General features: G+C 45.1%; 6 protein-coding genes across 6 annotated transcripts; all 6 read left to right on the top strand.

Moving 5' to 3' along the window:
- The first annotated feature begins 22192 nt into the window (after window positions 1–22192).
- Window positions 22193–23153, top strand: LOC147972683 (uncharacterized). The gene is made up of 2 exons (XM_087524428.1): window positions 22193–22264; window positions 22416–23153. Exons 1-2 carry the CDS (start codon window positions 22193–22195, stop codon window positions 23151–23153), a joined length of 810 nt encoding a protein of 269 aa, XP_087380554.1.
- Window positions 23154–28548: 5395 nt separating this feature from the next.
- On the top strand, window positions 28549–29874 carry LOC147972682 (uncharacterized). The gene is made up of 3 exons (XM_087524427.1): window positions 28549–28727; window positions 28832–28949; window positions 29851–29874. The coding sequence occupies exons 1-3, from the start codon at window positions 28549–28551 to the stop codon at window positions 29872–29874; spliced, it is 321 nt and encodes a 106-aa protein (XP_087380553.1).
- Window positions 29875–30568: 694 nt separating this feature from the next.
- LOC147972681 (silicon efflux transporter LSI3-like) lies at window positions 30569–31275 on the top strand. Its single transcript, XM_087523483.1, has 2 exons — window positions 30569–30697; window positions 31100–31275. The coding sequence occupies exons 1-2, from the start codon at window positions 30569–30571 to the stop codon at window positions 31202–31204; spliced, it is 234 nt and encodes a 77-aa protein (XP_087379609.1). The 3' UTR covers window positions 31205–31275.
- Window positions 31276–35757: 4482 nt separating this feature from the next.
- Window positions 35758–36547, top strand: LOC147972680 (uncharacterized). The gene has a single exon (XM_087523481.1). It carries the CDS (start codon window positions 35874–35876, stop codon window positions 36351–36353), a length of 480 nt encoding a protein of 159 aa, XP_087379607.1. The 5' UTR covers window positions 35758–35873; the 3' UTR covers window positions 36354–36547.
- Window positions 36548–44115: 7568 nt separating this feature from the next.
- LOC125556606 (uncharacterized) lies at window positions 44116–44944 on the top strand. Its single transcript, XM_048719301.2, has one exon. It carries the CDS (start codon window positions 44213–44215, stop codon window positions 44729–44731), a length of 519 nt encoding a protein of 172 aa, XP_048575258.1. The 5' UTR covers window positions 44116–44212; the 3' UTR covers window positions 44732–44944.
- A 6625-nt stretch (window positions 44945–51569) lies between these two features.
- Window positions 51570–52486, top strand: LOC147972679 (uncharacterized). Its single transcript, XM_087523479.1, has one exon. The coding sequence runs from the start codon at window positions 51769–51771 to the stop codon at window positions 52246–52248; it is 480 nt and encodes a 159-aa protein (XP_087379605.1). The 5' UTR covers window positions 51570–51768; the 3' UTR covers window positions 52249–52486.
- The last annotated feature ends 19125 nt before the right edge of the window (window positions 52487–71611 follow it).

Raw genomic sequence — 71611 nt, 5'->3', positions numbered from 1 at the left:
GCGAAAAACGGCTAAGGACCAACGAACTTGTATAACGCGAGCCAGCCTCCCACCCCGCCAGCCGGCTACCAGAGCAGTCGGCTGGCCGGCTTCTCGTTCACCTTGCTGCAATCTGAGAAAGCTCGAGTACTTGCCTTCCTAAAACGACCAAGTCCTTCTGCGGCCACAGACTGCAGAGCAGCTGTCCGGCTGGGAAGGTGGCAAAGGAAAAAAGCCAGAGGATAAAAAGCAAACGTGAACGGAAGCCAAACACATGCATAATATTTACACAAAAGACCTTCGAAAGGCTAGCATTCAACATAGTCTGAATACACCCCCAGTGGGTGGAACTGCGCAAATTTAAAGATTGTCCAAAAGAGTAACAAGCAGGAAAGCAAGGACGGTGGATCAAGCCAGGGGGACAATGGGCGAGTTGGGCGGGTTGGTGGAGTCGGCGGTGCCGGCTGGAGGAGTGACCGGCTGGCGAGTCTCGGCATCATTGCTAGAGGCACGATCGGGCTGAGGCGGGCTAGTCGCTTCACCATCTGGCGCAGCGTCTTCATCATCCTCTCCCTCTTCCCCTTCGCCCTCATCACTGGAGGCAATCTCCTCCGCCGAGTCCTCACCTTCGGCCGGGTTTAGCCCGAACCACTCCTCCGACTGAGCGACGCCGGCGTCATCCACCTCAGGAGCAAAGGCGCTAGTGTCGGTATACTCGGCGATCGCCGAGGCACGCTGGATGATAGCCAGCCGCACCGCCTCCAGCTCTTCGTCAGCCTCCTGCCGCCAGGTGCTCAGCTGGTCCAAGTTCAGCATAGGATACCAAGCTCGGACCAACTCCAATGCCCTCCCAAGCCTCGAAGCGGCCGACTGCGACCTCCAGCCAGTCGGCGGTCCGACTTGGGGTGCACGGGGTCACCTCGCCGGGCCAGAGGGCGGCCAACACTTGCGCCCCGGCACGCTGAAGATGGCGGAGCATGCGGTGGGCCGGCTGCAGGCGGGCTTGAAGCCCCAGAAGTTGCTTCTCAAGTGACCGGCTGGCACCCGGTGCGATCTCGGCCCCTGCCTGCCGTCGCGCCTCGCGGTAGGCCTCGATGGCTTGGGTGGCGGCGGCAGAGTAGCCGGGAAAGTAATCTACACAAAGAGGAAGGCAGTGGCACAAAGTCAAAAAATGAATCAGATAGTAGGAGGCAGGCAAGGAAGCAAAGAAGAAGGCGGCCTACCGTCAATCAAGTCTTCCACCCGGCTGTAGCCTTGGCTCAGCGCCTGCCTCGTCTCGGCCCAGTTTGCCGCCTCGGTCTCATATTCGGCTTTGAGGGCGGCCTCGCTGTCATGTGCCGCCTTCAGGGCCGCCTTGTGGCTCTCCTCCTGGTCGGCCAGCTTCTTGCCCAGGTGATCACACTCCTGGGCCAGGGCGGCGCACTCGTCTTCCTTGGCGCGAAGGGAGGACTGGGCTCCGCTTAGCTAGCTCCTCAAGTCAGCATTGGCCCCTACAAATATGAAGAAAGAAGTCGTCAGGAAAAGATCTGACCCGACTACTCGGTAGTCGGCCCGAATCTCAGGGACTACACCCAGTGGGTGCGCTGACGCACCCCCACTTAAAAGAAAAACGAAGCGCTTACTCCGGCTCTCGGTCAAATCAGTGGCCTTCTGATTCAACTCCTGGGCCTAGGAGTTGAAAGCGGCCGTGCGGAGGTTGTGGTACTCCTGCAGATAAGACAAGGGACACGAGTAAGAACAAAACGGCAATCAAGCTTTCCAAGAAGTTCCAAGCCGCCTGCTCAGCAGCCGTCTCGGAACTCGGGAACTACACCCGGTGGGTGCGCTGACGTGCCCCCGCGGAAGAAATCAAAAGCAATCGACAAAGAGCAGGAGGACTCACCCGAATAACCGATCGCGTCGTGAGAAACTCCTGGCTGTACTGCTTCAGCGCGGTGGCTTGGGCCTGAAGCCGGTTCCGGACGTCCTGCGCCGCCACATTCAGCACGGCTGTCCCGCCGCCTGGCGTCCACCCGGACGAGCTATCGCAGGCCGCTTCTAGGTCCTGGGCCGACGAGCCGGCGTCCATGGTTTTCTGCGCGTCCGGCGCTGAAGTCGCCTTCCCCGCACTGGCTCGCCTCCAGCCGGCTGCACGGGCGGCACTTCAGGCCGGCTTCCTCGGCCCGCTCCAGTCGGCGGCGATGGCGCCACCTCCCTCTCCATCTCTGGCTGGCCGCGGCCGGCCTCCTCCAACGGGGGCACAGGGGTGTCGGGAGCCGCGGCGCGGAGGGGAATGACGAACTGTGGAGGCTGGTTATGCTGGGTCTCCGCCTCCCTCTCCGCATCTGTGGCCTCCGCCTGGGCCTTGGCGGCCGCGACGGCTCGCGCCTCCGCTGACTTCTGCTTCGCCTCTCGAGCCGCCCTCCGCTCCTCCGCCTCCCGCTCCTCCCACACTTCCCGCGCATTCCGCTCCGTCGCCTCTAGGAGGTCGGCACGGGGATCCACCCGGCGGGAGCTTGAAGACCCTCCCACGGCTCCGACTATGGAGGCGGCCGGGACCCGCCCAAGGGAAAGAGGGCCCCTGTTTGGTAAATTGAGAAAAAAGGTTTGGAAAAACATCAACCAAAGAAGAAGAAAAAAGAAAGGCATGAGAACAGCGACACTTACGCTGAGACCGCCTGCGACTGCTTCACCACCTTGCGGAAGCGGGCCGCCTTCGCGGCCGCCTCATCCAGCTTGGTCACCGCCGCGGTACTCTTGGGCTTCTTGGGCCGACTGCCGAAGTGGGTCAACGCGGCCCAGCATTTCTGCGTGCCGCCACGGAGAGCCGGCGTGGCGGATGGGCCCGCGCTTTGGTGATCGGGCGCCGGCTAACGGCGCGGAACAACTTCGGCCTCCGCATCATCCGGCCAATCCTCGAAGGAGGCCCCGAGCCCAGAGCCGCCTGCCTCGCCGCCCTCCCCTGCGACGTCTTCTTCCATGGCGGCCGCCCCCAGGTCCGGATCGTCAACGTCGTCCATCGTGCGGTCAGGGAGGAACTGGCGTTCCACCCCTGCAGCCCCGGTTGCCGACGGAAGCACGGGATTCTGCCGAAATAGGCCGACTGGTTAGGAGTCGGCCATCATGAACCCGGCGACAAGGAAAGAAGAAAAGAAGAGAAACTTACTACCGGCGGAGGATCGGCGCGAGAGTACGGCACCTTGCCGTACTGCCACTCCTCGGTGAGCTTGCAGTTGGAAATATAATTCACCATATAAGACACCTCGGCGTGAGGCATCTTCTTGGTGCTTAGCCGGCACGGGTCGAAGCGGCCGCTCATCTGGCCGATCATGTGAGGTCGGCCCTGGAGCGGAAGCACCCGGCGCTCCACGAAGGTGGCCACCAGGTCGGCCCCGGACAGACCCTCCGACGGGATCATCACCCGGAGCCGGGCAACGGAGGCGGCCCCGCCTGGAGACAACGACCTGGACCGGAAGGACCATGAAGGCTGCCTCCCAGCCAGCGGGCCGGCTACATAAGCCGGCAGGTTGACGAAGTCGCCTTGCGGAGCGATATTCTTCACGTAGAAGTAAGACTTCTGCCAGAGCTTCACCGACTGGATCAGCGGGATGGACGGAAACGGGTTGTTGTCGCCCGTCCTCCGCACGGCGATGAAGGCGCCGCATGGGGCGGGCACGCCCGCAACAACAGTGCCAAGCTTACACTGGAAGAACTCTCCCCACAGTTCAAGGGTGGGGAGGACGCCAAGAAAACCCTCGCACAGGGTGACGAAGGCCGACAGCAGCATCACCGCGTTGGGAGTGAGGTGATGCGGCTGGAGATGATAGAATTCGAGGAAGGAGCAGAAGAACCCGCTCACCAGCAGGCCAAAGCCGCGCAGGCAATGCGAGCGGAAGATTACCCGCTCGTCCTCTTCCGATGCCGGCGAGATCTCCCTCTCCGGCGCGAGACGGACCCGCACGTAGTCCGCGCCCGGCAGCCGCCGCGTCCGGCAGAGAAAGTCGACATGGTCGTCGTGGACATTGGAGCCGTCCCAGGAGCTCGACAACACCATGAGAATGGCGCCGCGACGAGAAAGATGCAGCGATGGAGAGACACGTGACCCTGCCGCGGCAAAGCAATGACGAGCCAAGGAGGTTGGCGGAAGAGCCGGGCAGCGGCGGGGAGTTGTGGTGACAGAGAAGAAGAAACGGAAGGGACGGGGCGAGGGTGAGCGTGCGAGCGTTTGCCGCTCCCCCTCCTCCCCCTACATATAAGCCTCATACGGCGAAGCCGAGGAGGCGAGGCGTGGGGTAATGTGGGATTAACTGCGCCCACTCCCCCCACGTCATGAGCTTGTTGCGCTTCCACGGCGTGTGGCAACCACAGCAGGGAGGTGCGCGGTCCGCCCGGGCCGCAGAAGATCCGGGCGTGGGCCGTGGCCCGGTAGTGGCGAGCCCCGGACTACGGCGGCGTCCCGTCGTGCGCGTGGGCTGGCAGGCCCGTCCATCCACTGGGTGCCATGTGGCGCGCGGGCGGCGGGCGGTCAGCCCGCAGCCTAACTTGTGCGCCGCTTGGTTCCGCCCACGAACTTCGACGCCCTCCAGAAGACGGCGCACCTAATCAAAGCCGGCTCCGGCTCCTCAAGACATGAAGCTGTTTGAGCTTCTCGACTCCTTTTTCTGCCTCGGAGCCCAACCAGCTTCGGGGACTACTGACGGAGTAAATGACCATGGGTAGCCTAGCCGGCTCCCCCTGGCACTTCAGAAAAATTATAGGCCGATCGAGCCTTCAAGCTTCCAAGACGTGGGGTCGCCTTCCTCCAGCCGACTGCCCCTCAGGCCGGCTGTGTGAAGGCGGCCTAGGCCTAAAAATCTCCAAGAAGAAAGCCCCGAGAGGGCCGGCTCCATGAAGCCGGCCACAAGAAGGCCGACTCCAAGAAGCCGCCCCCCTCAGCAGGCGGACCAGATCGTGCCCTCAAAATCTGCACCCACATAACAGCGATGAGACGGGGCGTGGCTACAGCGAAACCTGCCACCCTCGAATCGCGGAGCACACCTGGCCACAGTACGCCGTACGGGCGGCACTCACCCATTCGGTGCGGCACTGTTGCCATATTGACCATGATGTCACCCACGGCGAGCCGTTAGTACGACCCGTGGGCGGCGGGTCCCATCCGTCATGGAGACACCCGAAGGCGGCCGGGCCACCCCCAGTCGGCCTGGGGTACGGCCGATTCCCAGTAGCCGGCCAGTCCACTCCCTCGAAGGAGGCGCCCCGTTAAGGAGATAAGACGAGGTAAGGCTACAGTGATAAGCCGCCTGGCGGCGGCACTGTAGCCATGCTTGCCAAGACGAAGCCCTCGCCACTAAGGGCGGGGCCACAGTAACCAGCCCCCGATAGAGCCCCCGAGTGGTGGGGCCGGCCTATCGACCAGAGGACCGGCAGCTGGCGGGGCCCACCAGTTGGTGGGCCCTGCCAGTCGATGAAGAAGCCGGTGGGCGTAGACACAGACGGCTAGGGCCCACACCCAGTCGGATTACCATTGTACCCCTGGGGGTAGGCCTATATAAACCCCCAGGGTTCCCATGCAGGGAGATCTCTCTTTGGATAGTTTTTAGACACCACAAGGAGAAGAGGAGCGGGCTGGCCTTGCCCTCCTTCATCCTTTCACCAAACAGCTCAAGGAGCATCCTGTAGCTACCCGTCGGGATAGTGATCATGCGGAGACCTCGCAGAGCAGCATTAGGGGTGTTATCTCCACGGAGAGCCCTGAAGCTGGGTAAGATTCGCCGGCATGCCTGTCTTCGCCTTATCCCGTTTCCAGGCACCGGCGATGTTTTATTGGCTCCCACAATGATAAGCCATCCATTGGCATATGTTGCACCAACCACCCGACAAAGGTCTTGTGTGAATAATTAATAAAGTGGCTGCATGCATCATCCAGATGCAGAGGCCGGGGGTCCTCCTCCATTTCTAAAAAAATAGGTGATATTTCTTTCCCTGAGATGCCACACTTCAGCGATGGTTTCCACCATGAAGGTTCCAGCACCTCCACTATTATCTTGGAAAGAGAGGTATATTACGCTCAGAAAAAGAAGGAAAGAGAGATAAACACCCAGGCCGAGCAGGACTCAGTAGCGAATCTCCAATATATAAATGGTCTATCAGAGTATTTAACCAAAAACTACCACATTTGACGGAAACGTGACGAAAAACTACCACTCTACGATTTTGTGCAAAAAACTACCAAATTTGTCCTAAACCGTGACAAAAAAATACCAAGTCATGAAATCGCTCGCTTCGACCGCGCTAACCCCGAATCTGACCAGTTGGGCCCGTGAATCAGTTGCCACGCTCGCGAACAGACAGCCGCCGCGCGTTGACGACCATTAACGGCCCGTCCGCGGTCGGAACGGCGGCTGTCGGTCTGGTGCGGGTCAAGATCTGATCTGTTCCCCTCTCGCTTCACTCTCTCCCTCCTCTCCCTCTCTCTGAACTAGGTGGCGGCCGCCATGTCGTCGTTGATTCCGGAGGGTGGCGGCACCGGCTGCGGCGACGTTGGCGGCAGCGACGCTGGCGGCGGTGGCGGCGGTGACACAAGTTTGGACGCTGCAGGCTCAGTCGATAATTGGTTGGGGAGCACCAGTTTCTCGATGCAGGCCGGCTCGCAGCAGCCGAAGGCACCGCTCTCCCAGTCATCGCCAATGGGTTGCAGGTATGGAAGTATCATCTGCTGGGCCTTTGGTTAGCTGCCTCAATCTGGCAAATTAGTAAGATGTGTTTGTTTCTGTTTGTTGGACATGTGTAGTAGTAAACTGTATTGCACTTGTAGCTCAGTCAATTTCAATTCAATTCATGAGCACTTATTTGTGCAGTTTGGCTGACCAGAAGTGGGAGATATGGTTTCATTTAGAACGAAGAAACCCTGTGAAAAGGGGTATATTTGAGTCAGATATTTCTTTGCTTACTCTACAATCACTCATTGCTAGTGAAGGGTATGGGGACAGTGATTACATGTACTATGTAAAGGAGGAGGAAATTGGATCTGAAAGAGTAAAGTATTTAGGTAATGAAGCTAGTGTTCATGAAATGTTGAAGTTTTTTCATCATGTCAAGCTAGTGAACATAAAGGTTGTGAGAAATGTTGAACCTGGAATTAGTACATAGGCTAATGAGAATTAAATGAACACTCAAGAGAGCTGCTGCGTGAAAAAGGTGGTGGAGTAATCAGAGCTTCAGAATCAGATAGATGATAGAAATGCTCAGCTTCAGAGGAGCAGGATTCAAAGAGAGGCAGATTTGAACCACTTTGAAGGAGACACTGAAGTGTCTAAATTTTGTTCTGAGGATTCAGTTCATTCAGATGGGAGTGCTGAAGCTGTTCAACAAATGGAAATAGAGTGTGCCTCTGAAGAGGATACAACATTGCAAACTACTACTATTATGAAACATGTGAAGAATCCTGGTCCAACTAGCAGATGTCACAATGAGGTAGAGAAAAAACGTTTTGAAGATTGGTTTCCTGAAGCAGATGAGTTTTGTTTTGCTGGTGATGCAGGCATAAGTGACGAGGAAGAAGAAGATGAAGTTGAACTACCATACCTCATGAAGAAGCCAAAGACAAAGAGTAGTAAGAAAAAGATGAAGGAAAGGGTATATTTTGACCCCACAATTCCCAATTCACATTTACTCTTGTGCAAGAGCTTGTGTTTTGATACTGTTTACCAGTTCAGAGAAGCATTAAGAGATTTTCATATAAGGACTTGGAGGTCTTTTCACTACCACAGGAACACTCCAACAAGAATTATTGTTTGCTGTTCACAAAGAGAGCATGGATGTGAATTTTCATGTGTGCCTCCAGGATAGCTCATGAAAGAACATTTTGCATTAAGAAGTGTAACATGGAGCACACTTGTCCAGCATCAGCAGAGAACACAACTAAGTGGCTTTCCAAAGTAGTTGAGCCTTCTCTTAGAGCAGATCCTAGAGCACCTGTGGATTCACTTATTAAAAACAGCAAAGTCAAGTTTTCAGTTGATGTATCAAAGAGTGTGGCCTATAGGGCAAGGAGGAAGGCTATTAAGGTTGTACAAGGTGACCAGAAGGAGCAGTACTATAGGCTGAGGGACTACCTACAAGCAGTTCTTGACACAAACCCTGGTAGTAGGTGTATAGTTACAACCTTTGAGGACCCAGAAAACCCTGCCCCAACTCCTAGATTTAAGTACATGTTCTACTGCTTGCATGCATCAAAGCAAGGATTTCTTAATGGTTGCAGGCCCTTTATAGGTAAATCTATAACTGCATTATGTTCAAAATATCTTGTTGTAAATTTATGGTAGCTAATTTGGTTATGGATGCAGGGCTTGATGGTTGCTTCATCAAGCTAACCACTGGACAACAAATTCTTGCAGCCACAGGAAGAGATGGCAACAACAACATCTATCCCATAGCCTTTGGTGTGGTTGATAAGGAAGATTCAAAGAGTTGGACATGGTTCCTAACCCAGCTAAGATGTTGCATTGGAAGTGGAAGCAAATTTGGAACCTACACCATTATTTCTGACATGCAAAAGGTATGTTCATGACCATGGTTATTACTAGCTTTATTTCTTTTTGTTCATGACCATGGTTATTAATTGTTATTACTAGCTTTATTTCTTTTTGTTTCTGACCATGGTTATTAATTTACAATCAGGGTCTTCTTAAGGCTATAAATGAGGTGTTCCCTGATTCCCCTTAGAGATACTGACCCAGGCACATATATGCAAATTTTCAGTCAGCTGGTTTCAGAGGAGCAGAACTAAAGAAGCTAGTAGATCAGGCTAGCTACTCATTCACCAAACATGGCCATGAATTAGCAATGGCAGAGCTTAAAGCAGAGTGTGAGGATGCCTGGAAGTGGCTTAAAAAATTTCCAAAGGAGACTTGGTGTAGGTTTGCAATGGATTACAATTGCAAAACTGATCTTGTTGAGAACAACCTTAGTGAGGTTTTCAACAAAATGATCCTTGATGTTAGGGCCAAACCAATTAGGACTATGTCTGAAGGAATTAGGACTAAGCAGATGATCAAAAGGCAGAAGACTAGGGAAAAAACAGAGAACAACAGGTGGATGATCACACCCAACTATTCAGAGAAACTAGAGAAGAATAAGAAGTATGCCAAATTTTGTGATGCATATAAGGTAGGTCCTGACATTTGGCAAGTGTCTAGTAAGGAAAATCAGTATTGTGTGAACCTAACTACTAAATCATGTGACTGCAGGAGGTGGGACATGACAGGTGTGACATGCAGTCATGCAATAGCAGCAATGAGCAAGATTCACATGCACCCAGAGGACTATGTGCATGAATTTTTCAAAAAAGAACTATATATTGAAGCATATAAAGACATAGTGTACCCTGTCCCTGGTCCTGAATTCTGTCCTAACACCCACACTCAGGATATTGAGCCCCTAGTGTTCAAAGAAAAAGCAGGCAAGAAACAGATAGCTAGGAGAAAGGGCCAGTTTGAGGTGCCTACACCAAAGGACACAAGCAGGATGTGAACAATTACATGCAGCAATTGTGGTCTACAAGGCCACAGATATACAAACTGTGGGAAAGCTCTAAAACCTAGTCTTGAGATGAGAAAGAACTTACACCAGGTCATTCAAAAATGTTGCATTCTTTGTTTAATTATTTTAGGTATGGTCTATTCACTAACTGATTTAATTTTTTCATGCAGGAGAATAGAGAAATTTTTAGGGGTTCCTCTAGTGCTACACATCCACCTCCACAACCACCACCTCAACACCAAACTTCACAGATGCCAGCATCATCTGCTCCACCTCCTAAAGCAATGAGGAACAAAAAAACAACAGCAAGTAAGAGAGGTTCAACATCAACAGTTTCAGCAGGAGCAGCCAGGTCTTCACCAGCACCTGCAATAGGATCAGCATCAACAAGAGCTCCAAGAGGATCAGCATCAACAAGAACATTCAATGCACTAAGAACATCCACTGGGGAACCAGGGATATTGGCAGGCAAGAGGAAGAGGAAACCTCCTAGCAAGTTTGCATCCTATTTTAATGCTAGTGGAAACTATTAAAACTCTGTATCTAAGTTTGTGTACTGCTACTTAGTTTGATTGTATGGTACTAAGTTTGTGTTCTGCTACTAAATGTGTATTGTGCTACTAGCCTTCTTAAATTCAGACATGTGAACTTGTGGACAATGTTGAATTTATGGTACTTATTTGTGCCCAATACCAATGGGCTAAGTGCTACTGATTTGTTTTGATTTGTTTTATTTGTTTTACTTTGCCATTTGTATAGTTTAGGTGCATGTTTTAATTGTTTTAATTTGTTTTATTTGTTGTACATTGCCATTTCTACAGTTTAGAAGTTACTGCCAAATTCATTTTAGAAAAAGAAATCTGCACAAAAAAAATTCTGGCCTGGGGCTGGAACCTAGGACCAGTTGGTTGTAACCATGTGTTCAATACCAATGGGCTAGTGTTGGTGATTTGTTTGACTAGCATCGGCCAAACTTATTATATGTTGTTAGCCACGTCGTCTATTCAGCGTGCATTGCGGCCGGCTACGTGGTGAGCGTGCGTTGAGTAAAACCAGCCATTTCGGATTCTACGCCTTTAATACGTGTCCACCCACCACGCTCTCTGCTCACTCGCCCACTCGTCGCTCGCACCGCCCACTCCACTTCCCCCTCTCTCCTGTCGAAATCGCCGCCGACAACCACTGCCACCGCCGTCGCCATGGACTGGCAGCTGGCCATCGAAGCTCTCGCCGGAAACAACAAGGAGATACGCGCGCAGTACAGGAAGATCGCGCGTTGGTTCCCGAGTATGGCGATGATGAGGAACCACGCCCGCGGCCTCGTGAAGGTGATGAAAGCTGCTGAAAAGCAGCGCGACTTCCCTGCCGGCCGCACCATCCCGCCACCGTCCATTCTGTTGTGGGCAATGCACGAGGTGCAGCGCTCCCCCGACCCCAGGCAGCGCGCCCGATGGTGGATGTACCGCTCATCCACCACGCCGCCGGCCGCCGCGGACCACGTCACCGATGATACGTCTCCAACGTATCTATAATTTTTGATTGCTCCATGATATATTATCTACTGTTTTGGACATTATTGGGCTTTATTATCCACTTTTATATTATTTTTGGGACTAACCTATTAGCCGGAGGCCCAGCCCAGAATTGCTGCTTTTTGCCTGTTTTAGGGTTTCGAAGAAAAGGAATATCAAACGGAGTCCAAACGGAATGAAACCTTTGGGAACGTGATTTTCTCAACAAACAAGACCCGAGAGACTTGGACCCTACGTCAAGACACAAAAGAGGAGGCCATGAGGTAGGGGGGCGCGCCCACCCCCACCAGGCGTGCCCTCCACCCTCGCGGGCCCCCTGTTGATCCACCGACGTACTCCTTCCTCCTATATATACCTACGTACCCCCAAACGATCAGATACGGAGCCAAAAACCTAATTCCACCGCCACAACTTTTTGTATCCATGAGATCCCATCTTGGGGCCCGTTCCGAAGCTCCGCCGGAGGGGGCATCGATGACGGAGGGCTTCTACATCAACACCATAGCCTATCCGATGAAGTGTGAGTAGTTTACCTCAGACCTACGGGTCCATAGTTAGTAGCTAGATGGCTTCTTCTCTCTTTTTGGATCTCGATACAATGTTCTCCCCCTCTCTTGTGGAGAACTATTCGATGTAATCTTCTTTTTGCGGTGTGTTTGTTGACACCGATGAATTGTGGGTTTATGATCAAGTGTATCTATGAATAATATTTGAATCTTCTCTGAATTCTTTTATGTATGATTGGTTATCTTCGCATGTCTCTTCGAATTATCAGTTTGGTTTGGCCTCCTAGATTGATCTTTCTTGCAATTGGAGAAGTGCTTAGCTTTGGGTTCAATCTTGCGGTGTCCTTTCCCAGTGACCGTAGGGGCAGCAAGGCATGTATTGTATTGTTGCCATCGAGGATAACAAGATGGGGTTTTATTCATATTGCATGAGTCTATCCCTCTACATCATGTCATCTTGCTTAAGGCGTTACTCTGTTTTTAACTTAATACTCTAGATGCATGCTGGAGAGCGGTCGATGAGTGGATTAATAGTAGTAGATGCAGGCAGGAGTCGGTCTACTTGTCTCGGACGTGATGCCTATATACATGATCATACTTAGATATTCTCATAACTATGCTCAATTTTGTCAATTGCTCCATAGTAATTTGTTCACCCACCGTAGAATACTTATGCTCTCGAGAGAAGCCACTAGTGAAACCTATGGCCCCCTGGTCTATCTTTATCATATTAATCTCCTACTACTTAGTTATTTCCTTTGCTTTTTACTTTACCTTTATTTTACTTTGCATCTTTATCACAAAAATACCAAAAATCTTATCTTATCATATCTATTAGATCTCACTCTCGTAAGTGGCCGTGTAGGGATTGACAACCCCTATTCGCGTTGGTTGTGAGGATTTATTTGTTTTGTGCAGGTATGAGGGACTCGCGCGTAGCCTCCTACTGGATTGATACCTTGGTTCTCAAAAACTGAGGGAAATACTTACACTACTTTGTTGCATCATCCCTTCCTCTTCGGGGAAAACCAACGCAGTGCTCAAGAGGTAGCAAGAAGGATTTCTGGCGCCATTGCCGGGGAGGTCTACACAAAAGTCAATATACCAAGTACCCATCACATACCCTTATCTCCCACATTACATTATTTGCCATTTGCCTCTCGTTTTCTTCTCCCCCAACTTAACCCTTGCAGTTTTATTCGCCTTCTCTCTCTATCCTCCTTCTCTTTCCCGTTTGCCTCTTTTTGCCCGCTTGCTTTTTGTTTGCTTGTGTGTTAGTTTGCTTGCTTGTCACGATGGCTCAAGATAACACTAAATTGTGTGACTTCACCAATACCAACAACAATGATTTTATTAGCACTCCGATTGCTCCTCTTACTGATGCTGAATCTTGTGAAATTAATACTGCTTTGCTGAGTCTTGTCATGAAAGATCCGTTTTCCGGCCTTCCTAGTGAAGATGCCGCTACCCATCTTAATAGCTTCGTTGATTTATGTGATATGCAAAAGAAGAAAGATGTGGATAATGATATTGTTAAATTGAAGCTATTTCCTTTTTCGCTTAGAGATTGTGCTAAAGCTTGGTTTTCGTCTTTGCCTAAAAATAGTATTGATTCATGGAACTATGGCAAAGATGCTTTTATCTCTAAGTATTTTCCTCCCTCTAAGATCATCTCTCTTACAAACGATATTATGAATTTTAAGCAACTTGATCATGAACATGTTGCACAAGCTTGGGAGAGAATGAAACTAATGATACGTAATTGCCCTACTCATGGTTTAAATTTGTGGATGATTATACAAAACTTTTATGCCGGATTGAATTTTGCTTCTAGAAATCTTTTAGATTCGGCCGTGGGAGGCACTTTTATGGAAATCACTTTAGGAGAAGCTACTAAACTCCTAGATAATATTATGGTTAATTATTCTCAATGGCATACTGAAAGAACTACTAATAAAAAGGTGCATGCGATAGAAGAAATTAATGTTTTGAGTGGAAAGATGGATGAACTTATGAAATTATTTGCTAATAAGAGTTTTTCTTCTGATCCTAATGATATTCCCTTGTCTACTTTGATTGAGAATAATAATGAATCTATGGGTGTGAATTTCATTGGTAGGAACAATTTTGGTAACAATGCGTATAGAGGAAATTTCAACCCTAGGCCTTATCCTAGTAATCCCTCTAATAATTATGGTAATTCATACAACAATTCTTATGGAAATTATAATAAGATGCCCTCTGATTTTGAATCTAATATTAAATAATTTATTACTTCGCAAAAGAATTTTAATGCTTTGATTGAAGAAAAATTGCTTAAGATTGATGATTTGGCTAGGAACGTTGATAGAATTGCTCTTGATGTTGATTCTTTGAAACTTAGATCTATTCCACCTAAGCATAATATCAATGAGTCTCTCAAAGCCATGAGAATTTCCATTGATGAGTGCAAAGAAAGAACCACTAGGATGCGTGCTAAGAAAGATGCCTTTATAAGAGCGTGTTCTTCTAGTTCCCATGAAAATAAAGATGAAGATCTAAAAGTTATTGATGTGTCCCCTATTAAATATTTGTTTTGCAATATGAATCTTGATAATTATGGGATTGAATATGATCCACCTTTACCTAGAAGGCGTTCCAAGCATTCGGAATTTCTTGATCTTGATGCTAAAATTGATAAAAGTGGGATTGAAGAAATTAAAACCCTAGATGTTGCTAAACCCACTATTATGGATTTCAAGGAATTTAACTATGAAAATTGCTCTTTGATTGATTATATTTCCTTGTTGCAATCCGTGCTAAATTCTCCTCAGGCTTATAGTCAAAATAAAGCGTTTACTAAACATATCGTTGATGCCTTGATGCAATCTTATGAAGAAAAACTTGAATTGGAAGTTTGTATCCCTAGAAAACTTTATGATGAGTGGGAACCAACTATTAAAATTAAAATTAAAGATCATGAATGCTATGCTTTATGTGATTTGGGTGCTAGTGTTTCCACGATTCCAAAGACTTTGTGTGATTTGTTAGGTTTCCGTGATTTTGATGATTGCTCTCTAAACTTGCACCTTGCGGGTTCCACTATTAAGAAACCTGTGGGAAGAATTAATGATGTTCTTATTGTTACAAATAGGAATTATGCGCCCGTAGATTTTATTGTTCTTGACATAGATTGCAATCCTTCATGTCCTATTATTCTTGGTAGACCTTTCCTTAGAAAGATTGGTGCAATTATTGATATGAAGGAAGGAAATATTAGATTCCAATTTCCATTAAGGAAAGGCATGGAACACTTTCCTAGAAAGAAAATTAAATTACCTTACGAATCTATTATGAGAGCCACTTATGGATTGCCTACCAAAGATGGCAATACCTAGATCTGTTCTTGCTTGTTATGCCTAGCTAGGGGCGTTAAATGATAGCGCTTGTTGGGAGGCAACCCAATTTTATTTTTATTCCTTGCTATTTGATCCTGTTTAGTAATAAATAATTTATCTAGCCTCTGTTTTTGTTGTGTTTTTTGTCTTTAATTAGTGTTTGTGCCAAGTAGAACCGTTGGGAAGACTTGGGGAAAGTCTTGCTACACTTGCTGTAAAAAACAGAAACTTTAGCGCTCATGAGAACTGCTGTCATTTTTATTTGGGAAGTGCTATTTAGTTTATTCGTTTTGCAGATCATTACTAGATAAATTCCTCACGTCCAGGAATTTATTTTAGAATTTTTGGGGTTCCAGATCTTGCGCTAGCTACAGATTACTACAGACTGTTCTGTTTTTGACAGATTCTGTTTTTCGTGTGTTGTTTGCTTATTTTGATGAATCTATGGCTAGTAAAATAGTTTATAAACCATAGAGAAGTTGGAATACAGTAGGTATAACACCAATATAAATAAAGAATGAGTTCATTACAGTACCTTGAAGTGGTCTTTTATTTTCTTTCGCTAACGGAGCTCACGAGATTTTCTACTTTAAGTTTCGTGTTGTGAAGTTTTCAAGTTTTGGGTAAAGATTTGATGGATTATGGAACAAGGAGTGGCAAGAGCCTAAGATTGGGGATGCCCATGGCACCCCCAAGAAAATCTAAGGACACCTAAAAGCCAAAGCTTGGGGATGCCTCGGAAGGCATCCCCTCTTTCGTCTACTTCTATCGGTAACTTGGAGCTATATTTTTATTCACCACATGATATGTGTTTTGCTTGGAGCGTCTTGTATGATTTGAGTCTTTAATTTTTAGTTTACCACAATCATCCTTGCTGTACACACCTTTTGAGAGAGCCATACATGATTTGTAATTTGTTAAAATACTCTATATGCTTCGCTTATATCTTTTGAGTTATATAGTTTTGCTCTAGTACTTCACTTATATATTTTAGAGCACGATGGTGGATTTGTTTTATAGAAACTATTGATCTCTCATGCTTCACTTAGATTATTTTGAGAGTCTTAAATAGCATGTTAATTTGCTTAAAGTCTTAGTATGCTTGGTATACAAGATTAATAATAAAACTTTCTTATGAGTGTGTTGAATACTATGAGAAGTTTGATGCTTGATAATTGTTTTGAGATATAAAGATGGTGATATTAAAGTTGTGCTAGTTGAGTAGTTATGAATTTGAGAAATACTTGTGTTAAAGTTTGTGATTCCCGTAGCATGTACGTATGGTGAACCGTTATGTGATGAAGTCGGAGCATGATTTATTTTTTGATTGTCTTCCTTATGAGTGGCGGTCGGGGATGAGCGATGGTCTTTTCCTACCAATCTATCCCCCTAGGATCATGCGCGTAATACTTTGCTTTGATAACTTGTAGATTTTTGAAATAAGTATATGAGTTCTTTATGACTAATGTTGAGTCCATGGATTATACGCACTCTCACCCTTCCACCTTTGCTAGCCTCTCTAATACCGCGCACTTTTCGTCGGTATGATACACCCACCATATACCTTCCTCAAAACAACCACCATACCTACCTATTATGGCATTTCCATAGCCATTCCGAGATACATTTCCATGCAACTTTCCACCGTTCCGTTTATTATGACACACTCCATCATTGTCATATTGCTTAGCATGATCATGTAGTTGACATCGTATTTGTGGCAAAGCCACCATTCATAACTCTTTCATACATGTCACTCATGCATCATTGCATATCCCGGTACACCGCCGGAGGCATTCACATAGAGTCATATTTTGTTCTAAGTATCGAGTTGTAATCGTTGAGTTGTAAGAAAAATAAAAGTGTGATGATCATCATTATTAGAGCATTGTCCCAGTGAGGAAAGGATGATGGAGACTATGATTCCCCCACAAGTCGGGATGAGACTCCGGACGAAAAAAAAGAGAGAAAGAAAAGAGGCCATGAAAAAAATGAGAGAAAAGGAGAGAAGGGACAATGTTACTATCCTTTTACCACACTTGTTCTTCAAAGTAGCACCATGATATTCATAGTAGAGGGTCTCTCATGTTGTCACTTGCATATACTAGTGGGAATTTTTCATTATAGAACTTGGCTTGTATATTCCAATGATGGGCTTCCTCAAAATGCCCCAGGTCTTCATGAGCAAGCAAGTTGGATGCACACCCACTTAGTTTATTTTTGAGCTTTCATATACTTATAGCTCTAGTGCATCCGTTGCATGGCAATCCCTACTCACTCACATTGATATCTATTGATGGGCATCTCCATAGCCTGTTGATACGCCTAGTTGATGTGAGACTATCTTCTCCCTTTTTGTCTTCTCCACAACCACCATTATATTCCACCTATAGTGCTATATCCATGGCTCACGCTCATGTATTGCGTGAAAATTGAAAAGTTAGAGAATTTCAAAAGTATGAAACAATTGCTTGGCTTGTCATCGGGGTTGTGCATGATTTAAATATTTTGTGTGGTGAAGATGGAGCATAGCCAGACTATATTATTTTGTAGGGATAACTTTCTTTGGCCATGTTATTGAGAAGACATAATTGCTTTGTTAGTATGCTTGAAGTATTATTATTTTTATGTCAACATTAAACTTTTGTCTTGAATCTTTCGGATCTGAATATTCATACCACAATTAAGAAGAATTGCATTAAAATTATGCCAAGTAGCACTCCGCATCAAAAATTCTGTTTTTATCATTTACCTACTCGAGGACGAGCAGGAATTAAGCTTGGGGATGCTTGATACGTCTCCAATGTATCTATAATTTTTGATTGCTCCATGCTATATTATCTATTGTTTTGGACATTATTGGGCTTTATTATCCAATTTTATATTACTTTTGGGACTAACCTATTAACCGGAGGCCCAACCCAGAATTGTTGTTTTTTGCCTGTTTTAGGGTTTCGAAGAAAAGGAATATCAAACGGAGTCCAAACGGAATGAAACCTTTGGGAACGTGATTTTCTCAACAAACAAGACCCGGGAGACTTGGACCCTACGTCAAGACACAAAAGAGGAGGCCACGAGGTAGGGGGCGTGCCCACCCCCACCAGGCGCGCCTTCCACCCTCGTGGGCCCCCTGTTGCTCCACCGACGTACTCCTTCCTCCTATATATACCTACGTACCCCCAAACGATCAGATACGGAGCCAAAAGCCTAATTCCACCGCCGCAACTTTTATCCACAAGATCCCATCTTGGGGCCTGTTCCGGAGCTCCGCCGGAGGGGGCATCGATCACGGAGGGCTTCTACATCAACACCATAGCCTCTCCGATGAAGTGTGAGTAGTTTACCTCAGACCTACGGGTCCATAATTAGTAGCTAGATGGTTTCTTCTCTCTTTTTGGATCTCAATACAATGTTCTCCCCCTCTCTTGTGGAGAACTATTCGATGTAATCTTCTTTTTGCAGTGTGTTTGTTGAGACCGATGAATTGTGGGTTTATGATCAAGTCTATCTATGAATAATATTTGAATCTTCTCTGAATTCTTTTATGTATGATTGGTTATCTTTGCAAGTCTCTTCGAATTATCAGTTTGGTTTGGCCTACTAGATTGATCTTTCTTGCAATGGGAGAATTGCTTAGCTTTGGGTTCAATCTTGCGGTGTCCTTTCCCAGTGACAGTAGGGGCAGCAAGGCACGTATTGTATTGTTGCCATCGGGGATAACAAGATGGGGTTTTCTTCATATTGCATGAGTCTATCCCTCTACATCATGTCATCTTGCTTAAGGTGTTACTCTGTTTTTAACTTAATACTCTAGATGCATGCTGGACAGCGGTCGATGAGTGGAGTAATAGTAGTAGATGCAGGCAGGAGTCGGTCTACTTGTCTCGGACGTGATGCCTATATACATGATCATACCTAGATATTCTCATAACTATGCTCAATTTTGTCTATTGCTCAACAGTAATTTGTTCACCCACCGTAGAATACTTATGCTCTCGAGAGAAGCCACTAGTGAAACCTATGGCCCCCGGGTCTATCTTTATCATATTAATCTCCTACTACTTAGTTATTTCCTTTGCTTTTTACTTTACCTTTATTTTACTTTGCATCTTTATCACAAAAATACCAAAAAAAATTATCTTATCATATCTATCAGATCTCACTCTCGTAAGTGGCCGTGTAGGGATTGACAACCCCTATTCGCGTTGGTTGCGAGGATTTATTTGTTTTGTGCAGGTACGAGGGATTCGCGCGTAGCCTCCTACTGGATTGATACCTTGGTTCTCAAAAACTGAGGGAAATACTTACGCTACTTTGTTGCATCATCCCTTCCTCTTCGGGGAAAACCAACGCAGTGCTCAAGAGGTAGCAACCGACGCCGTCCTCGCTCTCCCAGCCCCAATCAACAATGCCTACTGGGAGAGGCACAATCCATGGGTCCATGGGCCCTATGACGACTCTGGCGGTGAGTCTTCTGACAACGAGTGCAGTGACGATGATGAGGACGAGTCCTCTGACGACTCTGACGACAAGGTGGATGAGGTCGTCGTCCTCTCCGGCGACGAGCCTGAAGTGCAGCTGCTGGCTCCCGTCCTCGACACCGTGTAGGGGGACAGGAACCTCCCAATCCACGTGGATGCACTGCCGGAGGTCGCCGATCTCCCAGACGGCATCATCGTGAAGCAAGAACAAGATGGCGGCGAGGAAGATGTGGTGGAGCCGGCATTGGGCAAGAAGAAGAGGCCGGCCGTGACTGCGGTGCGCCGCTCCCAGCGCCTGAAGATGCTGAAGAAGGAGGAGTGAAGTGCTGCCTTCAGTTACTTCAGTGCAAAAATATTCAGTTTCATCAGTCCTGAACTTTCGTAAGTTCAGTAAGTTCCTAGGTTCAGTTTCGTCAGGCACTATCTACTACTAGTTGCTATCTATGTCAGACTATGAATGGCAGTACTATCTATCTATGTCAGACTATCTATATATGTTACTTGCTACTTGCTACTTGCTACATATGTTAAGTTATTTGTCAGACTATCTAAGCTACTTGCTATATATGTTACTTGCTACTTGCTACTTCCAACTATGTCACTACTGTCAGTTATCCACACATGATATATGCAGAGTAAAACAACCTCATCATAGATAAAACATTCTTACTTACTTAACTTAGCATGAGTACTCACTTAGCATAGTAGGTCTTAACATAAAAGTCATTACATCATAGATAAAACCAACTAGTTCTTAAACCATAATAGTACCTCCCTCCCTCATACCATTCTGAAAGCACGTGAAACTTTCCCAAAATATACACCTAACATGCATGACATTCCAATGCCAGCTATATATATGTGCCTACTAATTACTTAACCCACACACCAAGCACTTCACTCATTCATAATTGCCTTGATCCTCTTCAGCTTATCTTTGCTGGCATGCCCAGCATTGAGCAGATCAGTAATCAAATACTCCAGCTTCTTCTTCTCTTGCTTAAGTAGGTCCCTGTCCCCCTTCACTTCCTTCATGGTCTTCCTCATGTTCTGAATGATATCTGCTTGGCTTTGAAGAATGCACCTTTGCTCCTTGGCAAGCTTCATCTTTTACATACTTATCTCAATCTTTGCTTGATCCTCAAGTTGTTTCTTCTTTGCATTTAGATCATTGATTGCCTGACTGGTATAGTCCATGTCATGAGACATCTTGCCATCTTGATAGTCAAAAAGCTTGGATACATCTTCCACCAACTGGTTGTAGTTGTTTGACAGGAAATCAATTTCCTTCTTTAGCTTGGCCACCTCTTTCTCATGGGCTTTTTTGTCCTTCACCCTTCCCAAGTTCTGCTCATGGTACATGTCCCAAATCTTTTTTAGGCACCTTTGTAGAATCTCTGGCCAAGGACCATCCACCCACTCCACAACCCCACAGTTCACACCTACATCCTAGAGAAGCAATTATTTATAATTAAGCACAAAGCACTTAGTAACAAACTTAGTACAGATAACTAAAGTCATAAAGTCATTTCATTTAACTGAAACCCTTTGTTTACATCAATATGCTCTCTAAATTATGAAAACATAATTCTTTCATAGTAAGCACACAACACCTGACTTAGCATCAGAGATAAATTCAGTTAACAGCTATATTTAGCAGTAGATATAAATTCATTTAACTCTGTTATTTTTCAGTTATCTATATTCAGTTAACACCTAACAAATACATCCAGTTCACAATACACTAAAGATCTCTGCATGTAGGTGTTCTCAGGTTCAGTCATGTATTGAATTCCGTTAACTAAAGATCTACTTTCACATATAGCTTTCATATATATGGCACTTTCAAGTTTCAGTTCTAAACTACAGCACACATCTCTGCACCACATGCTGCACCACACATCTCCAGCAGCAAAACACATCACACATCTCCACCAGCAAAACAAGTTAGCATGCAAGATTTAATACCTGCTGCACAAGACAACCCAGGAATCGCCTCCCAGTCAAAGCACCTTCAAAAGCCACCATCTTCTTCGGCCTCTGATGATGCATCATGCACGTCGGCTCAGATTCAGTGTAAGAACCACAAAACGATGGTTCCTCACACTGTCAGGGGTTTCCTGCAAAAGAAACTTCGAATCAAACCAAAAACAACTTGGAATCTCCAATTTGGATGAACTAACCCTAACCCTAACTCTGTTCCACCATTATGCACTTACAAAGAGCCGAGGATCCATTGAAACCATGTTGATGTCCTCGTCCGAGCTCTCCTTGTCATTTCAGGATGGAATTCTCAACTTCTACCGGCAGCAATGGCCACGGCGGCGACGGCGATAGGCTGAGCTCGCTCAGAGCACCAGGGAGAGGAAGAGGATGAGGACAAGTGAGAGCGAGCGAGGAGGAAGAGAATGAGCGAGTGGTTGAGCTTGCTCTGACTTATTGGCCCACCGACAGCCGCCGTTCCGACCGCGGACGGGCCATTAACGGCCGTCAACACGCGACGGCCGTCCGTTTGCCAGCGTGGCAACTGATTCACGGGCCCAACCGGTCAGATTCGGGGTTAGCGCGGCCGAAGCGAGCGATTTCGTGACTTGTAGTTTTTTGTCACGATTTAGGACAAATTTTGTAGTTTTTCACACAAAATCATAGAGTGGTAGTTTTTCGCCACGTTTCCGTCAAATGTGGTAGTTTTTGGTTAAATACTTGGTCTATCAGGATGGCAAACGATCCGTCTGGTAGATCAAGGGTTCCATTACTTTTCAAGTTCCGCCGCCAAGCTAGCCAGCCAAGGGCGAGGTATGTCGCCGAGCTTTGCCGACGGATGCCCGCCCGAAAGAGCATCTTTGAGCGCGATCTTGTACGATCTGCAGGTATTTTGAAATCTGCACCCGCCCTTCTTATTTTGTTCCTTCTAGTTATGCCAAATGATTTTTCATCAGATCGATTGCAGATCTATGGAAGCATTATTTGTTGATCAGGCTGTATTTCTCCTTTTTAATGCTCGATCCTCTCCCGAAATAGGTGTGCATCTCTGAGCCCACTAGAATTTTTCATTGCTGGACTCGAGATCTTGTTGGACGACTTTGGAAATCGGCAGGAGGAACTGGGAAGGGTGGAGAAGCCGTCGATGCTGCTTTCAAGGGAGCAGGAACGGTAGGAAAGGAATCTCCGGCTGCTCAAGATGATGACTACAACCAACTAGAGGCTGACGACGGGCGGCTTGACCTTGTCGCAGACGATGACTCCAACCCCGACCATGGCTCCAACCACGACGATGATTCTCAATGGTTCGTTGATAATTACAGCGATATCATAACCCACACTATCCGCACTACAAGATGCCGCGAAATAGATTTGACTTTCATACCGCTGCACAGGGCTATACAGGCCAATGTGTACGTCAAACTTGATCTCGCATGTGAGAGCGGCACCGTGTGCTACGTCTATGGCGAAATCGCAGCACACCACCAACTCTACGGCCGTGAGAGCGTCATGCTCTTTTCATGTGGAAAAGAGAGCCAGATCGAGGTTATTGATGGTGAATTTCCGCTGTCACGGAACTGGGCAGCTATTCCAATATACATGGAGCCGCTCATGACTATCAAGTTGAACATGTGCGTTACAACTGACCGTGATCATGGTGATGAAGCCCGTACTTCCTCATTCCAAGGGGATGTCACCTTTTACCGCGATGACGGTAAAAAATATATCACAAGTGCTGACCAGGGTATACTTGAGGTGCAAATTTCATACAGGTAGCAGTTGGAGTGCAGAAATATATATCAGTTGGATTTATGTCATACTCACCATTTATGCTTTGACCAGTTCGGAGAGTCATGGTTTTCAGAAGTGTGGCAGAGGCTCGGTCACTCTTCTGCCTTTTGCTCTGACTTGTAATGTTGCACGGGGATTGTATGTCTCTCAAATATATATAATTATTATTGAATAAAAGCACATTACGACAGCTCAAGTTCAACATCATGCGTTGGATGACAATGTACAACCAATCATCCCAAGACTACACTAGCATTTTTCTTTGTATATGCAAAAAAAAATTCACGAATCCAGAAATAAGAACCGTGTGAGAACCTGAGGCTCCTCAGAGCTCAGCGATTTTCGGCTGTCCGATCGAGTTTTTCATGCGTTTTTGGGTTGTTCGATCTCGCTCCCGGATGATCTCGCTTCTTCTACCCTTCTCTTATTTGAAAAGCTGTTACTCTGGGATTTCGGCCTTATCTAGCTGACCTGCGGGGTCTGTCGTCTGCGGGCCGTGCCTAACAGTGCCCATGGTTGGGAGGGTGCCCGGTGCGGCCCTTCTACGGTAGAAATGCACGTGTCGCCGCCTGTGAATTCTGTGCACCGCCAAGGGCATTATTGGGATTTCACATGCACTACAAGAGATATGTCAACTTATGACCTTCTATCAGTGACCCTCGAAGAATTGGTCATAAATTTATGACCATTTTAGACCAATTGGTCAAAAGCTGTTCAGGGGGCTCCAAACCCTAAACCATTGCGACCATTTTGGCCAGAAAGGTCGTAATTTTCTTACACGAAATGGTCACAAAGCAAACCGTGCTAGTCCGCTGCCTTATTTCTAGTTGTTAATGACCAATATAGATGGTCATAGCCTTATAGATTGTGGTGGGTTGTGATGACTAGGCGCCATCTCATCAGTTTTGCCTATGTGTCATGTCCATGTGGCAGTTTTTGCCCTAGGTTGTGAAGCAACCTATATTTCTATCATTCCCAAAATTCCCAAAAAAATCTCATAAATTCTCTGGGGCATATCTTCATCAAATATGTAAAAATCCTTCCTTGCCTAGTTCAAAACTAATTCAACAATATTCATTTTCCTATTCTGTTCACAACAACATTTTATGAAGGAAGTGCTATTTATATATTCTTGATTGCCCTCGAAATTTTTGGGCACTTTTTCCTATCGAAATCATTACCGCATGACAAAATTCAGCTCCATTTGCCTAGCAAATCTTCCTCGGCAAATTTCCAAAGTTTTTGTCCACCTAGAACTATTGTGAAGGAAGTACCTTTTTTATATCTCTAAATGACATGAAATTTATACAGCTCCTTCATATGCCCAAATTATCACCCTCCTCTAAATTGCAGCTCAGTCAAATAATCTATGTGAGCCTAGGTTCAATTTATATTTTATGGACAAATTGGCACGTTGCAAAGCAAGTGTTATATAGACCCCTCATATTACCCTCAAACTTTTTGGGCACTCTTCCATACCCAAATCATTGCCACATGATAATATTCAACTCAATTTTCCTAGTAAATCTTTCTCGGGAAATTTCCAAAGTTTCTACCTCAAGAGAAGCTTTGTGAAGTAAGTACTAGCTAGGCTTACCCAAATGATCTGAAAATTTACCAGCGCATGACCATACCTAAGTAACTTACCTACACCAATTTTGAGCTCATTTCATTCATCCAATCACTCTCATTAGTTTTCCCAAGTTTCTGTCCATAGAAGAGCATTGCGAAGGAAGTACTACTTTGGCATGTCCAAATGGTATCAATTTTCTACAATGCTTTCCTATGCCCAAATAATCATCCTCCACAAAATTTCAGCTCACTCCATTCATTATTTTGAGCCCAGCTTCAACATTCATATTTTTGTCCAGCGTGGTACTTTGCAAAGCAAGTACCACCTAGGATCCTCCTTTTGAGCTAAAAATTTGTAAATACATTCTCCTTAGTAGATGATCATCCTCAGCCAAAACTCGCGCCCATTGGCCATGTGCATTTCCCGTACCGCTAATCAAACACTTGGTTGCTAATTCATGTTTGAGCATCGATCGGTCTCCTCGTGAGAATCGTATGTTGTAATTTTCTTCTTAGCACCAACCTGGGGAGTGCCCAACCCACTAGACATGCCTAGGCCGCCCAGAACACATGGCAACATTACGGTCACGCGGTGACCACGCGACGGGCATGCGAGTTTACGCGCTCTAGAGTTGGGGCCCTCGGCCACCGCCCAAACCTCGACGCATCGCCACCAAACCATGTATTTATGATTAAATAGGTCCTTATATAACTAGAAATTATTTTTGGAAAAAATAAATAGCAAACTATGAGGCAGCTGCAGTTCAAATTTGACCCGCTTCCACCTGAATCGGCGGAAATTTGTCTTTTTCACGAGAGGTGGATCAAAAAATTTTACACCCAACCATTTTGTCAATTATGCATTAAATATGGCCTAGTATTTTACAAAAATGATTTGGTCCAATTTTGCAACAATTATTTGGTAGTTCCTTCACAAAAAAACCTCCTTTCGGGCACTCGAAAAATGGAAAATGGTTTTTTCGTCCAACGAAAATGAAAACTTCCTTAGGCAACATTGTTTGCCATTCCAATATGCACCCTTGTGCACAATATGAGATCATTTGAACAAACTATGCCATGAATGTGGCCATAAGATTAATCATTTGGCTTGAAAGCCATTGATCTCCACACGTGATAGCTCGTTTCTGAGAACACTTTTTTAAAATAATTGCCGTATTACAAGTTTGTTATTTTTCCTGGGAACTTGGCCACCTATAATGACACAATGCGAAGGTTTCCCAATTTTTTGATTTTTTTTGAATTTTTTATGCCCGTTTCAAAATACGGTCAAAACGGCGGGAATGACCGTTCCTAGCTAGTGGTTGAATCTTGGATTTTTTTGGTGTTTCTCTGATTAAATAGGTACTTATGTAACTAGAAATGATTTTTGTAAAAAATAAATAGCAAACTATGATGCAGCTGCAGTTCAAATTTGACCCGCTTCCTACTGAATCGGCGGAAATTTGTCTTTTTCATGAGAGGTGGATCAAAACTTTATACACCCAACCATTTTGTCAATTGTGCATTAAATATGGCCTAGTATTTTAGAAAAATGATTCGGTCCAATTTTGCAACAATTATTTGGGAGGTCCTTTACAAAAAAAACCTCCTTTTGGGCACTAAAAAAATGGAAAATGGTTTTTTCGTCCAAAGAAAACGAAAACTTCCTTAGGCAACATTGTTTGCCATTCCAATATGCACCCTTGTGCACAATATAAGATTATTTGAACAAACTATGCCATGAATGTGGCCATAAGGTTGATCATTTGGCTTGAAAGCCATTGATCTCCACACGTGATAGCTCGTTTCTGAGAACACTTTTTTAAAATAATTTCCGTATTACAAGTTTGTTATTTTTCCTGGGAACTTGGCCACATATAATGACACAATGCGAAGGTTTCCCAATTTTTTGATTTTTTTTGAATTTTTTATGCCCGTTTCAAAATGCGGTCAAAACGGCGGGAATGACCGTTCCTAGCTAGTGGTTGAATCTTGGGATTTTTTGGTGTTTCTCTGATTAAATAGGTACTTATGTACCTATAAATGATTTTTGTAAAAAAATAGCAAACTATGATGCAGCTGCAGTTCAAATTTGACCCGCTTCCTGCTGAATCGACGGAAATTTGTCTTTTTCACGAGAGGAGGATCAAAACTTTTTACACCCAACCATTTGGTCAATTGTGCATTAAATATGGCCTAATATTTTAGAAAAATGATTTGGTCCAATTTTGCAACAATTATTTGGGAGGTCCTTCACAAAAAAAACCTTTTGGGCACTCGAAAAATTGAAAATGGTTTTTCCATCCAAGGAAAATGAAAACTTCCTTAGGAAATATTGTTTGTCATTCCAATATGCACCCTTGTGCACAATATGAGATCATTTGAACAAACTATGCCATGAATGTGGCCATAAGATTGATCATTTGGCTTGAAAGCCATTGATCTCCACACGTGATAGCTCGTTTCTGAGAACACTTTTTTAAAATAATTGCCGTATTACAAATTTGTTATTTTTCCTAGGAACTTGGCCACATATAATGATACAATGCGAAGGTTTCCCAATTTTTTGATTTTTTTGAATTTTTTATGCCTGTTTCAAAATGCGGTCAAAACGGCGGGAATGACCGTTCCTAGCTAGTGGTTGAATCTTGGAATTTTTTTGGTGTTTCTCTGATTAAATAGATACTTATGTACCTAGAAATGAGTTCTGGAAAAAATAAAGAGCAAACTATAAGGCAGCTACAGTTCATCGCTTCCAGCTGAATCGGCGAAAATTTGTCTTTTTCATGAAAGGAGGATCAAAACTCTTTACACCCAACCATTTGGTCAATTTTGCATTAAATATGGCATAGCATTTTAGAAAAATGATTTGGTCCAATTTCGCAACAATTATTTGGTAGGTTCTTCACAAAAAAACCCCTTTTGGACACTCGAAAAATGAAAAATGGGCACTTGAAAAACCTCCTCAATTATTGACGAGAGGTGGATAGACAGCTATTGAGACACAAGCATTTGGTCAATTGTACCTAAAATATGATCTAATATTATTGAAAAATAGAGTGGTGCCATTTTGCAACAAATATTGGTAGGTGCTTCAAAAAATATATACCATTTTCGACACTCCAAAGGTTGAAAATGTTTTTTTGCAAATAAAACTCATTTTTAAGATCAATTTTTAAAGATATTTCTATTATTCCAGGTTTGTTATTTTTTTGAAAAACAAGTCTCACTTGTGACACGATGCTATTGTTCTTATTTTTTTTCTAATTCTATGATGTTATAAAATAGGTGACATGATTTAGCATATTATTTAATTGATTACGACCAATTTAGATGGTTATAAAATCGTCAAAGTGTGTACTACATTGTGATTGGTGGAACCGTTTGTGGCACGGATCGATGAGATGGCAGACATCCTACCATCCATTGCTAGCAATCCAACGTCCATTCATCCGTCCATGCAAAGAAAGGAAAAAAAACCCACCGCACCAAACCCTACCTCTCTCTCACCTCTCGTCCCTTCCTTCCGCCCGCCGCCTCCCTCTCTCTGTCCCCGATCCAGATCGGCCTCTCCCTCACCCCTCGCGCCACGCCCTCCTTCCCTCGCGCTGGCACCGGCGGCGCCCTCCTTCCTTTCTATCACCGGCGGCGCCCTCCTTCCTTTCTGTCACCGGCGGCGCCCTCCTTCCCTCGCGCTGCACCCGAACCTCGCTCCCGCTCCCAGCTCTTCTTCCTCCTCCGCTGCAGCTAGGGTTTCGTCTCCCCGATCCCCAATCCCCGAAGCTCGGATCCAGTAGCAGCATCAGCGATGGCGGCCGCGGGAGATCCTCTCCAAGGTCAAGCATGTCCAGGCCAAGCCTGCCGGCCGCCCTCGCAGGTGACTGCCTCCGCGGTGACGATGGCGGCCTCGTCGTCCCCGGAGGCCACGACGCCCCTCAAGGCCGACCTCCGCCACGTGAGTGATCCGTCGATCTCGTCTCTCCAACAGTTCGGTTCTCGCCGCTTTGATTCCTTTCGATTCCACAAGATATTGTGTACCACTTCGGTACGTGCGTGCGTGTGAGCTGACTCTTGTTCTGCGTGGTTCGTAGGTGTTTCGGATGCACGCACGAGTTAGACCTGCACAAGCCACCGGTGCTGCAGGAGGTGGCGGATTTCTTCAGTGGCCACGGAATCGAGGACTTCACCTTCAGCAGGGGCAGGGTGAAGGTGACCCATCTGAGTTACCTTAAGCCTGTGTATCATCTATATGAAATAATAGGTCTATTAGTCACCAATAATAGGTCTATTAGTCACCAATCAAGGTGACTAATGTGCCACTGCTGACACACCACACATTCCAGTAAAATTGCACACAGATTTATCACCATAAAGGTATCCATCTCTGTGTCGACTAACATTCTTATTGGCACTGTGTTGCAACTTTTTTCATATTGGCAAGCAGTAGCATTAGAAAGTCATCTTCATGACACAGTATTGCTGTTTGCTGAGTGAGTATTTGTGGACGGAGTACACTAATTTTTTCCGGAACTGTTAGTCACTAGCTTAGCATCACACTATTTGTTTTACCTGAGCTCGGGCAGTGGGCATACTTGTGCGATGATGGTCATGTGTATATGCGAAATAATAGGTCTATTAGTTACATTTATGGTGACCCATCTGTATGAAATAATAGGTCTATTAGTCACCAATACTTGAGTTAAGCTAACTCTTTACCTGCTATGCTATAGTAGGCCTTGTTCATATTTATTAGTGAAGTTTGCTTGTCCACAGTGATCCATATACATGCCATTTGTGTTTAACGTTCTCTGAAATGAAATAATAAGATTCACACTCCATGGACCAGGACGACCACCGGGACCTCCACGGCGATGATGAAGCCTGCACATGGTCGAGCTCGATGGAACAACAGTGCCTCGGTGTGGTGCAGTTGGGCCACTCCAGTGCATCAGGAACTCTGCATGCTGCTGTCCTTTGTCTCATCATCTTAACTACTACAGTAGTAGGAGTATTTTATATGCTGTTCATTTCTTGGCCACCCAGCATGTTTGCTAATCATCCATCTGCCTCATGTTATATGATCCCTACCTAGTAACTTCATTGTATGCAGACTTGTGGTGTTGGTTCAGTTTAGTCAAATTAATATATATACTGCTATGCTACTACTACTGCTGCTGTTGTCTGCATTTAATCTTGATTAGTAGCTTCATCAATAAGTGGCAAACAAAACAATGTTGATTTTCATCTTATCTCTGTGACAACCAATGGAGTTGAATTGCAGCATGCATGTCAAAGCTGGGTTCAATTCTTGGGCAATATATGGTAGTTTCCACTCTTCACGCCCAAGATTAGTATGCTGCAGCTCTCCCTCCTCACTCCATACATCCAGGTACTAGTTACCCAACGAGCAGCCCTGCACCTCGCTGGATCTCGCCCAAACCCCGCTCATCTTGCTGCTTGTGGCAGGGAATACTCTCTGTTGAGTATTTTGAGGAATGAATACCTGTTAAGTATGGAGTTAGGATTATCTAATAAAATTTCTGCTATATATATATAACTGAGATTGCTAGCATCATTTACACAAGATACACCCTTTGAATTGAATTGATTGGTTCAGTTTCGTATATTCTTCACCCAGCCTTCTATCATGCTTGTAACTAGTGCTCTGCTCATGTTGTTAGACAGGATTTTCACTTCCTGCCATCCCAGCCTTCTATCATGCTTACAAGATTTTTCTTTGCACGGCAGTAGCACCAGTACCTTGCTGCTGTTGGGAACGGAAGGGAGCTGTTCCATGCACTGAATCTGGGGAGAAAATCACCTTCGGCATGTACACCATCACCTTGGGCATGCTTGTGGCACTGCTGCTCGGCCTCAACATGTCCTGGAGTGCCATTAGCGTCGCCCTCACGCTCATCTTCCTCGACTTCAGGGATGCTCGCCCCTACCTCGAGAAGGTAATTGTCTGTCCATCCGTCTGTAGTTAAATAAGTTGTGCCCCATTGATGTCCTACTACTGTTAATTGTTACTACCATGGTGCTGATGCTGTTCAGAATATGATATGTGCCTTAATTCTAAGTTCTGGTCTCTCTTAAGAGACACTTCTAGCTTTTCTGACTCAAAGTTGTTAACTTGGTACTGCATGAGTTTTACTACTTCTAACACAGAGAGTATTTACTACTGCCAACACAGAGATTTTGTATGCATGCTACCTGATGAGTGCTTTCTTTGTAATATTTCACCTTCGTATGCATAGGTTTATTCGGTTTGAATATTGCATGACATGAAATAGATATTTACAGTGTTTTTCTCAACTTGTTTTCACTGTCACTTGATATATACTTGCTTGTACTTGAAGCTGTGGGTTAATGTTGGTGGTTTTGTTCTACTTGGATGCATTGGTACCCATCATCGAGCGAACGGATGCAACAGCGGCAAGAAGCTCATGGTTGTGTGCATCTAAAGCACACCATGGACACCATCCACTTCCTCATCAATGCTAACTCAATCCAGATCATCGTCGACACTATCATCCACAGGTATCTTCCTTGATTCCCTTTATTCTCTCCTGCCTTTGTGATGTTAGTATGCGTGTGCTGACGAGTATTGTTAGATCTTGCCAGTTGAATGTATGGTCGTGATAGTAGAATGGTATTTTGTTTCAGGTGCAATGTGTTGTAGTGCAGTTTTTTGCACAACCTGCATATGTGCCATGCATATTCATATTGTGTCTCTGTTTCTTATATGAACTACTATCTCATTTTAACTAGCTCGACAACAAAAAGCATGGTACTAGCTGAATTTGTGTTATCATTCTAAATACATGTCCTTTTCTTGAATGGTCTGTTCATAATATATTTACCCCAGTTTTTCTCATTCTTCTCTGATTCATGTAACAGGATGACAGATGAAGCCATGTTGCTGTTTTGTTTGGTCTCAGCCCTGACTATCGCCGTCGAGCGAGTCCGGCGTGTTGTTCATCTGACTATGGTTCCAGCCCTGACTATCGAAGTTTTTGTCCTGTTGAAGTTGCATAGAAATATGAGAGAGTCCAGCGAGTCCAGGAGCTTGTGAAGTAGTACTATATTACACTTGTAGAGCTTGTAAAGTATTGTATTATACATGGCCCTTTGTAATGTCATGGATAGAGCTTGTATTATGTGATCTGGTTGCTCTTGTTTAAGTATTGTGTGTGTTTTTGTCTCTGCCAATCTAAATATTGCTTGAAATATGAAGAATATGAGTCTGATAGATGGGACCCACTTACCTGACAAATGGAAACCTGTTACCAGAACCTAACAATTGGGACACATCTGACTAGTGGACCCACTTATCTGACTAGTGGACCCTTCTTTTGGGAAAAAAAGAAAAACTAAATTCGTTTAGACAAAAAGGACACAACCCAACAATAAAAAAGGCTGCAATGTTGGGCTTGGCCCATGAAGCTGATCAAAAATTGATAGAAAAAAATACATTAAAAAGGCCGAATTGTTGGGCTAGGCCCATGTAGAAAATCGAATTGGACCAGGCTGAATCTTGTGCCACGTCAGATTGCCACGTTGGATGCCTACGTGGCCTGGGGAGGTTGCTAGTGACCAAAACGCCACAGTAGACGTATTTTGGTCATAAACGTCTTCGACCATTCTAGAAGAAAGGTCGCTATAGTCAGTTTATGACGGCCAGCTTTTGACCTTATGTTTTTGGTCACAAAAAGGTCACAAATGGAAATTTGTGACCATTCAGTGACCAATAGTGGTGGTCACAAGTTGACATATTTCTTGTAGTGATGGTGGGTATGTGCGTGTAGCTGGGTAGATGGCTAGGGGATAGCTAGCGCTGATGAGGGTGGCTGCTTCTCTCCTTCTGGGTCTCCGATTGGGTGAAAACCCTAGCCGCCAGTCCCCATCACGCCCCTCTCCTCCTCCACTCCCCACAAGCGCTATCGACGACAAGCTCTCGTCCCCTCTCTCTTCGCCGATCTTGCCACTGCCCGTGCTCTTCCCATCGAGTTCGCCCCTCGCCATCGCCGTCGGAAGGAGTTTAAGATCTACAATGGAGATGGAATACTCTGGAATGCCAGAAGGTATGGGACGGGCACTCTTTTGCTCAAAGAAAAGTGATTATCAATACGGTCGAGCTAAACGACTGGGGAGGCAGACCATGCGAATAAGCTAGCATAAGTTTTTAAAGTTTTTATATGTGTTGTGTAAATAAAGGAGTGATCGAAGAAAAGGAACATGAGAAGAAGAAAGGTATGTACCCCCATTGTCAGTATGTTTTTTGACTTTGTTGTGATTCAGTTATATTTTTTGGAAATTTTTCCAAAAGTTACTCCAAGAGGTGTGATTAGCTTGCAACATGTCGATGATACATTACTTTTCCTTGAAAATTCTTATGACATGGCCATGAATTTAAGTGGAACTAATCTTGTTTTGAGGATTATCTGGTATGAAAAATAAATTTGATAAAAGTGATATCATCACCTAAAACCTTTTTGATGAGGTGGCAAATTCTTTTGCACAAATTTTATGTTGTAAGATTGGCTCTTTCCCCTCAATATGTGGGGGTTCATCGACATTTTGACAAACTCCACGGGGAAGATCTTCAACCTACCGGTGATAGGATAATTAAGAATATTTCTGGCTAGATGAGTAAGACTTTATCTTATAGTGAGGATTTTATTTTTCTCTGCTCAAGCATAGCGACTATCCCCAATTATTTAATGTGCATGCTGAAATTTCCCAAATGCGCCATTATTGTTGTACAGTCACAAATTCCACATTTCTTTTGGAGCAATTTGGGTGATTCACATAAATACCATTTAGCCCATTTGGGGTTTATTTCCAGGGAAAATAATTTTGGTGGTATGGCTGTTCCAAACTTGAGAGATTTTAACATGGCTTTGCTTGCTTCTTGGGGGAGGAGGTTCTTTGAAAGTGAGGGTAAAGACTGAAAAAATTGGAATACAAATACAATACCTCGAAATCTAATGTGCTTTGGTCTAGACCTGGTGTTGGCTCTCCCTTTTGGAAGGGTGTTACTTGGGTTATGAATGCTACAAAACATTTTTATAAATGGATAGTTGGTAATGGTGACAATATTAGTTTTTGTTGCGAATTGGGGGTTGGGGATTGTTCCCTCAAGACTAGATTCCGGGATTTGTACAATATTTTGTAATCAAATTGATTGCACCGCCTCCCAGATCCGGGATGGGATAAATTTGAAACTAACCTTCCATAGATGTGTGGATCTCGAGGACTTGGTCATGTGTCAAGATCTTTATGATGTTATTAGTGATGTTTCGTGGTGTTACATGAAGGATTATTGTATATGGTTGTTAGAACCTTCTGGTAGATATTGGGTTAAATCATTTTATGACCTTATTAATTTTTGATGTTCACCTTTGCATATGGAAGATATTGAGCCCTCAAAATATACATGTTTACTGTGGTTAATTGTTAATAACAAGATTTTGGTTAGAGACAGTCTTGCCAAGTGCAAGCCTGTTGGTGATCCATCCTGCTTGTTCTGTTTGGAGATAGAATTGATTCAACCCTTATTTTATTTATTTTTTGACTATGTGGTTGGTAAAATTGTTTGGACTTTTGCGTCTGAATGTTTTGATATTGACATTATTTGGTCTTTATCCAAGGTTGTTGCTCTATGGCAACCACCCAAAGAATGATGTTGTTTTTATCTTGGTTTGTGTTGCCTTCTTATGGAGCTTACCGAATTTGCGTAATGAACTATATATGTTTCCAGGGGCGGGTTTGGAGAAGCGCCAAATGCATTCTGTCCAAGCTAAGTGTGTACATCCATCAATGGAAGGTGCTTTGCGACAGGCTCAATCGGTGTCTGCTCTTGCTGGATCAACGTCGTGGGTGATGAAGAGCGGTGTCAGATACTGATCTCCGATACAGTTTTGGTTCCAGCAAGGCCGAGCCATATAAACCCGTGTGCTCCCTTTGTTATTAGTTTCATTCTAAAGAACTTGCAATATGGGAAGTGTTCTTGTCATAACAGCCGATTCGGCTGATCTGTTTACTCTATCTTAGCTTGGTACCTTGGGGGTGTGCCTGGGAGCTTCGAACGATGTTTGGTTTCAATCAATTGAACGGAACCGGAGGAAAAACCCGCTTTTATTGATTAGAGAAAGACACTTGAAGATTGACTGACTGATAACTCGTGTTAAAACCGAACCGAGAAATCATCTGCTTAAACTATAAAAACATCTTATATTTTGATAGAGAGGTAGTAGGACAATACATCTGTCTTTGCAGTATACGATCGTTGGAAATTGGAATCCAGTATAGCACATGGACCGACTGGATCGATCGATGATGACGAAGGAAGCTGGCAGCAGGACGCAGATGGACTACGTCAACTTAAAGTCGTCGTGGCAGACATATGAGATACGCAGAGATGACAGGACGCGAGTACGTAGGCCCTGGTGAAGTGAGGTGGTGGGCGATTACGCCAGCGCCGACGAGCTCGGCCGGTTTGCTCACTCACTTCCTCCGTCGTCACCGCAGTGGTACTGACACTGCATCAGGCCAAAGCCTGGTGCAGATATGAGATATATCTACAGTTGCACGCACGTGTTGACCACCTGCATGCATACCCGCAGCTGAGCACAGTACGTACCACGCTGCATGTTGAGTCCAATGTGTGTTAGCTTCATTTGTCGCATGCATGCGTGCATCTATCGATGGAGATACCGTCCGGCCGGGTGATTAGTAGGAGTATTTCGTTTTCATTTCATGCAGTACTTTAGTCCACCGGCCGCTTCCTCCTCCCTCTCCATGCATGCCAGTATGCACTCTGTGGTCTAGCGTCTATTTCTTTTTTCATGGCATATATTCGGATTTGTCAGGCGATTAATTCAAGGCCACGCAAAAACAACAAAAGGAAATTAGAGCTGGTTCGCGGGCTCGGCCCGGCTCGATCCACGGTGCTCCACCACTCCTCCTCTTTATATACCGCCGCGCCGCGCGCGGTCGCTCGCTCGCTAGCTCACACCACCGCTTCCTTCCCCGCGCCACTCCCTCTGCCTCTTCATCTTCTTCCTCCACAACCACACGCCCGTGCGCGCGCAGTACCTTCCACCCACTTGCTTGCTCCGGCCATCGACCATGGAGGGCGAGGCGCCGCAGTCGCACCAGCTGCTCCTGCACGGCGTCAGCCTGGACCTGCGCCTCGACACGGCCACGGCCACGCACCAGCTGCGCGGCGCCCGGCGCCCGGCGTCCCCTGCGCCTACTCCCGTGGCCTTCGACCAGGCCGGCAAGGAGGCCTTCTCCTGCAACTACTGCCACCGCAAGTTCCTCAGCTCGCAGGCGCTCGGCGGCCACCAGAACGCCCACAAGCTCGAGCGCACCCTCGCCAAGCGCAGCCGCGACGCCTCCTCCACCGCCGCCACGGCAGCTCAAACTGCCACGCCTTCCTCTCACTGGCCCCACGCCGGCGGCGGGGAGCTCTGGGCGTACTCTGCTTCGGCCGCTGCCCCGGATTCCACGACGATGGCGCCCCTGATGGGCATGGGCTGGGCTGGTAGCACCACAGCAGCCACCGGGGAGGCGGTGCCGGAGATGGACCTGTCGCTCAAGCTCTGAGTCTGAGCAGTACATTCCAGAGGCAATATCTATGTGCACGGATGCATGCATGCGCCTGGCTAGCTAGCGTTTCAACAAGTGGTGCTCAATTCATTGTTGCATGCACCTGGCGATTAGTTAATTAATTATTCTGATTACATGCAATCGATTGCTTCAGCTTATCGATCTACTTATAATACACATCCCTTTGAGTATGTTATTATGTTTAACCTTAATTAGACTGGATATATAACAGATCACACAAGCTATATATATGTTACATGCACATGCATGGTTGGTTTGTCTCATTTGTATCAATCAATCTATCCATGTAATAAGATACAAAGAAACAACCAATCCGGTATATAGTGAATGATCAAGCATATGTATGTGTACACTTCTCTCGCAAAGTAAAGTAAAATATTACCACTCCAGCATGTGTGTACATGCATACATATAAGCAGCTTACTTACCAGTTACCACTGCACCAGTAGCTAGTGAGTGAGTACGTGTCTGTCGTTGGGTGCATCTCCTAGATAGATCCCCTTGCTTTGACGTGAGGTCCGGTTCTTGCCCATCGATCGGGTGTCATTTCTTGGAAGTTGCTTGCTCGGATGAACCACAGCCATTTTCTCACCCTAGTTAGCCCTAACGGCAAAGACATCATTGCTTTGCCGCCGTGTCACCGCACCTAGCCTCGCTACTCTACTACACAGATCAGATATCCACCATGATGTGACTAGACGTTTTCTCACCCAATACCCAACTCGTCAATACTTGAGTGGCACATATGTGATCCACACATGTACGCATATGCCTGGAGCGATAGAAAACCACAAGTTACTGTGTCTTTTGGAGGCAAGGTTAACTGAGTTGTCAACCGTTTTCACGTGGTTTGCAAAAGTTGGTCTGCTATGACAACGATGGTACGTACACTACACGACTAGCACTGGCTAAATTAATCAGTTCTGATCGTCATGATGAGTACCATCATGTATGCCGAGATCAACGAAGACAATGGTGCACTGTATTGGCGGGCCATGCTCCAAAATGAGCTAAGGGGAAGCAGTAGCTCCTCCTGCTGAACAACCCCTCCTAGTCCTAATCAAGCTACCTAGCTGGCTAGCATGTGATCGCACTAACACAGATTAAGGCACCAAATTAAAGCGACATGGCACACTCAAACCCTCCTATTAATTTCGAGTGATCCGAGTATATTTATGGTGTCGAATAAAAACCCATATCCATATATCTGTCCTATATATGCATGCATGGTCTTCAATAAAAACCCATCTATATGTTTCACATATCTACGAGAATTAGCTAGCATGTACGCATGATGGCATGGCGCCTTTTGTTTGAACCCTCCTTAACTTCTCATATATTCCCACAAAAAAAACGTCTTCTCATATACTCCCTCCGTTCCTGAATATAAGTCTTTTTAGAGAATCTAATAAGGACTATATATGGAGTAAAATGAGTGAATCTACACTCTAAAATAGGTCCATATACATCCGTATGTTGTTCGTATTGAAATCTCTAGAAAGACTTATATTCAGGAGCGGAGGGAGTACGTAGTAGTTTCTTCAAATAATTTCCCTTTTGGTGTGTTGACAGTGATGTACCGTATGCCCCACTTGGCAGAAATTAGGGCAGGAGCTCTATTTAGCTTCTTCTCCACGAAAAGAAATAATCATTTCTACGTCACCCGTATGTACGGGAATGGACTACCCCAGATTAGCATTTTATTTCCAAGAAGCTAACTGGCATATCGATCATTTTCTGCAAGTAGTTTGCAAAGTTGATATGCTACGACGGTGATAGTTCACAACTAGCCAACTAACTGATTGTGCTCATGATCATGCTGAGATGAAGGCAACTAATGAGTGGTGCTCTGAACTAAGCTAAGATGCCATGTGACTAAGAAACACAAGAAAGGCAATATGGTACACTCAACTCATCGCTGTAGAGGAAGAGTCCAAATTATCTGTACATCTATCTACACATCTATGAGTAGTAGGACTACCCAATTAGCTAGCTAGTTACTCTGCTGCCTAGCTAATCTCCTCCAATGTTAGGTAGTCACATCACCCAAACTAACTAACCTAGCTAATTTAGCACTCAATGTACTCAATAATTTCCTCCAATTAGCATATACCTACCAAGGCAAGTTATGGATGTGTGCATCAATTGATGCAGAGGCCCAACTTTGTCCTTGAAAAATGAAATGGCAGCTACTAAAGCACGACAATGAGCGCCCAACTATATATAATTGGCTCAATTAGTTTCTTTGTTTGAGACGTCTATGCTGACGTAATATGGCGTAATGTGCATGGCGCCTTCTGTCAAAATTCTCTTTAATTTCTTTTTATAATGTACTATACGCTCCACTTTCAGGGTGCGTTGCTGACAGTGTACTATATACATAATCCCACCTGACTAAAATTAGAGCCAACTAGAATTGCAACCAAGTTTGGCCAAACAATACCACACATAATGTGGGTCACGACTTCTATACGAACTCCGCTTAACTCTCTCTCTCTCCAAGAAAAGTCCCATCCCTTCCATACATTCTTAGAAGTTTCGGCCTAATTAATTTGTTTCCTTAAGATCATTTGTGAAGCTTGCTGGGGCTTGACAAACAGGGATATAATAAGCATGTCGCCTTTTGTTTGAGCTCTCTTTAACCTCCTCTTTTATAGTTCCTAAGAAAAAGATCCCTTGTAGCGTGCTAGTAGCACATATGCATCATCACTTTACTAAAGCTGGAGCGGAAAACCGGTACCATGCAACCAAGTTTGGCGAAACTGCTCAAGTTACGACTTGTTTTCCAACTCTCTTTACTTCCCGTTGATAGAAAAACAATTCTTTGAAAAAGGCATACAGAGGTGGATGCTGGAAATAATCGAGGTAAATACAAAAAAAGCATACAAATTGAATTAGTGACCATAAACGCACCTACCGTAAAAGAACTTCTAAAGGTCGAAATCGTGAAGGGAAAAGAACGTGGATGTGGGCGTATGCTGATGCTGGGGTGGACGTATAATCGTTGGACTTGTCCTTTAAAAAAGAAATCATTGCTACTAAAGCACACCAATTAATTTCAAAACTATATATATAACCGCCTCTGTTAGTTTGCTTCTTTCAGATGTCTACGTTGACAAAATATGGTGTAATGTGCTTGCGCCTTCTGTCTGAACTCTCTTTAATTTCTTTTTATACATATACTCCACTTCAGGGTGCATTGCTGACAGTGTACTATACAGCTAACTAAAATTAGAGCCAACTAGAATTGCAACCGAGTTTGGCCAAACAATACTCCATATAACGTGGATCATGACGTCTATACGAACTCCGTTTAACTCCCTCTCGATGAAAACTCCGATTCCTAACATACATTCTTAGAAGTTTTGGCCTAATTTCAAGCCTGCTCGGGCTTGACAAGCAGGGTTGCAATGAGCATGGCGCCTTTTGTTCGGACTCTCTTTAACTTCCTCTTTTATACTCCCTCCGTGTTAAAATACAAGACTTTTTTGACAGTGTAGTAGTTCCAAAGGAAAAGATCCCTTGCAGCGTGCGAGTAGCACGTTTTTTTTTTAGAAAAGAAGGATAATCCCCGGTCTCTGCATCTGGGAGATGCATATGGTCATTTTATTGATTATTCTTAAGGACCTTACAAAGTATTACAAACAATATATCTGAATCCACCATCTTGGCAACATATGCCGCTACTCCTATCCATATGATGAAGGGATGCTAGCTAGGCCACTATCCAAACCACTCACCTAAGCTTAACATCAAAAGCCGGAAACCCCAGCCGAGCCACATATCGGGTCTGGGGCACAATCCGGTCAGACGCACTCGTGTGTCGTCGCCGCCATTTTCCACAGGTCCGTATTCAGATCATATTGAGGCATCTACCTTGTCTGGCCACTCTGCCATCGACGTCACCATGACGCCAAACAGCTACATCCTCCTGCACGAGTACATCTCCGCGCATCCGCCGCCATCAATGTGTGAGATGAAGTACCGCTCCACCATCCCCCTAGCCATCACTTACTCCAAAACGATGCCCCCAGAAGGGAAAGTGATAAAACGCCATCATCGTCCGATCCGAAAGACTCAGATCTAGGGTTTCCCCCGGAGCATCCCAAGCCTGATGACGCGGACTGCAATGACCGGAAAACCCGTACCATACAACCAAGTTGGCGAAACCCAGTCTAGTTATGACTTATTTTCAAACGCTCTTTACTCCCTCCCGATAGATAAAAAAGACAGTTCTTTGAAAAAGGGATATGGAGGTGGATGCTGGTAGAGCATACAAATTGAATCAGTGAGCATAAACGCACCTACGGTAAAAGAACTCCTAAAGGTAGAAATCGTGAAGGAAAAAACAACAGATTCCTGCAGTTGAAAGTACTTCCTGGCATGCAGCTCCTCTAGCAGATATAGAGAGAGAAGATCAAGTTAGCAATAGCTGCAAGTTGTGGGGCAGTGCAAGTGTGGTTCATGATGCACGTCACCTGACTTGTAAACAGACAAACATGGATGATGCATGCATGTGATGAGCTAGCTCACCGACGCTGCATTCATGCACAAGTACGGAGGGAAACACGTACCTTGTCGCTGCCGAACCGTCCGTTGGTTTCTCTTTCACGCTCGGCGTCAGGAGATATCTGGGAGGCTCCGCCCTGTCTAGGCCAAGTGGTTCTTCCTGGAATATTTTTGTTTTCTAGTCGCCTCTCAGATTCCAGAACCATACATATATCTGCCTATCTAGAACAGGCAATGTTGCATATATATACTCCACAGCATGCGGCAAACCGAGAGAGAAATCTGAGCATTCCGCAGCACTGATTTTTGCCGAGAAAAGATAAGCTCTCTGTTTAGTTTTCTTTTCTTCATCGCCGCATTTTTCGGGTGCTAGCTTTTCTTTTAGTATCTCGCAATCAAATGGAGTCGTTTTCTCTTGAACCTCTACATATTATTGGTGTATTTCCACCAATACATTTGTGCATTTTTTGACAAGGTGAAACGTGTAGCACCACTATGTGCCCGAGTAACATTTCCCTCTTTTGCCTGGTCACGTCTTCTCTAGCTAGCTAGCCTGGTTTCTTGGAGGTTGCTTGATCTGCTGCAAGAGAGAACTTTTGGTCCATAGCTAGCTACTTACTTTAACCCCTAACGGCAAAAACATTGCTTTGCCGCCCAGTTGCAGTAGCTGCCTCTCTATGCTATACTCAGATACTCCCTCCGTCCGGAAATACTTGTCTTAATTCAAAATGGTTGAAAATGGATATATCTATAACTAAAATAAGTCTAGATACAACCATTTCTAGGACAAGTATTTCCGGACGAAGGGAGTACCATTGACTAGAATCCTCAAAAAAAAAAGATACCATTGACTAGACGTCCAACCGACCTCACCCAACTCAGCATAAGCACATAACGCATGAGTGCCAGATCACTGTTATTGGGTACGAGTTTTTTACATATAAGAGCCTTTGTCTTTCACCTTGCCTAGTTAAGAGTAGCGCTACAGTTATGGATTGGGGGATTATAGCATTTGTCTTGGCAATACATGTTTTCTGTTTGTTTTCTTACGGCATCTCCAACGCTGACTCTATAACTGCCTGTATACGTCTAGACCGTGTAGTCCATACTGTTTTGTCATCCAATGCGGGTGTACTTCCAAGGAAATTTAACTGACATGTCTATAATTTTAATGTGGTTTGCAAAGCTGATAATTCTGCTATGACAACGATGGTATACAGCTAGTAGTGGCTAATCAGTTAAGTTGTGGCAATGACAAGTACTATCATGCATGTGGTCGACGAAACAATGGTGTAGCGTGTGATGGTGGGCTATGCTCTAAACTAAGCTAAGGCATGCAGTAGCTCCTCTGCTGAACAATCCATCCCAATCCTAATTAAGCTAGCCTGTGACTAACAAAACCCAAGCAAAAGCGACATGTCACACTCAACTGTTAACTCTTCGGTTCTAGCAAGTGCCCAAATCAATATGTCTATCCATATGCAGGAGCTACGGAATAAAACCCTATCTATCTTCCCCGTATTTTTTATTAAAACTTTATCTATCTGTGTTCACACATCTATAGGAGCAGCTAGTGCACTTTAACCAGCTTGCAAGCTAATTTGCTCCATTGTTAGTTAGGCATCCACGTCACCCAAAATAATCAAACTGGTTTAAGCACTTAATGTACTCAACAGTCAATTTTTTATGATTAGCATAATTAACCTTCTCAATAACTGATGGAAAATTATAACCAGGTAAATTACTTAATTTGTTTCCAAATAATCAATAGGGCTCCATGTCTTAAGGACAAGGTTCGAGGCGGCGGGCGCTCCTCCCTGTCGAGTGGCGGTGCCTCCCTATCTGGCTACGCGCACGAGTCGGGAGGAGGGCCTAGCTATGGGGGCCGCAGTGGAGGGCTTCGGCGAGCGTCAGCACATCTTGATTGTTCGTGGTGCGCCTTGTGCTATATTTTGAGATTTGGGACAGCATTTTGCTTCGGGTTGTTTGTCTTGGCTAGGGTGGTTTACTGATGTGTTGTAGCTTATATTTGGGTCGAGCATCTCATGTCTCTCTGCTCCGTCCACCATGTTTACGCCATCTTGTCGTTGTACCATGTGATGTGCCCTTCCTTTGTTCTCATCTAAACTTCTTCTATCAGTGAAAAGATACGCTAATTTTGCATATTCGCGAAACAGAGAGAGATGATCACGTTAGCCAGCGTTGCATACGTCCAAGTGGAGCAGCGCAAGTGTGATACACCTCACTTGATTTGTAGACATGAGGAGCTTGCAGCTACCAGAGATTGGTTTGCAGGTAGCATTGGATTTCCAAGCAATCTTAACCGAGAAACGGATCATTATCTTCGAGTGGCTTTCCAAAGTTGTCATGCCATGACGGCGATGGTACACACCTAGCCTATGTTGGCTAATTGATTGTCACCATAAAAAGTACCATCATGCTGAGATAAACACAACTAAACAATAGTATGGTGTGTGTGTATTCTTGATGGGCCATGATCTAAACTAAGCTAAGATATAATGCCAGCTCCTCCTGCTAAACAACCCCAGTCCTAAGCTGGCTAGCATATTATGTGACTAACACAAACAAAAGAAAAGCTATGCGGCACACTCAACTCATCCCTTCAGAGCAAGAAACTCCAAATTTATCTGGCACATCTATCTGCAAGATCTGGAACAAAAGCCTAGCCATCCATGTATGTTCACACATGTATGGGGGAGCTAGCTACTCCAGTTGCAAGCTAATTTCCTCCAATGTTAAGCAGACATGTCACCCAGGCTTAACCATGTAAGAATATGGCGTTTAGATACATCGTGATATTATCGCGCGCACTACGTATGCACATGAACGTGTATATAGATCACTGAAATCTCCCAGGCAAAAGAAAAATCATTTGAAGTCTTTCTTTTCCGACCAAAAGCCTTCATGGCGCACTTTGTTGCACAGGGAAAACAATTACATCGTGCAAAATGTCTTGTAAAATAAAGCTGGGACATCGGTCGCATCGACTCGATCGATGAGGACGCATGAAGCTGGCTGGATGCAGATCGACTACATACGTCAACAATGTCGTGACATGGACCGTGGATGGACATCTGAGATACGCAGAAATGACAGGACGTCCCTTATCCGCGGGCTCGGCCCGGCCCTGCCGGTCGGAGCATTGTCGGCTCGGCCCACACCCACCGGGCTCGACCACTGGTGCCTCCTCCTCTTTATATACCGGCGCGCCGCGCGCGGTCGCTCGCTAACACCACCGCTTCCTCTCCCCATCTCTTCTTCCTCCTCCACACGCCGACGACACACACTCCGGCCATCGATCGACCATGGAGATGGAGGGCGAGCCGCCGCAATCGCACCAGCTGCTGCTGCAGGGCATCAGCCTCGACCTGCGCCTCGAAACGGCCACGGCCACGGCCAAGCGCCAGCAGGGGCAGCGCGGCGCACGGCGTCCGGCATCCCCTCCCCCTGCTGCTCCCGCGGCCTTCGAAAACGCCGGCAGGGAGGCCTTCGCCTGCAACTACTGCCACCGCAAGTTCTTGAGCTCGCAGGCGCTCGGCGGCCACCAGAACGCGCACAAGCTGGAGCGCACCCTCGCCAAGCGCAGCCGCGACGTCCCCTCCGAAATTACCGTCGCCACCACGACTGCTTCCTCTTCCACGGCCGCCCGCTGGCTCCACGCCGGCGGCGGGGAGCTCTGGGGTTACTCTGCTTCGGCCCCTGCTCCGGACTCCGCGAGGATGGCGCCACTGATGAGCATGGGCATGGGCTGGGCTGGCACTGGAAGCACCGCAGCGGCCGGCGGGGAGGCGGTGGCGGAGATGGACCTGTCGCTCAAGCTCTGACGAGCTAGTTGAGCCAGCACTAGATTCCAGAGGCAATATGTGCAGCATGGATATGTCTAGCTTGTCAGCAAGTAGTACTACCAGTACCAGCATGGATTATGTGTAACCTTAACTAGATCACTGGATAACAAATCAGACAAAGCCCTCTGAATTAGCATGGTTTGTTGGTCTCATTTACATCAATGGATATATCTATATCTATCTAAGAAACAACTAATATGCTACTACTCTCCCTTAAACTTTACTGATCTAAACGCTCTTATATTTCTTTACAAGGAAGTAGTACTACTTTATGTACATGTGAAAGACATCACTTGAACATTCTCCAGCCCAGTGCTACTACACCACATATATGTGTGTACATTTATAGAAGTAGCTTCTTTAGCACCGCACCCTGTGTAGTGTAGTGTGTACGTGTATGTCAGTTACTTTGACGTGAGGTCCGCTTCTTGTCCATCAGGTTATTTCTTGGAAGTTGCTTGCTTGGCCGAACGACGGCCATTTTCTCACCAGTTAACCCCGAACGGCAAAGACATTGCTTTGCCGCCGTGTCACTGCTCCCCTGCCAATTACACCACATATAGCCTAGCTGCTACACACATATCCCCCATGATCTGACTAGTAGATGTTTAGTCACCAAACACCCAACTCGTCAAGGCTTCTAGCTTTTGCCTTAGCGCGGGTGTGGCTAGGTCTCAGTCAAATAAATATAGTATAAGAAGAAAAGTAGAAAACTGAAAAAAAATATGATTTTTCATGCAAAATCAAAGGAATAACATCTGAGACTTAGGAAAACTGTTCGCCTTAATCACCTAACATATCTTTTCGGTCTCGCCGTTTTCGATCAGGCGGCGGACGCGAAATGAGTCCCATCTCCAAATCTCCGCCAATGACACGGTTAATTTGATCTGCGTGCGTATAGGTCGAAGTTTTCTCGCAAAAAGGGGGTCGGAGTTTAGTTTGCCAAGCGCGAAATGAATGAGATCTTAGCTCTAAAGCTTGATCAGATGGCTGTGACAGCGATGAAAGAACATATATTATGACATTGATGTTTTTTCTTTGGAGGCAAACATTGGATTTCCAAGCAAGATTGATTGAGTTGTCGATCGTTTCCATGTGGTTAATTTGCAAAGTTGGTCTGCTATGACAGTGATGGTACGTGCACGACTAGTACTGGCTAATTAATCATCCTGAGAAGTACTGTCATGAATATATGCTGAGATCTGCGAAGACAATGGTGTAGTGTGTGTTGGTGGGCCATGCTCCAGAATGAGCTAAGGCAGGCAGTATAGCTCCTGCTGAACAACCCCTCCCAGTCCTAATCAAGATTTGCCTGGTTAGCATGTGACTAACAGAAAGTACCACATGAAAACGATACGGCACACACAAACCCTTCTGTTCTGAGCAAGACCCCAAATCTATCTGCATCTGCCTTAATTATATGCATGATCTCGAATAAAAACCTGTCTGACATATTTATCTTTTTTTTGCAGGAATCTAATTTATTTACCTCTGGAAATTGACGACGCTTCTCCGGATTAGCCTTTTTTTAGGATTAGCATTGTTTATTTATTTATTTATTGCCGAAGCGGAAGTAGCATTGGCTTTTCAAGCAAGCTTTACTGACAAATCGATCATTATCTTCAAGTAGTTTAAGAAGTTGCTATGCTATGACAGCAGCGGTACACAGCTTGCCTGTGGTGGCTAATTGATTGTGATCATGACAAGTACTATCATGCTGAGATGAAGACAACTAAACAACAATACGGTTATGTGTATTCTTGGTGGGCCATGCTCTAAACTAAGCTAAGATATACTGCTAGCTCCTCCTGCTGAACAATCTCAGTCCTAAGATGGCTAGCATGTGACTAACACAGACACAAGAAAGGCGATACGGCACGCTCAACTCATCGCTTCAGAGGAAGAGCCCGAGTTTTTCAGTAAGTCTATCAGCAATATCTGGAACAAACACCTAGCCATCTGTCCATGTCCACACATCTATGAGTAGTAGGAGTACCCAATTACTCCCTCCATCCCATAATATAAGAGTATTTTTATACTAGTGTAGTGTCAAAATCGCTATTATATTATGGGATGAAGGACACTAGTGTCAAAAATATTCTTATAATATGGGACGGAGGGAGTAGCTAGCTAGTTCTCCAGTGGCTAGCCAATCTCCTCCAATATTAGGGGGCCGCATCACCCAAACTAACTAACTTGGCTAATTAAACACTCAATGTACTCAATAATTCCCTCCGACTAGCATATACATATCAAGGCAAGTTATGGTTGTATGCATCGATTGATGCAGAGGCCTGACCTTTTCTTTAAAGTAGAAAAACAAAACCAAGCTAGCAAAGCACAATAATTAATACCCAACAAAATATAATTGGCTCAATTAGTTTGTTTCTTTCAGACGTCTATATTGACAAAATATGGTGGAATGTGCATGTCACATTTTCTCCGTACTCTCTTTAAACTTCTTCTATACATATACATGATATACTCCACTTAAAGGTGCATTGTTTGCAATGTACAATATGTGTACTCTCGCCTTACTAAAATTAGAGCCAACTAGAAATCCAACCGATCTTGGCCAAACAATACCACATATAATGTGTGTCATGATTTCTTTTCTTATGTATTTAACCCCCTCTCGATGAAGAATCCGATTCCTTCCATACATTCTTAGAAGTTTTGGTCTAATTCATTTGTTTCCTTGAGACCATTTGTAAGTCTTGCTAGGGCTTGACCAAACAAGGCTCTAATGAGCATGGCGCCTTTTGTTCGAACTCCTCTTTAACTTCCTAAAAAATCACATGTAGCATGCTAGTAGGGCCGTAAGCATCATCGCTTCACTAAAACCGGCACCATACAACCAAGTTTGGTGAAACCGGGTCTAATTATAACTTCTGCTCGAACTCTCTTTACATGTATTCGACTCTCTCTCTCTCTCTCTCTCTCTCTCTCTCTCTCTCTGTGTGTGTGTGTGTGTGTGTGTGTGTGTGTGTGTGTGTGTGTCTAGTTAGCAGTACTTGAAGTAGTGGGGCAGTCCAACTGTGGCGCATGCACCTCACTTGACCTGTAGACAAAGAAGCATGGATGGATGATGCATGTGATGAGCTAGCTCACCGACGTAAGCATGCACAATGTGGAGGAAACGTCGTCGGCTCACTTGACTGTAAACAAACAGTACGCATGCATGTGCTCGCCGAACCGTCCGTTGATTTCTCTTCCACGCTCGGCAATCGGCAGGCGGCAGGCGGCGTCAGGAGATATCTTGGAGGCCCCGTCCTGTCTCACCAAATGGTGCTTCGTAGAGTATATTTATTATTTAGCCGCCTCACAGATTACAAAACCATACATATCTCTGTCTATCTGAAAAAAGGTTATGTTCTATTTTCTTGAACACACACACACAAAAAGGCTATGTTCTATATATACACAAAAAAGTGGCTCTGTTCTATATATACACAACATGGCAAACGGAGAGAGATACCAAGAAAAGAAAAGTTTCTATACTTTTCCCTTTTTCATCGCCGCATTTTTTCGGGTGCTATCTTTCTTTGAATCTCACAACTAAATGGAGGTGTTTTCTCATGGACCTCTACAAATTCTTGTTGTATTTCCACAAATACATTTTTGCATGTTTGCAGTTGTTGCATGGGTGTCTTCTCTAGCTAGCCAGCTGATTACTTCGACGTGAGATCCGGTTTCTTGGAAGTTTTTTTTTTTGCTTGATCTGTTTCAAGAAAATACCACTCCCTCCCTCTCATATTAATTATCGCTGAAACGGATGTATAGTTACTAACCCCTAATAATGACAAAAAACATTGTTTTGCCAGCCGGTAGCTGCCTAGCTATACACATGTGGAGAGAGACCGACTCTTTAGTCCTATACGGAATACATAAAAGCCTTTGTCCATAAGTTAATTTCCGTGACCTGCAGCCTCGTAAGTTTAGCAAGTTCGACTCGGAAAACTTCCGCTCCATGGGGTAATCCGGATGAAAACTTGTTAAGCTGGCTAGCTGGTGTAAAACAAATAGAGGATAAATGCTCGAATTCTCTCGAAAACTAACTGATACGCCCATTATTTTTATGTGGTTCGCGATGTTGATAATTCTGCTATGACAACGATGGTATACAAGTGGTAGTGGCTAATTGTGACACTGACAAGTACTATCATGCATGGAGTTGACGAAGACAATGGTGTAGTGTGTGTTGGTGGGCTATGCTCTAAACTAAGCTAAGGCATGCAGTAGCTCCTACTGAACAATCCCTCCCAGTCCTAGTTAAGCTAGCCTGGCTTAGCATGTGACTAACACAAACCCAGCAAAAGCGACATGTCACACTCATTGGTTCCCGACAAGTGTCCAATATATCTGTCTATCCTTTTGCAGGAGCTTCGGAATAAAACTCTATCTATCTGTGCTCACACATCTCTATGAGTAGCTAGTACACTTTCGCTAGCTAGCTTGCTAATTTGCTCCAATGTTATCTAGGCAGCCGCGTCACCCAAACTAATCAAACCACTTTTTTTTCGAAAAGGAGGAGCTCCCCGGCCTCTGCATCAGAGTGATGCATACGGCCATCTTATTAACCAAACTAATCAAACCACTTAGCATACTCAATAGTCATTCTTCTCCGATGGACGTAGCTGATCTTCTCTATAATTGATAGACAATTATAACCGGTTAAATACTTACTTTGTTTCCTTATGATGTGGAGCCTTGATCAAATAGGACTTGATGTGCATGTCGCCTTCTGTTTGGACTATCTTTTAAGTTCTTACATAATGCTTTACGTAGTTGCTTTAAAGGTGTAGATCCTTTCTACGACTTCGATTCCAATTCTCTAACTTCCTCTCGATGAAAAGTCTCCTTTGATGTGAATATTCATAGAACCCTCGGCCTGACTAACCAATTTGTCTCCTTAACTAAGATCATTTGTGGGGCCGGGGCTTAGCCAAATAGGGCTCCTATGAGCAAGCAAGGCGCCTTCTGCTGGAACTTTTTTTACTTTCTTCTTTTATAGGAGTACTACTTAGAGCATCTTCAACGGGCGCATAAAAGTTTCGCGCGCTAAAATAGTTTTAGCGTGCCACTGTAGCATTTTTAGCGTGGTGGACCCAGCATTGGTTTAGCAGATGCCCAAAAACGCGTGCCCAAAAACACGCAATGCAAATTCTGAAGCTTTTGATAGCGTTTTTTAGCACGTTCCCAATCTTTTTTGCGCGTGCACTATTTTACAGCTTCTACTGGAGCTGTCCGGCGTCCAAAAAACCTGAATTTTAGCGCGCGGAGCAGTTTTTGTGCGCCTGTTGAAAATGCTCTTAGTTCCTAAAAATAAAAATGTCAAAGTACACCACCCACGCTTCCTTTAGCAAAGGGAGGATCACGTTAGTTAGCATCACATACGTCCAAGCGGAGCAGTGCAAGTGTAGTACACCTCAGTTTATTTGCAGACATGCACAATGCATATGACTGAGGATACAATGGTGACCCATTGAGCTTGCAGGATGCGGATGGATGACGACAACTAAACGTCGTGACATCAACCGTGAATGTACACCCGAGATATGTGAAAATGACAGGACGTAGCTACTGCGGTAGCTCGCGGGACTGGGCCGGGCCCCTGATGAACTGGTCGATGATTACGTGAGGACCAGCAAGCAGGTGCCCCGCCCATGCACCCACGTCGTCCCAGATATCCCATCTCCCCTATACATCATTTTTGGCCAGCCGCAGTTTCTCGAGCTAGGACGTACATGTCATCTTGAGTTGATGTTCAGCCCAAAGTGTGCATGCACCTTTGATCTCTCGCAGAGCATCATTCATGACTCAGACGCAACACGTACGTACGTACGTACACACTTTGCACTAGCACATGCATGATGCATGGTGAACATGTATATATCGGCCAAACATATGATTAGCCGACAAGATATGTTGACCATTGGCAGATGCACCACGTAGCTAGGGTACGCACGCACGCACACACGCAGACGACGCTTCTTTTTTATTAAAAAATAAGAAGACCCCGATCTCTGCATCTGGACGATGCCTTCAGAAGGGAACGACGTTCGAGACGCCGTTATCGTCCGTCAAAACCGCAGTCAGGCGCGATTTTCACCAGAAGCCACGTCTTCCCGACCTCACGGCTCGCTGGCACCGAGCGGAACCTCACCACGAAGACGTACGTCGCTGTCGGTATTGCAGCAGAGATCCGGCATCTCCTCACCGGCCCCTCCACGCGCCGCCGGTCGGCAGAAGGCCTTCCCGCGACGGATCCAAATAGGGCGTTGGATCCGCAGTCACCATCCCGACCAGAACAGCCCACCCCGTCGGATGGGGCGCTGCCACCGCCGCCGTCCATTCAGGGCCGCCGCTCCGCCGGCGATGGTGCTCCGGCCACCGCCGCACGGCCTGGGGTCCCTGCCCCAGCCGCCGCCTTCGAATCGCACGAGAGGAGTCGCCCTTGCCGCCTTAGATGAGATCCACAGCGTCCACCTGCCCAGATGCATTCGGCACCGGGCCCGCCGCCACCGCAGCCCACGCCGCCGCCGCCGGCGGCAGGAGGAGGCGCTAGAGGGTGCTGGCGGCGCTAGGGTTTCGGGGCCCCTGGCGTCACCCAGGGAGAGGCGACACTTCTTTATTGTCTGCCGCTTTTCTTTTTCATGGCATTTGGATCTTCTTTCACATCCAGTTGTGTATAGTAAGTAGGAGTATTTGTTTGCTTCTGATGCATGTATATATTTTTCCAAGAAAATAGAGAGAGAGAGAGAGAGAAGAAGAAGAAGAAGAAGAAGAAGAAGCTGTACACTGCACTGCAGTACGGTGGGAACTGGTTGATGCATGCCTACGCTGCAATGTACAGAGCCGCCCGGTCCACCGGCCTCACTCCTCCTGTTTATATACCATCCGTCCGGCGAGCGCGAACGCGATCGCTTGCTCAGACCACCCCCCCGGACCACTGCTTGCTCCTTCCTCCTTCCTGATCCACACACACGCGGCCTTGCTAGCTCCGGCCGTCCACCATGGAGAGAGAGGCAGAGGCGCGCCACCAGCTGCTGCTCCACGGCGTGAGCCTGGACCTGCGTCTCGACACGGCCACGCACCAGCGCGGCGCCCGGCACCCGGCGTCCCCTGCGCCTACTCCCGTGGCCCTCGACCACGCAGGCAAGGAGGCTTTCTCGTGCAACTACTGTCACCGCAAGTTCTTGAGCTCCCAGGCGCTCGGCGGCCACCAGAACGCGCACAAGCTCGAGCGCACCCTTGCCAAGCGCAGCCGCGACGTCCCCTCCGAAACCGTCGCCACCGGGACTGCTTCCTCTTCCACGGCCGTCCACAGCTTGCTCCACGCCGGCGGCGGGGAGCTGCGGGGGTACTCTGCTTCGCCCGCTGCTCCGGACTCCGCGACGATGGCGCCACTGATGGGCATGGGGACGGGCCGGGCTGGCACCGCAGCGGCCGGCGGGGAGGCGGTGGCGGAGATGGACCTGTCGCTCAAGCTCTGACGAGCTAGTTGAGCCAGCACTAGATTCCATATGCAAATGTGCATGGACAATGGATACGTCTAGCTTGTAAACAACAAGTACCCCTAGGTAGTACTGGTGCTTAATTAGTTGTTGAATGCATGCACCTGGCGATTGATTAATTAATCGGATTATAGCTAGTATGCAGTTGATTGTTTCAGCTCACCCATCTATATATACTACTGGATTTCCGATTAATATGCCCCCTTTGGAGTTTGGATTATGTGTAACCTTAACTAGATTACTGGATAACAAATCACACAAGCCCTCTGAATTTACCATATCAATCGATCGATCCATCTAAGAAACAACTAATGCTAGTACTATATACTCCTACATCTACATGTTAAAGACATCACTTTAACACTCCAGCCCAGTGCTACTACACCACATATAGAAGTAAGTAGCTTCTTTAGCACCGCACGTCGCCCTGTGTAATTTAGTGTAGTGTGTACCTTCCTGTCGTTACTTTGACGTGAGGCCCAGTTCTTGTCCGTAGAGTTATTTCTTGGAAGTTGCGTGCTAAGGGGATATTTTGTTCCCAGCCACAGTTTGTCAAGGCAAAATTTGGCAGCCACAGTTTAGTTGGCATGTGTTTGGTTTTTGCCACACTTTGGCTTGACACACTTTATTGCCCCATGTGGCTCACTTGTTATAGAGACAAAATTTTTGCCTACTTTTGCCAAAGTTTGATATCCAATTTCTCAGCCACATTTGTATAGCTTGCCATATTTGTGTGGCTAGCCACACTTTGGCTTGGCCACACTAGTCTCCAACCAAACAGACTCTAAGTTTTACAACGGCCATTTTCACCAGCTAACCCCTAACGGCAAAGACATTGCTTTGACGACGTGTCACTGCTCCCTGCCTATTACAACATCTAGCCTAGCTAGATGCTACACAGATCAGATACACCCCTCATGATCTGACTAGACGTCTAGTCATCCAACGCCCAACTAGCCAATACTTGAGTGCCAGATTTATATGCTTGGGAGATCAGTAGATACCGCTCTTCTAGTGGAGAGTAACTTACACTGGTAGCATACACCTTACCCTAGGCTATATTACTATCTTCATAGTGGGTAGTAACATATATGTGATGTCATGCAAAGATTTATTCGTTAGGTTATAGACTCATATTGTCTTGAGATATGTGATGTTGCAATAACTAGCTAAGTTATTCAATTTACCTCTCTCCTCATTACCTCATTGTCATATAGACAAATTTGCTGAGTTTGACCCGATATTACTCTTGAAGTTACTCTCACTATGGTCAGTCTAAAGCTTCTACGTTTGGCATTAATAGTCACCTAACATATCGTTTTGGCTTCGCAGTTTTTGACTGGAAGCGACCGTTAAATAACCATTTCTAAATCATAGCCGATGACAAGGTTAACTTGATTAACTTGATCCGCATGTATGCATGCACGCATATAGGTTGAAGTTTAGTTTGCCAAGCGTTAAATGAATGAGAAGTTGGTTCTAAAGCTTGATCGAATGGCTATGACAGAGATGAAAGTCCATAAATTACGACATTGGTGTTTTCTTTTTTGGAGGCAAACCTTGGATTTCCGTGCAAGATTGATTGGCGTTTGTCGATCGTTTCCATGTGGTTAATTTGCAAAGTTGGTCTGCTATGACAGTGATGGTACGTTTACGACTAGTACTGGCTAATTAATCATCCTGAGAAGTACTATCATGAATATATTCTGAGATCTGTGAAGACAATGGTGTAGTGTGTGTTGGTGGGCCATGCATGCTCCAAAATGAGCTAAGGCAGGCAGTATAGCTCCTGCTGAACAACCCCTCCCAGTCCTAATCAAGCTTTGCCTGGTTAGCATGTGACTAACAGAAAGTATCACATGAAAACGATATGGCACAAACAAACCCTTCTGTTCTGAGCAAGACCCCAAATCTATCTGCCTAACTTAATTATATGTATGATTTAGAATAAAAACCTGTCTGATCTTTTTTTTGTGCACGGATCTAACTTATTTACCTCGGAAATTGACAACATGTCCTGGATTAACCTTTTTTTGACTGAGACTTAACCAAGTCTCAGTCGAGTGACGTCAGCATAGCTGTGGTGCTACGATTAGCACGGCTGGATACTGCAAACGACGATGAAAAATGTTGCGACGGTACTACAAGCAACGGATGCTACAACCGTCAACGGAGAATGTTGCGACTGGTGAGATAACGTGCGACAACCGACAAGGGACGACATGTTACAACAAGCAAGGCGAATGATGCAACTTGTAAGAAGAAATGTTGCAAACAATGGGACAAAATGCTGCAAGGTCGACTGAGACTTGGTTAAATCTTAATTGACTGACTTTTAGCAAACCTGTTTTTATTTATGTTTTGCTGAAACAGAAGTAGTATTGGCTTTTCAAGCAAGCTTTGATGACAAATCGATCATTATCTTGAAGTAGTTTGAGAGGTTGCTATGCTATGGCAGCAATGGTACACATCTAGCTTGTGGTGGTTAATTGATTGTGATCATGAAAAGTACTATCATACTGCGATGAAGACAACTACACAATCATGTGACTAACACAAACACAAGAAAGGCGATTGATATGGCACGCTCAACTCATCGCTTCAGGGGAAGAGCCCAAGTTTATTTCTAAGTGTATCAGCAAGATCTGGAACATAAATCTAGCCATCTGTATATGTTCACACATCTATGAGTGGTAGGAGTGCCCGATTAGCTAGCTAGTTACTCCGGTGGCTAGCCAATCTCCTCCAATATTAGGCAGCCGCATCAACCAAACTAACTAACTTGGCTAATTAAGCGCTCTATGTACTCAATAATCCCCTCCGACTAGCATATACCTACCAAGGAAAGTTATGATTGTGTGCATCAATTGATGTAGAGGCCTGACCTTTTGGTTTAAATAGAAAAGGAAAACCTAGGTAGCAAAGCACAATAATTAATACCCAACTATATACAATCGGCTCAATTAGTTTGTTTCCTTGAGACATCTATGTTGAGAAAATATGGTGGAATGTGAATGGCGCATTTCCTCTGAACTCTCTTTAAACTTCCTCTTGTACATATACTATGTGTACTCTCGCCTCACTAAAATTAGAGCCAACTAGAATTCCAACTGAGCTTGGCCAAACAATACCACATATAATGTGCGTGATGACTTCTATTCTTATGTATTTAACCCCCTCTCGATGAAGAGTCCGATTCCTTCGATGCATTCTTAGAAGTTTTGGTCTAATTAACTCGTTTCCTTGAGACCATTTGTGAAGCTTGCTAGGGCTTGACCAAACAAAGTTCTAATAAGCATGGCACCTTTTGTTCGAACTCTCTTTAACTTCCTAAAAAACCGTGTAGAGTAGCGCTAGTAGCGCGGTATGCATCATCATCACTTTACTAAAAACCGGAGCGGAAAACCGGTACCATACAACCAAGTTTGGTGAAACCGGGTCTAATTATAACTTCTACTCTCTTTCTCTCTCACTCAAGTTGGCAGTACTTGCAAGTGCTGGGGCAGTCCAACTGTGGCACATGCACGTCACTTGATTTGTAAACAGACAAAGCATGGATGATGCATGCATGTGATGAACTAGCTTAGCTTACCGACGCATGCATGCACACTACGGAGGAAACTCCTCGCCTCACCTGACTTGTAGTAACAAACAGTACGCATGCATGTGCTCGCCGAACCGTCCGTTGATTTCTCTTCCATGCTCGGGAGTCGGCAGGCGGCACCAGGAGATATCTTGGGGGGCCCGTCCTGTCTAGACCAAATGGTTCACGCAGAGCATATTATTTTTTAGCCTCCTCACAAATTCCAAAACCATACATATCTCTGTCTATCTGAAAAAGGGGCAAACAGCATGGCAAACAGAGAGAGAGAAAACTGAGTATTCAGATTCAGCAGCACTAGGAAGAACTTACCCTCACTGGGTTGGAAACTTGTTAAAAATACCAAAATAGAGGATAAAACTCGCGTTCACTCAATCACTCGCAAACTAACTGACGCGCCCTTCATTTTTTATGTTGTTTGCAAAGTTGATAATTCTGCTATGACAACGATGGTATACAACTAGTAGTGGCCAACGAGTCAAGTTGTGACAATGACAAGTACTATCATGCATGGAGTCCACAAAGACAATGGTGTAGTGTTTGTTGTTGGTGGCCTATGCTCTAAACTAAGCTAAGGCATGCAGTAGGTCCTCCTTCTGAACAATCCCTCCCAGTCCTAATTAAGCTAGCCTGGCTTAATTAGCATGTGACTAGTAACAAAAACCCAGCAAAAGGGGCATGTCACACTCAACTGTTAACTCATCGGTTCTAGCAAGTGTCCGAATCAATATGTCTACCCATATACAGGAGTTAAGGAATAAAACTCTTATGTATCTGTGTTCACACATCTACAGGAGTAACTAGTACACTTTAGCCAGCTTGCAAGCTAATTTGCTCCAATGTTAGTTAGCCATCCACATCACCCAAACTAATCACACTGGTTTAACCACTTTTTTTTAGAAAAGGAGGATGACCCTGTTAGAATTAATGGGCTAGGCCCATAGCAATTTCTGAAATCTCAAAGCCCATGTGTAAAATGGCAAGTGGTGGTGCTAAGTTTAGTCCCACCTTGGAAGTTGAAGAAGAGTTGGACCTCTTTATATAGTGGGTTCTCTCTACCACTCTAAGTGATGTGTGAGAAGAGAAAGGGAAAACCACACGCGCGCGCTCGCTCGCCTGGCCGGGCCGTGGCGAGGCGAGGCGAGGCGAGGCGAGGCGAGGCGTACATGCGCGTGAATGGTCCGCCGAAATCCGGTCCGTCTCCTTGCAGGAGCGCAGCTTCCTTTTGCCGTTTTATTTTTATGTCTTGGCAGACAAGTTTTTGATTTCTTGTCCGGTAAGTAGAGACACACCGAAAAACACCTAGGGTTTTGCCTCATCTCACAACTTGCGCCGCCATCGTAGTCTACTCCATCCCAAACGCCGGCGTGCATCGGCGCGTGGGAGAGCAGGTCTCCGCGATCCTGCACCGGGAGAGGACGAATTAGGTTTTGGGGAAGCGCTGTGCGCGACTGCTCAAATTCGTCATCACGGGTCGTCTTCCGTCCAAGTCGGGCGGTGCTACTCATCGTCGTATTCATCGCCGTCAGCAGCAGATCGTCGCCAACATCGTCATCAACACTGTCGCACCCATAATAGCTAACGATCAGTACGTCCAACATCCTCTGTTCATGTCTGTTTCTACAGCTACTGTTACGTGTTTGCTGCTGTTATGCATGTCTTGCTGTTCTTCTAGTTTGCTAGATTTTTGCATGCTAGTATCTCTTCTAGTCATGAATTATTTACTGGAATTAATCATGAACTTGCCTAATTTTTCAACAATCCAAAAACCTAATTGTAGGCAATTTCCTGAGTTAACTATGGCTGGATTCGCTGATGCACTGAGGCCGGATAAGTTTACCGGTGTGCACTTTAAGAGGTGGCAGGTGAAGACCACGCTCTGGTTACTGCTCTGAAAGTTTTCCACGCTAGTGTTGGTGCTCCAGAGGGAATGACCGACGAAGATCGGAGAAAATTCCAGGAAGCCAATACTATGTTTGTGGGATGCATTCTGAGTGTTCTTGCTGACCGTCTGTGTGATGTGTACATGCACATAAACGACGGAAAAATTCTGTGGGATGCACTGAATGCAAAATTCGGTGCAACAGATGCAGGCAGTGAACTGTACATCATGGAGAGTTTTCATGACTACAAGATGGAGAATAACCGTTCTGTGGTTGAACAAGCTCATGAGATACAGTGCATTGTGAAGGAACTTGAACTCCTTAAGTGTGTTCTACCCGACAAATTCGTGGCTGGGTGCATGATTGCAAAGTTGCCTCCTTCATGGAGGAATTTTGCCACAACTCTGAAGCATAAGAGACAGGAGATATCAGTTGAAAATCTGATTGCATCTCTTGATGTTGAAGAAAAAGCTCGGGCTAAAGATACCACTGAAAAAGGAGGTGAGGTTCGGCCTACTGCTAACATGGTGCAGAGGTACCCACAGAACAAGAACAAAGGGAAGAACAAACCTGTTTCCAACAAGCCTACCAAGACTACTACCTTCAAGAAGAAGAAGTTCAACAAGGCTGAGCTAGAGTGCTACGTCTGTGGGAAGCCTGGACACTTTTCCAAGGAATGCCCTGAACGTGCAGACCGCAGAGGGAAAACAAGCTCCAAGACTGTCAACATGGTGACCGCTAGCAATACTGATGGGTATGGTAATTTACCTATTGTGCTTTCAGTATTTCAATCATCTTTGTGGTGGATTGATTCGGGTGCTAACGTTCATGTGTGTGCTGACATCTCCCTGTTTACTTCGTATCAGGTCGCAAGGGATTCTTCCGTCCTAATGGGGAATGGGTCACATGCTTCTATTCGTGGCATTGGCACGGTGGATCTGAAGTTTACTTCGGGAAAGATCGTGCAACTAAGGAACGTGCAGCATGTCCCTACTATGAACAAGAATCTAGTTAGCGGCTCCCTTCTATGTCGAGATGGATTTAAGGTAGTTTTAGAGTCCAATAAAGTAATTGTGTCAAGATTTGGACAATTTATAGGAAAAGGCTATGAGTGCGGAGGCTTGTTCCGCTTTTCTCTTTCAGATTTTTGCAATAAGTCAATAAACCAAATTTGTGCTAGTGTTAATGATGATGCAAGTATTTGGCACTCTCGTTTATGTCATATTAATTTTGGTTTAATGTCTCGGCTATCCAGCATGAGTTTAATTCCGAACTTCACAGTTGCCAAAGGTTCTAACTGCCATAGTTGTGTGCAATCTAAGCAACCTCGAAAGCCTCATAAGGCTGCCGAGGAGAGAAACTTGGCACCTCTAGAACTCATACATTCTGATCTTTGTGAGATGAATGGTGTGTTGACAAAAGGTGGAAAGAGATATTTCATGACTTTGATTGATGATGCGACTAGATTTTGCTATGTTTATTTGTTGCAAACTAAAGATGAAGCATTAGACTACTTTAAAATCTATAAAGCTGAAGTTGAAAATCAACTAGAGAGAAAGATCAAGCGTCTTAGGTCCGATCGTGGTGGAGAGTATTTTCCAAAAGTTTTTGATGAATTTTGTGAGGAACATGGTATTATTCATGAGAGGACGCCTCCCTATTCACCTCAATCAAATGGAGTGGCCGAGAGGAAAAACCGCACTTTGACTGACTTGGTGAATGCCATGTTAGACACTGCTGGTTTATCTAAGGCATGGTGGGGGGAGGCTCTATTGACTTCATGTCATGTCCTGAATAGAGTTCCCAACAATAATAAAGAGAAAACCCCTTATGAGGAGTGGGTTGGAAGAAAACCATCACTTTCTTATTTGCGCACTTGGGGATGTTTGGCAAAGGTCAATATTCCTATTCCTAAGAAACGCAAACTTGGACCAAAGACAGTGGATTGTGTCTTTCTAGGGTATGCTCAACGGAGCATTGCTTATAGGTTTTTAGTGGTAAAATATGAAGTACCTGATATGCATGTTGATACTATAATGGAATCTCGTGATGCAACATTTTTTGAGAACATATTTCCTATGAAAGATATGCATAGCATTGCTAGATTTTCTTCTGAGATAATTCCTGAATCTAGTACAACTGGTGAATATTTCGAACAATCACATGAGGAAGTCCTTGAGAAGGATAACAATGAAGTTCCTAGAAGGAACAAGAGACAAAGGATTGCAAAATCCTTTGGTGATGATTTCATTGTATACCTTGTGGACGACACACCCAAGACGATTGCAGAAGCATATGCATCTCTGGATGTAGATGATTGGAAAGAAGCTGTTCATAATGAGATGGACTCAATTCTTTCTAATGGAACTTGGGAACTAACTGATAGACCATATGGTTGTAAACCTGTGGGCTGTAAGTGGGTGTTCAAAAAGAAGCTAAAGCCTGATGGTACTATTGATAAATACAAGGCGCGGCTAGTGGCCAAGGGCTACACTCAGAAAGAAGGCGAAGATTACTTTGACACCTATTCACCCGTTGCTAGAATGACCACCATTCGAGTGTTACTTTCCTTGGCTTCCTCTTATGGTCTTAACATTCATCAAATGGATGTAAAGACAGCTTTTCTCAATGGAGAGTTGGAAGAGGAGATCTATATGGATCAGCCTGATGGGTTTGTGGTAAAGGGTGAAGAGAGAAAGGTGTGCAAGTTGTTAAAATCTTTGTATGGTCTGAAACAGGCACCTAAGCAATGGCATGAGAAGTTTGAAAGAACTTTGACTTCTGCAGGATTTGTCATTAACGAGGCTGATAGGTGTGTTTACTATCGCCATGGTGGGGGCAATAGTGTCATATTATGTTTGTATGTGGACGACATACTGATCTTTGGTACAAACATTAATGCAATTAATGAGGTCAAGTCTTTTCTATCAAAAAGTTTTGACATGAAAGATCTGGGAGAAGCCGATGTAATTCTAAACATCAAACTTATTAAGGATGAGAGTGGGATTACATTAACGCAATCTCACTATGTTGAGAAGGTCTTGAACCGATTCGGTTTTATGGATAGCAAGCCTTCTCCAACACCTTATGATCCCAGCGTGACACTCAGAAAGAACAAGAAAGAAACGAGAGATCAATTAAGATACTCTCAAATTGTCGGTTCACTCATGTACTTAGCTAGCGCTACAAGACCAGATATCTCTTTTGCTGTGAGCAAACTGAGTAGGTTCATGTCCAACCCGGGTGATGATCATTGGCATGCACTAGAAAGGGTCTTGCGCTATCTGAGAGGTACTATGAGTTACGGAATTACTTATTCAGGGCATCCTGCTGTGCTAGAAGGATATAGTGATTCAAATTGGATCTCCGATGTTGATGTACTTTACGCAACAAGTGGGTATGTATTTACTCATGGTGGTGGCGCAGTGTCATGGAGGTCTTGCAAGCAAACCATATTGACGAGGTCAACTATGGAAGCAGAATTAACTGCTTTGGACACAGCTACTGTTGAGGCAGAATGGTTGCGTGAGCTCTTGATGGACTTGCCGGTTGTTGAAAAACCTGTACCGGCTATTCTTATGAATTGTGATGACCAAACGGTTATCGCTAAAGTGAACAATTCTAAAGATAATGCAAAGTCATCAAGACACGTGAAAAGACGTTTGAAGTCTGTCAGGAAGTTGAGAAACTCCGGAGTAATAACTGTTACGTATATACAAACAGACAAAAACCTGGCAGATCCCTTTACAAAGGGACTATCACGAAATGTGATAGATATTGCATCGAGGGAGATGGGTATGAGACCCATAGATGTTACACCATAGTAGTAACCCAACCTTTGTGATCGGAGATCCCGTGAATTAGGATCTGGGAAGAACAAGCTATTGGTTAACTGAGGAGAGTAATAGCTTATGATCGTCTCCAAGTGAAGATGCAAAACTCTCAGAGCTGTAAGGCTCAGATCTGTAAGGCAGGTCGGCAACATGCCTTAATGTGGTTCTATTGGCTATAATTAGCAAAGATGCTATCCTATAGAGCAGTCTTGAAAGAACACACCTATATGAGTTCTGACTGTAAACGTCGCAGTCTATGAGATTTGGGTGATCTCTAGTAAACTCACGAAGAGACCAGGGAGTATGACGTATAAGCTCCAAACCGCGGGGTAGCCTACTGGCGGTCAGGTACTGGTTAAGACTTTGAGTGAAACCTGTTCACACAAAACTAGCAATTCAAGGCATAGTCCATTGTCAAGTTGTGAATGGATGTAGCTTAAAGTTCTAGGCAGAAGTTCAACTTAACAGTCTCTGCTGAAACACTGGTATATTAAACAAGTGGTGAGAGAAGGCAAATCTCTAAATGGGTATTTGAGATCTGGTGGGGGATTGTTAGAATTAATGGGCTAGGCCCATAGCAATTTCTGAAATCTCAAAGCCCATGTGTAAAATGGCAAGTGGTGGTGCTAAGTTTAGTCCCACCTTGGAAGTTGAAGAAGAGTTGGACCTCTTTATATAGTGGGTTCTCTCTACCACTCTAAGTGATGTGTGAGAAGAGAAAGGGAAAACCACACACGCGCGCTCGCTCGCCTCGCCTCGCCTGGCCTGGCCTGGCCGGGCCGGGCCGGGCCGTGGCGTGGCGAGGCGAGGCGAGGCGAGGCGTACATGCGACATGCGCGTGAATGGTCCGCCGAAATCCGGTCCGTCTCCTTGCAGGAGCGCAGCTTCCTTTTGCCGTTTTATTTTTATGTCTTGGCAGACAAGTTTTTGATTTCTTGTCCGGTAAGTATACGAATTAGAAACCGAGTCGGTTTGGGATTGTGGTCGCGACACAATACCGCCTCTGGTCCTAATATATATACAGCTACCGGCTGCGGCCAGAGACACACCGAAAAACACCTAGGGTTTTGCCTCATCTCACAACTTGCGCCGCCATCGTAGTCTACTCCATCCCAAACGCCGGCGTGCATCGGCGCGTGGGAGAGCAGGTCTCCGGAACCTTTCGTCTTTGCGATCCTGCACCGGGAGAGGACGAATTAGGTTTTGGGGAAGCGCTGTGCGCGACTGCTCAAATTCGTCATCACGGGTCGTCTTCCGTCCAAGTCGGGCGGTGCTACTCATCGTCGTATTCATCGCCGTCAGCAGCAGATCGTCGCCAACATCGTCATCAACACTGTCGCACCCATAATAGCTAACGATCAGTACGTCCAACATCCTCTGTTTATGTCTGTTTCTACAGCTACTGTTACGTGTTTGCTGCTGTTATGCATGTCTTGCTGTTCTTCTAGTTTGCTAGATTTTTGCATGCTAGTATCTCTTCTAGTCATGAATTATTTACTGGAATTAATCATGAACTTGCCTAATTTTCCAACAGACCCCCGGCCTCTGCATCTAGGCGATGCATACGGCCACTTTATTAATTATTCTCATAAGACCTTACAAAGTAATACAACAGTAAGACTAAAGCCGCCGTCTAAGCAAACTCTATCCAGTTGATGAAGGGGCGTAGATAGCCTGGGCCTAATACCAAACAGACATCGCAGCCAAACCTAACATCTAAGACCTGAGGTCCCATCCAGGACGCCTGCCGGGCATGGGTCTCGCCGGTCCGGCGTGCACTTAGAGGCCGCAGCTGCCAACTGCCACTTCTCCATCTTCAGAACTGTACTGATGCATCAACCTTGCTCGATCCAGCTATCGTCGACGTCACCACGGCGCCCAACGGCACCTCCTCCCTGCGTGCAAACAACTGAACACGTCGCGGTCGCCACTGATACACCTCAGCACCATGCTGCGAAGTACCACCAGCCGACACAGCTTGAAGTCTTTGGAAAATATGTCGTGCGTAGCACCTGCCGACCAGGCATGACAAAGCGTAGCACCTGTCGGTCAGGCATGACTTGACATCTCCACCGAAACTCCGTGCAAGATGAAGCCGCTCCACCTCCAGCCTCTCTGAACGGGACGGGAGCACCCCAGGAAGACATGGCGAAGAGTTGGGCACCACAAACACCACGAGAGCCGGACCAGCCGACCGCCATGGCGAAGCGACACCACTAAAGAAAGAACCGCCACCATCAGGAACGCCAAGAACGCGCTGCAGTTGTCCCACATCCCCGCGGACCCAAAGCGGCGCCTTCAAGAAGGTGACGGAGCCGGGCACCGTCGCCGCCCAACCAAAGTTGTGGGTTTTCACCCGGCTGCAGGGGGAGAACAAGGGGGAGGGAGCTGGATCTCGAAGCCGCCTTCAAGAAGGGAACATCGCCTAGAGCGCCGCCGGCGTCGTGGCTGCCGCAGCCGGCCAAGAAATTACTCCGATCCAGAGCTCCCAACCCCACATCCGCGCAGTCCGCCACCGGATCCCGCCGGACTGACGAGGAGGAAGCAGCAGCACGGTGGCGCCGTCTTCAGATCTGGCAAAGGAGAGCAGCCGGGGATCCCTCCACGCGGCGCCCGCATCCGCCGCCCACTCGCCGCCCGCGCTGCCGAGTAGGCGCGGCCCTCAACTCCGGTGAGCGCCGCCCGCCGCCAGGACGACGCCGCCCTCACCAGCAGAGGCCGCCGCCTCAAACCCTAGGCCCGAGCCCGAGTGGCGTCGCGGCCGAGGGCCTCGCCGCGACCCTCATCGGTGGACGCGCGGGGGACCCGGCGCCCGTCTCCGGCGGCAGCGAGGATAGATCGATAAGGGTAGGAAGCGGACGGGGAGGTTGGTCGCCCTCGAGAGGGCGACGCGAGGGGAGGGGAGGGGATATGTTCGGTTACTATGGAAGAAGAAGAAGTCTCCAAGGGTTGTGCTCTTGTCTGTTCTCCTGTGGCTTTTGGAAGATGTAGGCTCCATTTTCTTTGATTAGCGTAATTAACCTTCTCAATAATTGATGGACAATTATAACCGAGTAAATTACTTAATTTGTTATCCTTTTCAATAAGTTATCAAAAAACTAACCGGGTACATTACTTAATTTGTTTCTTTAAGGCGCAGAGAGCCTTGACCAAATAGGACTTGATGTGCATGGCGCCTTCTGTTCGAACTCTCTTTTAACTTCATAGAGCAACTCTAGTAGAGTCACCATATGTGGGGTGAAAAGGTGCTCTAGCAGAAGTGCCAAAACGTCGTGATAGTACTATGGCAATATGACATCTATTCAGATTCTCTAACTTCCTCTCGACGAAACGTCAGTTTTCTTCCATGTAAATATTCTTAGAACAGAGGGGATCACGTCACTTGATTTGTACGTCCAAGTGGAGCAGTGCAAGTGTGGTAAACCTCACTTGATTTGTGAACATCAGAACATGCATGATGCGTCTGATCTGAGCTAGCCGGCTAGTAGCTTGCAGCTAGCAAAGAGTGGTTTGCAAGTAGCATTGCATTTTCAACCAAGCTTAACTGACAAATCGGTCATCATCTTCGAGTAGTTTGCAAAGTTGATATGCTATGACAGAGAGATGGTACACAACTAGCCTATGATGGCTAATTGATTGTGAATTGTGATCATGAAAAGTACTATCATTCTGAGATAAGACGAATAAACAATAGTGCGGTGTATGGGTATTGTTGGCGGGCCATGCTCAAAACAAAGCTAAGATATACTCACTAGTAGAAAAAGAGTCAAACGTGAAGCACATTAGTGCCAGTTTGAATTAGAGCCGGCACTAATGTGTACATTAGTGCCGGTTCGTGGCGGCGATTAATAGTACCAGTTCGTGGCGAACCTTTAGTACCGGTTCATGCCACGAACCGGTACTAAAGAGGCTGCATCAGCCTGCGGTCAGGCTATGGCCCCACCATCACCATTTAGTGCCGGTTCTTACCACGAACCGGTACTAATGAGTTTATGGCAAGCTGTTTTTAGTCCCACCTCGCCAAGAGAGAGGCAGTATGAGCGGTTTATAAGCCGTGAGTGCACAGACAATGACGAAGAGTTGCAATGCTCACCTACATGTTGATTAGCTTCAAGCCTTGCGGAATAGCATAGATTGCACTGAGCTATGTGCAGTGCAGTCTACACTATTCCGAATGGATTGAAGCAAATTAACCAGCATTGCACCTCTTTTTTATTTTTAATAACTTATTTAAACTCCGGACTTCTTTTGTGTTCAGTATGCAGCATTTAAAGCGACGTCATCAATTTCGAACATGTTCTGACATCATTTGTTGTTTTTCGGTCATTTATCTAATTGTTTAGAGATCTAAATGACCGTGAAATTGAAAATCACTACAAAATGAATCCTGAAAATGTTGAAACTTGGCATGGTATCATCATATCACTCGCATAGCATGCGCGAAAGAGTAGAGAGGGTCACGGCAAAAACTGGACGCACTTCGTGTACAAACTGGACAAACTCTTTCCGAGTATCAGGGTTTCGGAGTCCGGAGTGGGTACCAATGTGCATCCCACCAATCAGGAAGAATCACATGGATCGTGTGTTTCTTTCTAGCTCTTGCGAGTCGTTGGATCAAGGGTGTGTTTCTTCCTAACTCATGTGAGTCGTTGGATCGAAACTACCACAATCACTTTGTGAGCCAGACGACCCTATATATAGCTAGCCCACCTCTCGCCTTCCCTGCATTAGTCTTTCAGTTCATCGACTACATACATCTACCAGTTCATCGACTGCATACATCTACCAGTTCATCGACTGAATACAAATCATTCGGATTCGCCATCATACGTCCAACCGTGCATTTGATATGCATATATATGCATCACGAGCCACGGTTGGGCTGTATGATGGCGATACCGATTGGTTTGTTCTAGATCCGATATAAAAGGTTTGATACAACTTCTTTTTTGTGACATAAGAGCTATCTCTCCTTCTACCTATTTTAGTTACACAACTACCTATTTAGGCCAAATTTTCACTTTTGCTGTTGCTCTTGCATCATAAGCATCCATGTTAACTGGACTTACAAGTAATGCAATTTAACCAAACTATCTTGTGATCTTCGCCAAGAGAGAGGCAGTATGAGCGGTTTATAAGCCGTGAGTGCACAGACAATGACGAAGAGTTGCAATGCTCACCTACATGTTGATTAGCTTCAAGCCTTGCGGAATAGCATAGATTGCACTGAGCTATGTGCAGTGCAGTCTACACTATTCCGAATGGCTTGAAGCAAATTAACCAGCATTGCACCTCTTTTTTATTTTTAATAACTTATTTAAACTCCGGACTTCTTTTGTGTTCAGTATGCAGCATTTAAAGCGACGTCATCAATTTCGAACATGTTCTGACATCATTTGTTGTTTTTCGATCATTTACCTAATTGTTTAGAGAGCTAAATGACCGTGAAATTGAAAATCACTACAAAATGAATCCTGAAAATGTTGAAACTTGGCATGGTATCATCATATCACCCGCATAGCATGCGCGAAAGAGTAGAGAGGGTCACGGCAAAAACTGGACGCACTTCGTGTACAAATTGGACAAACTCTTTCCGAGTATCAGGGTTTCGGACTATACAAAAATAAATAATGCAGAAAATAAAAAAACCATACAAAAAAATTACTCAAAAATAAATAGAAAAAAATAAATAATGCAGAAAAGAAAAAACTATATAAAAACTACTCAAAAATAAATAAAAGAAAATAAGTAATGCAGAAAAGGAAAAAACTATAGAGCAAATTTGTTGGCACACTGCCCTGTGGGTGTATCAGACCTAGGGTGTGCAAATGCAGGCCCAGGAGGGCCAACAGACCCACAGGGCAGCGTGCCCTAATTAATTATGCCCAGAAGCCTGCTATATAGAGGAGTTCGAAGAGGTAGCTGCGGTTGGGTTTATAAACCAGTGCGGCTGCCCTTCGCCGGGCGAGGTGGGACTAAACTTTGGGGTGGCAGCGCAAGGCCTTTAGTACCGGTTGGTGGCTCCAACCGGTACTAAAGACCACCCTTTAGTACCGGTTGGAACCACCAACCGGTACTAAAGGCCTGCTCTTCCCGCCTCTTTGCCTGGCCAAAGTAGGCCTTTAGTACCGGTTGGTGGATCCAACCGGTACTAAAGGCTCACCCTATATATACAGCACTTCCGAAATTTCAGTTACATCTCTCCACTTCTTTCATCAACCTCTCGCGCGCCGCTCCCGTCGTCGCCGCCCGTCGCCCGTCGTCGTCGTCGTCGTCCCCGCCGCCGCCCCGAACGCCGCGCGACGCGGTCCCGTCGTCGTCCCGCGCCGCCGTCCGTACGTATCTCGCTCTCTCCTCGCGCGTACCCGGCCGCCGCGCCGCGCGCCGTCCGCCCCGAACGCCGCGCGCCGCCGTCCGTCCCCGCCCCCGCCCCGTACGCCGCCGCCCCCGCCCCGTACACCGGCGCCCCCGCTCGTACGTACGGGGCGGCGCGCATGCACACACACACATGCATATACCACACACGCATACACACACATACACACATACGTACACACATATACGTATACACACACATACACACACATTTTTTTCTTATTTTCTGTTTTTCAGAAAAGTTAATTAGATGATCGAATGTTAGATTAATGTCGAATGTTAGATGAATTAGCTAGATAGAAAAATTGTCGAACTAGAGATTAGAACTAGTTGAATAATTAATATAACTAGTTTATTTTTAGTAAGAAAATTTAGGTATATGAGATTTGAACTAGTTCAATAATTAATATAACTAGTTTATTTTTAGTAAGAAAATTTAGGTATATGAGATTTGAACTAATTCAATAATTAATATAACTAGTTTATTTTTAGTAAGAAAATTTAGGTATATGAGATTTGAACTAGTTCAATAATTAATATAACTAGTTTATTTTTAGTAAGAAAAATTTAGGTATATGAGATTTGAACTAGTTCAATAATTAATATAACTAGTTTATTTTTAGTAAGAAAAATTTAGGTATATGAGATTTGAACTAGTTCAATAATTAATATAACTAGTTTATTTTTAGTAAGAAAAATTTAGGTATATGAGATTTGAACTAGTTCAATAATTAATATAACTAGTTTATTTTTAGTAAGAAAAATTTAGGTATCTGAGATTTGATGATCTAATTAAAATATTATTTATTAATGAGTTTTTCTGTTTATTTAATTTTTTATATATTTTGAGTTTATATAAATGTTAGATTAATGTCGAATGTTAGATGAATTAGATAGAAAAGTTAAATATATAGTAATGTCAATTGAATATATAGTTAGATATATTAATGTCAAATGTTAGATGAATTAATATATATTTGGCTAGATATAGGTGTTTAATGTTTCACCTATATGAACATAGGAAATATCATCTGACGACGAAAAAGATTTTATTTTGTGCGAACACTGTGAAGACCAGCGCGGCCTGTGCGACCAAAATTTCCTTGTTGATGGTAGGCGCTTCAGCATCAAGCTGGATGAGACATTCGAAGTTGATACAGTAAGTCACTTTGTCAATTATTATTTGAATGCAAAATTTATGCTTCATTTGCTTCAACTTATAATTTTAAATTTTCACTATTCTACTATAGCGCATCCCCTGCCATGCAAGAATTTTTGTCTTGGATAAGATAGGTTTTAGTGCTATAGATGATATGGAGGTAAAGAGGGTTTACTTGAAGACGGAGCATGGGTATACTTTCAACGTCAAATTATATAATGGAGACACATACACCTATTTTGAATGCAAAACTTGGCAAGCACTATGCAAGGCTTATGCATTTGAGCCTGATATGGTTATCACCTTTGATATTCGTCCGGAAGATGATATTGAAGGTAATATAGACATCTGGGTCGATGTGCAAACGCCTCCAGTTCTACCATTTGGTGAGTTTTTCTCAACCATGCATGCATATGTTTATGTCTTTCATACAGTTTATTCAAAAATAGTTGACAACTAATTTGTATTGTCAGCTTATTTCGGTTCAAGCAAACATGTCCGGCACTTGGTAGACAGGACCTACTACTGCCCCGGGGCTCAACTAAACTGCGAGGAGATAAGTCATTATGTTTCATGGCTTGAGGATCTTAATACTGTCAAGACAATTTTTTTTCCTAAACTTAGAAATGTTAGTACTCAAAACGTGCGACCAATGGTGATCGTATTGAACTACGGTCACATCTATAATCAAAAGATGGTAAGATTTTAAATATTTGTCCCTAATTAGTGCATCTTTTGTATACATTATTTTTGAAGCTAAACTTTCATTGCTTAGTATATTAATTACTATACGATGTTGTTCAACAGGGACTTCCGATGACAGTTGTGCCTCAGTGGATCGAGACAAAAGGTCGCATGTCAATGGTTAGCTTACGACCAAGATTTCCTACATTGCACATGAGTGCATTCAGGATTTCTGAAAGCGAAGAATGCTTAATAGTGAAAGATTGGAGCAAAATTGTTAACGATCGCAAAGAAGTACTAGGGGGCAGTAAGGTGAAGCGCAACCCAAGATTAGGAGACAGATTCATCTGCATGCTCCAGTATGATGAATCAGGAGAGCTATACATGTTCTATGTTATTCTACCTGAGAGGGAGCAGCAGGATCAGTAGCTACTAGTTCATGCTCTTAATTAGTACTTGTCTCATGTCCGTGTCCTGAACTTCGATCTTGGTGACGATTATGTTAAACTTGATGATATCTTTGCTTCTGTTACAAAGTGAATGTTTCCTCTTTAAGCTAGCCAGCGTTGATGATGATTAGATAGCTAGCGCGGTAATGACTATGATGATTAAATAGTGGTAATTAGACGACTACGATGATTTTTAGCTAGCTAGAGTTTATTTATTTATTAATATGCGATGATGATGATGATGACGACGACTACAACTCATTATAACGTAAAACAATCCTAAATTAAATTGATAACACAAATTTAATTGAAAAATACAAAATAAAATAAAAATCCACAACCATTTAGTACCGGTTGGTGTTACCAACCGGTACTAAAGGGCTCCCGGCCCCCGGAGCTGGCTCGTGCCACGTGGTTCCCCTTTAGCACCGGTTCGTGCTGAACCGGTACTAAAGGGGGGGGGGGCTTTAGTGCCGAAACGTTAGTGCCGGTTTCATAACTGGCACTAAAGGCCCTTACAAACCGGTGTTAATGGCCCGTTTTCTACTAATGACTGCTAGCTCCTCCTGCTGAACAATCCCAGTCCTAAACTGGCTAGCATGTGACTAACACACACACAAGAAAAGCTATATGTCACACTCAACTCATCACTTCAGAGCAAGAGTCCAAATTTATCTAGTACGTCTATCTGCGAGATCTGGAATAAAAGCATAGCCATCTATGCATGTTCACACATATGAGTAGTACGCTGGAGTGCCCCATTAGCTAGCTACTCCAGTTGCTAGCTAATTTCCTCCAATGTTAGGCAGTCACGTCACCCAAGCTAACCAGACTGGCCAATTTGACACTTAGATGTACTCAATAATTAATTATTTTCCACGTTAGCATGTCGAACTACCTACACCCTTCGTTACTAAATATAAGTCGATCCGCTAAAGACTTATATTTAGAAACAGAGGAGTAGATAGGCAAGCATGATAGTTAGTTAACTAGTTGCGAACTATATAAAGAAATTTGCTTAATGAATCTGTTCATGAGTTTCGTTAACCAAGCATGACCAAATAGGCTTGATGCGTTCGCCTGAGGAGCTGCCATATCAACGTCTCTGACGTGGCATTGCGTCTTGCGCCAAAATTCGTGCAGCGAATCTGACGGCAGCCAACACATTCACTCTGACCCTAAAAAAATTTGATGTAGATTTATAGTATTTGGGTTAACTAGCAAATATGCCTGTGCGTCGCAACGGAAGAAAAAAACTTAATCTTAGTAAAAGAATGGTTTAAGAGCCCACACAGATACACGCCCACCATTTTAACACGGCAGAGAAGCAGTAATAGCATAAACCATGAATATGAAAT

Source organism: Triticum urartu, chromosome 5A (genome assembly GCF_056163025.1).
Source record: "Triticum urartu cultivar PI428250 chromosome 5A, HENAU_Tu73, whole genome shotgun sequence".
In the NCBI taxonomy this organism is placed as follows: Eukaryota; Viridiplantae; Streptophyta; class Magnoliopsida; order Poales; family Poaceae; genus Triticum; species Triticum urartu.
This window is presented reverse-complemented; position numbering and strand designations above follow the sequence as displayed.

Bases quoted from the DNA above. Each gene is read 5' to 3' on its own strand.
- LOC147972679 (XM_087523479.1), top strand. From the start codon at position 51,769: ATGGAGAGAGAGGCAGAGGCGCGCCACCAGCTGCTGCTCCACGGCGTG.
- LOC147972683 (XM_087524428.1), top strand. From the start codon at position 22,193: ATGTCGCCGAGCTTTGCCGACGGATGCCCGCCCGAAAGAGCATCTTTG. The intron at 22,265-22,415 runs GTATTTTGAAAT...CTCCCGAAATAG, and splicing joins CGATCTTGTACGATCTGCAG to GTGTGCATCTCTGAGCCCAC.
- LOC147972682 (XM_087524427.1), top strand. From the start codon at position 28,549: ATGGCGGCCGCGGGAGATCCTCTCCAAGGTCAAGCATGTCCAGGCCAA. The intron at 28,728-28,831 runs GTTCGGTTCTCG...CGTGGTTCGTAG, and splicing joins TCGATCTCGTCTCTCCAACA to GTGTTTCGGATGCACGCACG. The intron at 28,950-29,850 runs GTGACCCATCTG...CATTGTATGCAG, and splicing joins TCAGCAGGGGCAGGGTGAAG to ACTTGTGGTGTTGGTTCAGT.
- LOC147972680 (XM_087523481.1), top strand. From the start codon at position 35,874: ATGGAGGGCGAGGCGCCGCAGTCGCACCAGCTGCTCCTGCACGGCGTC.
- LOC147972681 (XM_087523483.1), top strand. From the start codon at position 30,569: ATGTACACCATCACCTTGGGCATGCTTGTGGCACTGCTGCTCGGCCTC. The intron at 30,698-31,099 runs GTAATTGTCTGT...TTGTACTTGAAG, and splicing joins CTCGCCCCTACCTCGAGAAG to CTGTGGGTTAATGTTGGTGG.
- LOC125556606 (XM_048719301.2), top strand. From the start codon at position 44,213: ATGGAGATGGAGGGCGAGCCGCCGCAATCGCACCAGCTGCTGCTGCAG.